Source organism: Cupressus sempervirens, chromosome 7, assembly GCF_028749045.1.
Source record: "Cupressus sempervirens isolate cs-2001-9-10 chromosome 7, ASM2874904v1, whole genome shotgun sequence".
NCBI lineage: Eukaryota > Viridiplantae > Streptophyta > Pinopsida > Cupressales > Cupressaceae > Cupressus > Cupressus sempervirens.
Genome location: NC_143124.1, coordinates 798,041,368 through 798,113,456, shown reverse-complemented (window position 1 = coordinate 798,113,456; position 72,089 = coordinate 798,041,368). Strand labels below are relative to the sequence as shown.

General features: G+C 33.4%; 1 protein-coding gene across 1 annotated transcript; it reads right to left on the bottom strand.

The window, feature by feature from the left end:
• Positions 1 to 42,951: 42,951 nt before the first annotated feature.
• LOC149549770 (uncharacterized) lies at positions 42,952 to 51,413 on the bottom strand. The gene is made up of 2 exons (XM_089793035.1): positions 50,645 to 51,413; positions 42,952 to 46,502 (listed from the first exon to the last, which is right to left on the bottom strand). Exon 1 carries the CDS (start codon positions 50,992 to 50,994, stop codon positions 50,671 to 50,673), a length of 324 nt encoding a protein of 107 aa, XP_089649161.1. The 5' UTR covers positions 50,995 to 51,413; the 3' UTR covers positions 42,952 to 46,502; positions 50,645 to 50,670.
• Positions 51,414 to 72,089: the final 20,676 nt, after the last annotated feature.

Below are 72,089 nucleotides of genomic sequence, written 5' to 3'. Positions count from 1 at the left end.
TAAGTGTATATCATTACCTCAAAGGAATTTAGATCAAATTTGTTGGATTTTTTGGAGCTATTACATATGTATTAAGCATTGTCTTATTAGGTATGTGTGTTCCAAATGCAACATTATATATATATATATATATATATATATATATATATATATATATATATATATATATATATATATATATAGAGAGAGAGAGAGAGAGCGAGAGAGAGGGTCCTTCATGGGAAATCAAATCATTAATAATAATAAGTTTAATCTCAGGTGTGTGTTTCTCATATAACAATGACCTTATATCACAATATAAATATCACACACACACACACACATGCACACACACACACACACATATATATTTATTTATTTATTTATCAGATTAAAGCTATCAAACATCAACACTCCCTCTTAGCTTAGAAGGATATCAATAGACTCAAATAGTATACAAAATTAGAATATTTTGTAAATATTAATTTAGCTCATCTTTAAGAATTGTAATGCATATAAATTATACTAAAAAATTTAAGTTATTTTATGTTACTTTTGTTCATATTGGAGATATTTAAATTTTCTTCATTAATATTGATTTTATCTAAATTTTAGTATGTTTTAAATTTTAGCATTAAAAACATTCCTATGTTGGATGTTTGGTTGAGCATGTCAGAGATTGTTTTTGTATGTTTACATTAGTTTTTTTTCATTAATGTCAACAAACTATTATTGTTGCAAACAATGTACTAAATTTTTTCAATGCATATGATTTGTGACATTCCATTGATATATTGAATAGTAATTATGGAGTATGTACAATACTTCCTAGATTAGTCACCACAAACTAACAATCTCCCACTAAGTCTCCCACACCCTGGACTCCACTGTACCTTTATTATGTTCAATTGAGAAGACTAACCAAAGTTGAAGAAGTGTTTAGCTTCTCCCTTGTGACTACCTTTATAAACATATTTGTGGGATTATCATTTGTATGTGTCTTGTCCAACTTTAACTTGCCATCATCCAAAACTAACCAAATGAAATGGCACCGCAACTTAAAGTATTTTGTCTTCAAAAGAAGAGTAGAATTCTTGGCAAAATGAATGGCACTTTGACTATCTGTAGACAAATAATTATCCCTTTATGGGTGCCCTAATTCATCCAAGAAGAATTGAAGCCATGCCATCTTCTTAGTTATCATTGTAGCAGCAACATACTCTGCCTATGTAGTGGATAAAGCATTCACCTTCTATAACTGAGAAACCCAACTCATTGTTGCCCCGCCAATAGTAAATACATAACCTGTAGTACTCCACTTGGTATCAAGATCCCCTGCCAAATCTGAGTCAACATAGCCTTGTAAATCAATAGTAGATCCCCCAAAATGTAAACATTTATTGGATATTCCTCTCAAATATTTAAGAATCCATTTGACTACATTCTAATGCTCACTTCCAGGATGACTCATATAACTGCTAACAATTCCCACTACATGTGCAATATTTCACCTAGTACATACCATGAAATACATCAAACTTCCTACAACTAAAGCAGAAGACTTACCTTAGACATTTTTTCCTCATCTTCCTCTGTCTCGGGACATATCTCCTTAGTCAACTTTAAATGACTAGGTAAAGGTTTCCTCACAGCTTTAGCATTCTCCTTACAAAAATGTTGCTACACCTTCTCAATATAACCAACCTCAAATAAAGTCAATTCTTTATTTTTCCTATCTCTGTAAATCTTCATTCCAAGGATTTGTTTTTCTGCCCCCAAATCCTTCATAGAAAATGAATGTGCTAATTCTTGGCCCCTTAATGTGATCCATGTTAGACCTAGCTACAAGCATACCATCAACATATAAACATAGAATAATTTAGCTATCATCATCCAACTTCTTGAAATGAACACAATGGTCTGAATGAAACCTACTGTAACCATGCCCGTGAAACTATCAAATTTTAGATACCATTGCCAAGGTGCTTGCTTTAAGTCATATAAACTTTTCTTCAATCTGCACAGTACATTCTCCTTACCTTTGACCTCAAATCCTTGTGGTTGTTCCATATATATCTCTTCATCCAAATCATCATGAAGAAAAAATGTTTTAACATCAAGCTGCTCCAAATGCAAATCTTTAGTAGCCACAATACCTAAAATAATGTGAATTGGAGTCATTTTAACAACAAAGGAAATATCTCATCAAAATTAATGCCCTTTTTCTATGCAAATCCTCTTACAACTAACCTAAATTTAAATCATTTATTGCCTCCATCCTCTTCTTTCAACCTATAAGCCCATTTATTTTGTAGAGCCCTTTTACCTACAAGCAACTTTTATAAATCCCAAATCTTATTTTTCTTAAAAGAGTCCATTTATTTTGTTATTGTTGACTCTCATTGAATCTTTGTATCCACCTACACAACTTCATCATAACATTTAGGTTCACCAGCATCTATTAATAAAATAGAATAGAAAGAGGGAGAAAATCCATCTGGAGGCCTACTTAGCCTTATTGACCATCTAACATTCACTAGGGTGTGTGGTATTTGTTGTTGTAGTTGTCATGAAGCATGAGGGACTGTTGGATTATCATCCTTTCGAGTATCATCCAACACTACATAATCATTTTATTTCTTCTCATGTTTTTGCAACAAATCTTTGTACAACACTTTCTCATTGAATATAAAATCCCTTCTTCTTACAAATTTAAGATTTTCAAAATCTAATGTAGGAACATTTTAGGAAAGTCAACAATCTTGTATGCAGGGGTGTTGTGATCAATTTTGTGGATTTATGATTCGCATGGTTGGGGATCTGTTTGAGACATATTGAGCAACCTTTCCTTAAGTGTGTGTGATGTTTGGATTCATCATCTTGGAGTTAGAGCCATTTCAGTGTTTGCTGGTAATGTGTTCCTATTTACTGACAGAGCTTTGGAGACTGTATTTGTGAGATTCGATCTGAGGCATTTGTTGTGTGCGCTCTTGGATTTGGATAGTTGTTTGGCATGCAGACCTATATCTAAGTGTGTGTATTCTTATGTGGTCTTATGATTTAGTTATGCCTTGTAAACTTGGGGCATATACTAAGTATTTAATTTATGTTATGTTTTAATGTTTGTAGTCAAGTCATATTGTGGCTTGAGGGTGTATTTAATGTGAGTGTTTATTTAATGTCTATTATGCTAGGCCAACTTGTGGCTTGGTTTAGTATAAGTAGAGGGTCTTATGAATTCTAGAGTCGCTGTCATTCAGCATAATTAAGAAGAAAAAACTAAGATAGAAAAGTTTGAGAAGAGCTAGTTGTTGTGGCTTGGGAAACAAGGAGGTTGCTTGATAGCTTGCGAGCACAAGTTGAGATTCTTCTTGGGGTTCTCTACTAGGTTGTGGATCTGGCATAGCTAGTGTTTTGGATCTTGTGAGATCTTATTGAACTTTTATTTTAATTTTTGATGTATTTGGTCATAACTTAGAAGGCCTCACACCCGGACATGTTGGATGAAAATCTTATTATGAGAATTGACATTGTGTGGATCTAAATCTCTGTGTTGTTGTATATATTTCATTGTTTGGTTGTTTTTTGGGGGTTAGGACATCTCCTTTGGGGATTCTAGTGTCTTACACTACATCAAAACCCCAAAGCCTGTAACCAAATTCATCAATGCCATATCCAAGAAATATGTGTTTCTGTGACTTAGCTTTCAACTTGGTTCTAATTTCAAAATCTACATGTGCAAAAGCTTTCAACTTGGTTATAATTGCAGAATCTATATGTGACCAAAGGTTTTGAGAAAATAATAACTCACCTTCTTATCAGTCCATGCTTCCTCTAGAATACCACAACCCAAAGGATTAGAGGGACCTTTATTAATCAAATATGCATCAGTATTGACAACCTCTGCCCACATGTTTAAGGGTAGTCCAGCATGCAACCTCATGCTCCTTGCACACTCCATTATTGTCATGTTCATGCATTCAACCACTCTATTTTCCTATGAATACCATTAGTGGAGTAATAATATTCAAATTCATAACTACAATACTCACCACCATTATCATATATGAGACATTTTAATTTTTTACCAGTCTCATTTTCAACCAAGCATTTCTATTTCTTAAAACTTTGAAATACATCAAAATAATATCTAAGGAAATAAACTCATACTTTTCTAGTTGAATCATCAATGAATGTAACATAATAATGAGAGCCACCAAGGGAAGATACCTGAGTTGGTCCCCATACATTTGTATGCACAAGCTCTAATTTCTCATTTTTCTTTTCCTTCCCACTCTTCACAAAACTCACTCTCTTTTATTTTCCACATACAAATTTCACAAAAATCCATATCGATGCATTTCATATCTAGTAAAACCTTCTTTGAATGAAGTAATTTCACACCTTTCTCACTCATGTGCTCAAGTTAGTTGTACCATAGTGTTGTATCAAAATCTACAACAATTGTTTGTTCTCACTGCTCAACAGCATTAGTTGTTCCTAAACATTCATTTTTCTTTGAAATAATTAAAGTAGAAGGAATAGTATGACATTGACAAAGATATAAAGTGTTTTCTTTCACACATTTTTCTACTAGAATGGAACCTTTTGAAACCTTCCATTTTTTTCATTAAAAGTAACTACACAACCCTCATCATCCAAATGTCATACTGAAATTAAATTCCCACTTAATCTTAATTTCTCCATTTCCAACAATCTAACAAGGTTCATTATCCCCCAAATAAACAAACCCAAAATCCCCTAGGACACAGTCTAAGAAATAACCTCTATAGGAAGTAGTATGAAATGAAGCCATTGAATCTAAAACCCATGAATCATCAACACTTTCTAAAGAAAGGAGAAAAGCATCATCTTTGGATTTATTACTTACCACATTTTTATCCTTGCTCCCTTCTTGTTTGTCTCTATCATTTTTCTTTTGAGTTCAACAATCTTTCTTCTTTTGCCCTGGTTTTCCACAGTACCAACAATCTTTTGGTCCTCTTGATTGAGACCTCTTCCCTTTTTATTTTCCTCTTGAGTTCCCATGATTTTCAAAATTGTTTCCTCTCTCAGTCATTCTACCTCTTCTTTGTGCATTAAAAAAACTTCCTGGTGTAGATCCACCTAAGATTTTCCTATGAATTTTGCCACTTAGAATAACACCAACCACATCATCAAATTCTAGGGTATTAGACCGAGAAATAGAATTACTTAGAGTCATGACTAAGTCATTCCAACTTTCAAGAAAATAACACAAAGTCAAGAGAGCCCTAATTTCTTCATCAATTTTAATTATCTTGATAACTTTATTCTTATAGAATACATTATTTTTATTAGATATTATGTTTTTTTTGTAACTATGGTTTCTAGTCATACACCTATTAAAATATGAATGATATTTAATCAAATATCCACAATCAATCCAATAAAAAATAATTGTGTGGTGACTTTTATAACTAAAACTAATATTATAAACAAAGTCAAGTTTTTTATACTATTTGTTTCTTTCTTACAATATTAATTTTAATTTTAATAGCCAAAATTTTAATTTCTAGGAACAAAGTTCCACAAATAGCCTATCGGCTAAAATATACTAAATTTCATTGTAAATAGTGACAGTGGTTTGAAAGTTTCACAACATGTATTGTAATAACCCTCCTCAAATCTGCCCTCAAAAAAAAACTGATGAAAGCTCAAGGAATTTCATCAAACAATTCACATGCAAGGGACGTATGACTGATATAGTATTTCAGCTAGCTTCAATTGACTTTTTCTTCAATTTGCATCAATGAGAATCTTGTGCTAGAATACTACAATGGACTACACAATGACCTAACATGAGTGTGCTACTAATTTTGACAATATTCAGTGCATATATATGATCTAAGCATGAGAAATGAACACCTACAGCCAACTGACATTTTTACAAACAGTTGGTATGCAAACTAACTAGCTGATAAATAATGATATTAAATTGCTTAAATGACACCAGCAACTATTATCTTCTTAATTGCAATGAAAATTACAATGCTCATGAAATATGGCCAAGACTTTGGCATTTACATGGATTACAAAATGATAATGCTAATACAATGCACACTTACAGCTGAAAGTTTATAACACCCTAAAAAGCAATACTAACAAAAGAACCTGGTTGTAGATGGTTGTAATAATTTCCTTCAATGCTGCCCCTTCTGCTTTGCTTTTTTCGAACTGCTTTTTCAGCCTGATTTTTCGGTTATGCTTTTCTGGACTGCTTTTTTGTACCCATTTTTTCGGATTGCTACTATGTTGAATCTCAAGACCATATCTTTCAATGGCGTCAAGATTTCTAGCTTGAAGGGATTTCGTCCTTCAAACTATAGAGACATAATCTCCAAAAAAATTTCCAATTTCTTTAATATTTTCAAGCATGAATAAATGAGAGCTATCATCTTTCTTTTAATCCCTTCCTCACTTGCTCCATGCTTCCATCTTGCCAATGTGGGATAATACATGACTTTTAATATTACTTCTTTTTTTCTTTTTACAAAGTCCATGTATGTACTCAAAAGGGGGACTCTTGATTTTTATAAAGTGACTTTATGAAACATTATAATATTTAATTTAAATAGTCACTTTACCGTTGTAACTTCAAACATTAAAATAATATACCAAATAAACTTGAAATCCCACATATAATAGTTCATCAAAAAGAGCCCAACAAAACGCATCTCATCCTGTCACTGAAAATTGAAGGCACTGCATCCCCCTATTGGCTTACTAAAAATAGTAAGTCTTTCTGAAAACCCAACAAACGAACTCTGTTTGGCCTGTAATTAAATTTGACTAGGCCAAATAACCTCAGGATCCCTTTTGAAGTCCTGGTTAGCCCTCGAGACCATACAAGAATGGGCTAACAACAACATACCTCTAAACTGGCTAAGTGGGGGACATTACATGTATAGACAAGATATAATATTTAACCTTTCAATATGTATGATTGGAATTATAGTCTTCTTTGAATAACTTTGATGAGTATCCCAATTAAGAAAAATCAGCAGCAATTTTAACAAAATATATGAAGAATCACTCATGGCCAATGCAAAACACGTTGTGATATATATATATATATATATATATATATATATATATATATATATATATATACACACACACACACACACACACACACACACACACACAATCTTTAATTACACTATGACAAATCTTAGCTAAAAGAAAGTTTATGAGGATCCACCTTGGAGCCACTTGCACATCCTCTGCCAAATGATTTTACAAAGCTTGGTGAATTTTGATCCTCGTAAAGAGACAACCTTTTACAAGAGAATTTTCTATGTTGATCTGTAAATACTCCAACGTTCGTGTGCATTTTGTTCATGGAGTAGTTGATGACAGAATTTTTTGAAGCTTTACATCCATTTAGTGTCGTCAATGGCACTAGGATATGCCAGCCCCTAGATTTAGGCATCTCCTCTACAAAAATATTTTCTCTGACGGAGTTTGATTTGTGTTGAAAATTTAGGGAAATAGGCTCTTTTGACATAATCTTTGGCCCTTGCTTGTAGTTGCATGAAACTGATTGCTTAAGAACCAACTTTACGGTGCCATGATCGTTAGGTTTCTATTGCCTAAGGTGCATGTCTACAAGCTTCATGACAGGGGTTTTCATTAACCCTAGGTTGAAGAATTGTTGCCATTCATAGAGAATTTACTGGACAAAATAGGCAACTTCACAGCTCCTGAAGCAGAGTGATTTAGATTTCCCTGCGAGCCTTGAGAATTTCCAAAGCTTGAGTTGGTCCAAAAGCTAGAGTATGAATCCAATGAGTCCATTCTCCACATTTGCAGCTTCTCATTTAGCAAAATTTGATCTTCATTGAGCGAATTAGAATTAGTATAAGAAAATGGTGGATCAGATTCAATGCTTGAAGATCTCGACAAAGACATTGAAAGCAGGCAGCCTTGGTGGAACAAATCATCTGAAAGACAAGCCTCTCAAAACACTAAACAACCTAGTGGAAACTTCCGCATATTTTTTGGCCCATCTTTCTTGTTCCCTGACATAAGACTACCAAAAAATTCAAACATTCTGGTCAATGATTCTCAAGGAGTGAAACCTATTGGCTTAAATATGTTTTCTTGGAAATATTAGAGTTAGATTTGTCTCTTTCTTGATTTAAAATCTTATCCACAATGTGTACATGCCATAAGAAATTGAATCTGACTACTATCATGTGAAGTGATTCATTGTGTATGTTCATTACAAATTCATTTGATGTAGATAGAAATATTTTTAATTTGAACTTCACACTTCATCAGATAAGATAAGATAAAATTATTAATGTCCACGAAAAACCAAAAGGGTTTATGGAACTAAGCATACAAACAGAAGAGCTAACCAAGCAAAGGCACCAAACGATGACTGAAAAGGAACAAAGCAACAAGAAGAAAGAAAGACAAGGTAAGGACTAAGGGTCCTTCATTGTCACAAAGAAATCCGTAATAGAGAGGTACATCCGTGGACAATCCATAGTCTTCGGATGCCATGAAGAACCCCTATAGGACTGATGTTGCCTGTAGAGACTAGTTCAATGTCTGACAGATCTGGAATATGAAGTAGTGAAAGGCCTTTTCAAACCCCGTAGAGGAGACAAGGGAGAGGAAAAGGTGGTAATGAGCTGATTAGAATTCCATCTCTAATGAAAGGACTGCAAGGTATTCCTACGAAGATGGGTGGCCTCCTGAAGATAAAGTGCTAAACACCGCTGATCAATATAACTGAAGAACATCGAGAGAGAAGAACAGTCTTTGAAAAGGCAATAGAATCTCCCTCTGATCTCGTAGTAATGAGCACAACGAAATATGAAGTGAGTCTTGGTCTCAACCTCCATCAAAGTGCATAACTGGCATAATCGATCAGGCTGATCCATATGGTGATCAGTTCGAGCCCTAAGACAATGAGAACCAACCCTAAAAGAGCTCAAAGAGAACCGTCATAAGAGATTGGTTATTTTATGTTTTGACCATTACAATAATTGATAAAAAAATTATTTGGTTAAAATGTATCTTAATTTATTTATTCTAACTTTTTAATACTTAAATAAAATATTGAAACCAAATGGTTAAGTATATTGGCCATTATTTATTTGGTTATAATTATTTATAGTCAAATAAAATATTCAAAGCAAACTCTCAAGTATATTGAGAGTTATTTATCACAGAATTATATTTTCATTATTTTTTATTCAAACTATATAATTGATTGGATATGCAAGAATTTTGTGAGGTATATTAAAGTGAAATTTATAATATAAAAGTAATTTTAAACAAGTGTCATGTACTTGTGCTTGTAGTCAAAGTTCATTGTAATAAAAATAGCATGTAGTATAATCAATTATTGAAATAGAATTTGTTATAGTAAATTTATAATGATTCAAACACAATTAAATTTATAATTATAGAAAAAAAAAATTGCAAAAAGAGGGGTAAAAATTTATTAAGACAGAAAGGAATACAACAAGGAGAGCTCAACAAGGAGCTCGATCCTGAGCAACAAGATCATCAAATTCTTGCACCATCTCAAAGGATAGTTGCCTCCTATCCCTAATATTCCAACCCGGATCATGACTAGATGCCCATTTGGCTAAACAATCAGCAGTTCTATTCCATTCACGAGGAATATACGTGAACCTAATGAACTGAAAAGAGGAAGAGAAGAAAAGAATCTTCTTAACAACAGTGGCCAGCTGCCAACTAACATCCTCAAGCTCTTGCGAAGAAAGCATGTTCACCACCACCTGGGAATCAGACTCATAGATAATCTTACTCCATCTCCGCAAGCAACATTGTTCCATAGCATATAAAATAGCCTAAGCTTCCATGAGATTGTTAGTATAATCACCCTTATGAACTGAGAAGAAAAATTTAACATCCCCAGAACTACAACGAGCCACTCCGCCAATACTAGCCGGACCAGGATTCCCATGAGAAGAACCATCAGTGTTAATTTTCAAAACTCCACAGGGAGGAGGAGTCCAGTGCCCATCCCTGTTAACCTAACCCTTCCTCTGATGGTGAAGCTTCCTGGACATAGAAGGAAACCTATGAGCTGCAGCCCCATCCTGCAGATGAAAATTGAGGTGATTACAGATAGCAAGATCAACCGGATCCATACCCCCATCAAGCTCACACTTCACAAGAATAGTTTCCTGAAGAGAATGTGATATTTTCCACCAAAGATGCAAAACACCAACTTGAACATCTTGGAATATGGGATGATTCCTCTCCAACCAGATATGCCAAAGCATGAAAGATGGGCCAGCAATCCAAGCAGCATGGAGAAAAGAAGACTTGGAGGGAGCAGTACCCAAGTGGGCCCAGAACTTAGGCAAAGAGGAAGCATGCCGACAAGAGCAACCCCAAGCGCTCCACCAAAGGTGCCATATCTGAGTAGAATAGGAGCAATGGAAGAATAGATGGGAGACAGACTCCTCTCCATTACCACACAAAACACAATAAGAGGGGCCCTGAAATCCACGTTTACAAAGATTATCCCAGGTAAGACAACGGTTGTGAGCCACTAGCCATATGAAAAAATTGCACTTGGACCAAGAAACTTTATTCCAAACTTGCTTCCACCAAGGGACCTCAGCATCCCCAAATAATTGTCTAGTTATCTCCTGATACCCAGCAGAGACATGATATTTACCAGACAAGGTACCGCCCCAAGCCAAAACATCTGGACCAAGCAAAGAAGAACACTCTCTAGAGGTCAGAATTTGAGAAAGCTCTTGACGATCCATGTCTGTACCTCCAGGAGGCCAATCAAAAGAATGCTTCCATCTGTAACCAACAACAGGTCCCAATTGTTAAGGAGTCTTGTAATGAGCCACTTTATCCCACCTGGCGGCAAGAAAAGAGTCACAAAGAGGCTGAAGATGAGGGTATATGGATAAAATGGAAGGGAATCCATCCCAAGCATCAGACCAAAACAAAGCCTGAGAACCCCCTTTACACATCCAAAACAAACCCCTCTTTACCAACATCGCACCTGTCTTCAAAGTATGCCAAACCATTGAGCCACAACCTTCAAGAGGAAGTGCAGAAACAGAGCAAGGATCAACACCATGAAAATATTTATGAGTGATAATACGAGCCCAAAGTTGATGTTGTCCAGAGCACCATCGCCAATAAAGTTTAGCAGCCAAATCTTGACTACTCAATAGAGCAGATCGAAGACCAAGACCACCCTCCTTTTTAGGCCTACAAACAGTTGCCCAATTAATCAAGCTCCATTTAGTACTACGCAAATTACCACTCCAAAGGAATTTTCGAGAAAGAGCATCAAACTCCTTGAGAAAGTAAATAGGTGCAGCGTAAACCATGCTTCGATAAGTAGGAAGAGCTTGGATAACAGCTTGAAGAAGAGTAACCCGGGCAGCAGTAGAAAGCCATCTATGAGTCCAATGATTTACCTTATCCTGAAGCTTGGTAATCAAATTTTGCCAGAAGACACGTGGCTGCCTAGAAATAGCAATAGGGATACCAAGATAAGTCAAAGGAAGTGATCCTATCTGAAACTGTAGGATACCAACAATCCTGTGCTGAATAGAATCAGGAGTGTTAAAAAAGTAAATGGAAGATTTGTGCTCATTAATTTTTTGGCCTGAATCTGCCAAATAAACGTCCAAAGCATGTCGAAAGGCTTCAGCTTCCTTGATCCTAGCAAGACCAACAAGAGCAGAATCATCAACAAATTGAAGATGGGAAAGAGAAGGTAAGCCATTACCCCACCACCAGCCTTGAATAGAATTCTGGGACACCTGATGCTTAATGAATCTGCCCAAGCCTTCAGCCATGATGATCAATAGATATGGGGAGAGAGGGTCACCCTGGTGGAGGCCTCTAGAAGCACCAAATAGTTGAGAAGGTTGACCATTAATAAGAACAGAAAAAGAGGCAGAAGTAACACAACTCATAATCCAACTCACCCAGTCAGAGCTAAATCCAAAAGAAAGAAGAATACTCCTTAGGAAGCTCCATTTAACTCTATCGTAGGCCTTAGCCATATCCAGCTTAACAAACATGGCTCTCTCCCTTGAAGTAGCCATAGAGTGAATAGCCTCAGTAGCAATAACCACCCCATCCAAAATTTGTTTGCCAGCAACAAAACCACCTTGTTCTTCTGAGATAATAATGGGAAGCCACCTTTTCAATCTCTCAGCAATCAACTTAGTAATAACTTTGTAAACCACATTACATAAGGAAATTGGTCTAAAAAACTCCAATTGATTAGCACCCTCTCTCTTAGGAATAAGAGTCAAGAATGTAGAGTTCAAAGCTCGAAGCATCTGCTTGCTAGCATAGGATTCTTTAACCACCTCCAACAAATCATGATTAATGATGTCCCAAAATTCCTGAAAGAATTCAACTGGAAAGCCATCAGGACCAAGAGCCTTCCCCTTAGGCATGCCAAAGACCACCTTCGCCAACTCTTTTAAAGAAATAGGACACATGAGATAATCATTCATTTCCTGAGTGATAAGGGAAGGAATACAGGACAAAATAAGATTTTCTTCATTATCAGCAGGAGGAGAGTCCTCAGAGAAGAGGGTAGAGAAGTACCAAATAGCCTCCTAGAAAAAAGCTAGCAAGGAATTCAATTGGATACCTTGAGAATTAACCAAAGAAGAGATAGTGCTCTGATTCCAGCGAGATTGCACTGTTTTATGAAAAAAGGCAGTGTTACGATCACCTTCCTGGAGCCAATCAACTCTAGCCTTTTGCTTCCAAAAAATTTCCTCTCGAAGTTCCCATTCTTCTAGAGCTCTAGAAGCAAGGGATTCAGCCTTGCCAAGATCCTCTAAGAAACCTCGATCTCTAATCTCCCTTGTGATGACATCAAGATCTTCTTGAGCAAGCCTCTTCATAAAGGGATGGTTCCCAAAGCATTCCCTATTCCATATCTTGAGCTACCTTTTAACATATTGAAGCCTTTTAGAAAATGAGAACATTGCAGTACCATATGCAGGAGCACCATCTTTCCACCAACAGAAAACGCAATCATGAAGAGAGGAGTCCCGAAGCCACATCAACTGGCACTTAAAAGGAGGATGCTTTGGAACATAAGCCCCTATAGAGGAAAATTTGATTGGCCAATGATCTGAACCCCTCCAATCAAGGATTTTTGAAGAGATAGTAAGGGTGCCACTAACCTAGAAGCAAGAAACAAGAAATCTATCCAGACGTTCTGAGATAGCAGCAACACCAGTCCTGCAATTATTCCAGGTATAGAGACCATTAGAAGGCTTAACATCAAAGAGATGCAAAAGATATATATGTTGCTGAAAAAGAGCAGAAGAAGGCCCCAATCTAGCCAAACCACCATGCTTCTCCTCCAGACTTAAAACTGAATTGAAGTCCCCTGCTAACACCCAAGGATGATAAGGATAACAATTTCTAATATATTGAATATGTTCCCAAAGTTCCTCCTTTCCCACAAGATCAACAGGTGCATACACATTAGTATATTTAAATTATTTATTAGTATGGAATTATTTATTATATTATATTTTAGTACTATAAAATTTATTTATATTAATTTTATATGTTTGTTTGATTTCAATTTTACAGATAAGAGATATCTATTTTGTATAATGAATATTCTTTTTCTTTCCCAAACAATATGGAGAAGCCTCCAGAAAAAGGGGCCCTATAACACCAAGTGAAATCAATCAATTATCATTGAAATAAATAGTATAGATAATGTATTAACTTTATGGTACGAACCATTGCACCAAAACCTCGAGGTGCTAGTGAAGACCACCCACCAAGATCATAACATCCCACCGTGCTCCACAGTCCAGACTCTGGGTTGGATGTGCGCCCATATGGTGGGCCATCCCTTGGCTGTATGAGCCCTGAACGAACACTAGAATGCCAGTGCTATCACTCACTCTAAGACTCAAACCTGGGTGGAGGCTCTTATACCACATGGTACAAACCATTGCACCAAAACCTCGAGGTGCTAGTGAAGACCACCCACCAGGATCATAACATCCCACCATGCTCCACAGTCTAGACTCTGGGTTGGATGTGCACCCATGTGGTGGGCCCTCCCTTGGCCATATGAGCCCCGAACGAACATTGCAATGCCATCATTGTCACTTGCTCTAAGACTCAAACTTGGGTGGAGGCTCTGATACCACATGGTACGAACCATTGCACCAAAACCCCGAGGTGCTAGTGAAGGCCGCCCACTAGGATCATAACACTTTACAAATACATGGTTGTCTAAAAAATAGTTCATTCGTATTTGTTGATTAGTATTAAACTAATTCACTAATTATGCAAATTGGATGCAATAGTATCAGCAAGTACAATAAGTTATTTGATACTTAATTGAAATATTAATGAGATAAATCAAATGACTTGATCATGTTTGTTGAATTTGTGTCTCAAAATCAATACCTTTTAAAATACTCAAACACAAATAATATCCTTTATAAATTAAATGTCTATTATCATAATCCTTTTTGAATTTTGATAGTCAACCCAAAATAAAATCTTGCATGGAATGCAACCATTTCAAAAAATTATAAATATTATAGAAAAAAAAACATGTGCATTTGTACATGACTATTGAGCTTCGTCATTGAGTATGTATAAAATGTATAATAATGTTTAGTCATGTAATTCATTGAAATTTTGAATCTTGTTTATTGACCTTGATTTGATCTAAATGTTGGAAATTTGTATTAGATTTCGGCTTGTAAAAATTATGTACGCCTTTTATTTGGTGTTGTGCAAATGTAATAATTATATTACAACTTAATTTGTGCCATATCCATACTATTCAAATTTGTCAAAAATACATTTTTTTTTAAAGAATATCTTGTTTTGTTTAATTTATGAGTTCCAAGATTGATATTTTTCAATTTGTAGCTTATACCACTTGATTGATTATGAAAAAAATTGAGCGATAGTTGAAATCAAGTTGATGCCTATTGTTTCTACTAGAGGTTCTCAATCATTTTGAATTACACAAATTTGTTAGGTCTCTAAATAGTTCTAAGAATAAAAGGGTGCTAAATTTTGATGTGAGAATTTTCAAAATATATAGAATATAGAAATGTCTCATCAAATACCATGAAAGGATACAAGATCTAAGGAAATACTTCTTAACTAATCTAAGAAAGTGAAATAATGATCTTCTTACAAAAAATAATAATTAAATAATGATCTTCTTACAAAAAATAATTATTATAGGATACAAAATATATATAAATATGAAAAAAAAAAATTAAAAATTAAAACACATATTTATGTCAAAGAAATCTTTTACACGCATGACATAATGATTCGTAGCCTAAGATTCCTACATTCAGTTTTCACCACAAAACTATATCAAAGTAAAGTTTTTCTCTTTGATCACAAATTATGTTATGGAGGACATGTATAGCTAGCTCAAGAAAAGGAAAAAAAAATTGACTTGTATTTGACCTATATTTTCTCTTTTATAATAGTTTAAATTTCAACTTGCCTAAAATTGATAGTTTTCATCTCCCGTCACATTTTCCAAAACAAATCTATTCTAACCAAAAGAAAAATTACGCATTCTACAAGAGGAGTCTCTACATCAGAAGATCATATTTATTTATTTTAAACTATTTTCTTTTTCTTTTTTTAAACTAAATTGTTTCTCGAGTGTTGAAATATGTAATTGCAATATTTATTATTACAATACTCTCTCTCTCTCTCTCTCTCTCTCTCTCTCTCTCTCTCTCTCTCTCTCTCTCTCTCTCTCTCTCTCTCTCTCTCTCTCCCAAATGCTTGATAATTATTTTTCTCTATCTCATCTCTATAACATCCCCTCCTCATATCTCCATCTCTTCCCACTAATTATCATCTATCTCTACCTCATATCTCTCTCCCCCTTCTCTCACTCACTCATATCCATATTTATCCACCTAAGTGCACACTTTCACTATGCACCCTTGATAATATTAACATCTCCTCCCCTATATTTACCCTTGTTCAAATCAATAGGTGGATGTAGAATCCATATATAATTAACAACCTCATTTCTATAAAATTAAAACTACTTTATCATACATATAATGAGTACACATTATTATAAAATATCTTATTTTAATTAAATGTAAGGTTCCAAGATTCATATTCTTTATTATACATTTTTATAACATTAAACTAATACGCATCTAAATATAATAGAACCTAATTACATTTTGTTGGTGAATAAATTTGAAGTGACAACATACTTAGACTAATTTAAAACTCTCTTGGAATAGCTTCCTTCCCTTACTATTTTATGATATGAAGACTGCTAGAGTTCCTTAACCTAAAACGATGGTCCTTAATAATTCAAAAATATTGGGATTATTCTTCCAAACCATTAAAATATGTTTCTATATTTGTAAATGATCCTAAGATAAAAAAAATTATAAATGGAAGTTAGTATTACTATATGAGACATGTAACACTTTATGATGGGTTGTGAGAAAAACAAGTTAGAACTCTTTTGTGAAAATATTTTTTTCTAGTCATAATTTGATCTAATTTTTAATGATTAGTTCATTTTCAATCACTTTATATTATCTTTTACTTGATCTCATCTACAATCAAAGAAAAAAATAACTAGGCAATTTTAATGCTTAATAGCATTACTAATAGATTTGATGGAAATCAACTAGTTGAAATTCAATCATGACTACATTAATAGATGTTTAACTATGTGATTATTATATCATGTTTATTTTTTAAATGTTAGATCAAATTAAAATATTTTATGTTCATGAATTAAATGATTGTTTTTTAGATGTTGTTTATCAATATTTTTAAATATTGTATGCTTCAATAATCAAATCTCATTTTCCAAATTATTTATGTAAATAATAAAAGAATATTGATTTTTCATTATTGAATAATTTCAAACTAAAATGTAATAGTTGATCATAATTAACAATTTTTTATATACATTAGAACTAATACCTTTTTAAATATTAAGATACAAATAAAATTAATATATAATATCAAAATCCTCTTTAAATTTTGATAGGCGTGCGTACGTGTGTGCGCGTGCGCACATATATATACATACATACATATATATGTCTACACACACACACACACACACACACACACACACACACACATACGTATCTGTGTGTGTGTGAGTGAGTATTATATTATATTAGGTGTTGTACAAATGTAATAGTTATATAAGAACACAATTTGTATCAGATCCATACTATTCAAACTTGTCAACAATAATTTTTTTTGTTAAAGAATATATTATTTGTGTTGAACAAATGAGTTCTGAGATTGATTTTATATTGTACTTGATTTATTGTAAAATATAAATATTTGAATTGGTTGTTGAATCATTTGGGGCTATACAAATTTGATGTAATCTCTAAAAATTAAAAAAGGTGTTAAATTTCAATATTAGAGGTTTAAATTATATGCACATAATTTTTAAATATCATGAAAGGATACAAAGTGTAAGGAAAAAATTTCTACATAAATCTATAAAAGTAAAATAATGCATTTTTTAAAGAAATATGTGTAGTGTAAAGAAAATATAAATATGCACAAATATATATCTTTCACATATTAACTCAAAACTTATGGTTCCTATGAACATATTCTTTAGATCAATGGGTGGATGTAAAATGCATATACAATTAACTATCTCATTTTGATAAAATTAAAAGTATTTTATCCTTTCAATAAGGGTTGAAATAGGTTTTTTTTTGCAGGGGACCCAAAATCCCAATAGTTAATACAAAAGATAAATCAATGAAGTCCCAACATGAAATAGTGTTGTGAGAAACCAACACCCCCAAAACACTAACAATAGACAAAAACAACCAACACCTAAATAATTAACAAAAATGAAACCAAAATAAGACACACAATAATAAGATAGGACACCAAAAAATAGTAAAACCTGCACAAAAGACATTGTGTTGGATCCACGTCTAGCTCCTCCTATAAATTGGGTGAATCTCATTTGGATTAAATTTTTGAATTTTGATTTGTGTGGTGGTGTTTTTATTATTTTCCACAATTGTTTATGACATGCTCTAAAACTTATTAGGCCTGAATATTTCTCTCACTCAATTGCCTCGAGTGTATCATTTACAATAATAATATGATGGGTCTCCTATTGATTAGATTACTAAACTGGTAAATAATAATAATAATAATAATAATAATAGCAACCATGTTAGTCAAAGAATTTTTTTGGCGCAATTTGAAAAGTGAGATATTAGTTTTGCATTGTCTTTTCATTGAAGCTAAAATATTTGAAAATACCAAAAATACGAGGTGAAGGACACAATGGGTTTGAGGATAAAATGATTGCAATTGTTATTTACAAAACTGTTGGCACAATGTGAGAATTAGTAGGACATTTTAGTAATCATGAAATTTCTCATTTCTTTTACAATTGAGATAGTTTTATCACATCTTTGCATGAGGATCGCACAATTTTTTTGAGGTTGCACAAGGAGGGGGATAACTAGACATTGGTTTGGGTTGTCTCCATCAAATAGTTTTCTATGTTTGCTTGACCATTTTGTACTTAGCTTATGTCTCAAATTTTGAGTTATCGAGGCAAATTCCAAGCATACGATATTTTCCTTCACATACAGTGAGATGTGATTGTGCTTCATATTGTTGGTAGTTGTAGGCCTACCTAGATCACACAAGTGTTGCTCCAAATAAACGCAAAGGATGGGGGTTTTCAAAAAGTCATAAATCAAGAATAAAGAAAAACTTTTCTTAAACTTATGTTATCTTTATATATTTTGGTTTAATAAATATTTAGGAATTTTTGAATAATGAGAAATGGGATGAGACAATAATTCAAAAGATGTATAAGATCATGACGAAAGTGTTGCAACTACTGTTAAATATTCAAAAATCAAGTGCATTATCAAAATCAACAAGGCAAAATTAACGATTGGATCATTCCAAAAACAAGTGCAGCTATGTCATGGGAAAAATAGATCCATTTGCAACATTACAGATGGATATTATCCTTGAAAGATAAATTAAAACTTTTACAAATAAAAAATAAAATGAGTACCTAGAGAATAAGGGGAATATACAATTTTTGAAATGAATTGAAGAATTTAGAGTAAATGTTTATATAAACTCGGTAATTCTAGATCGTTCTTGATGATTTTGAAGAAATGAAGAGGTGTTTTGGGCACAAGATGAGAACTTTAGTTATTTCTATTTATTCTATCATACCTACAACTGACAAAAAATCAAAATTTCCATTCCACTCGGATCTCATAAAACATGAATGAGAAACAAAGCAAAAAAAATTGGTAAAAAATCCTCATCACTATTTACAGAACGCTTCTAATTAAAATCTATAATAATAAAAAAATCTATTTACTTGTGTTGCTTTTGTTTATTGATTCAAAACTTGCAACCAAATCTTATAAAACATGAACTGTTGAGTTCTCATAAAATGAGAAACACAAAAAGATTTGTTCTCATAAATATTTTAGTTCTCATAAATTGAAAAATAGAGCAAGATTTGTTGGAAAAAAAAGTTCAACATTATTTACAAGAAGCTTCCAAAAGAGAAACAAAGCTTTTAAAAAAAAATTATGTGTTGCTTTTGTTTATTGATTAGACAATTTTTCAAAATTTATATGAGACAAATTAATTAAATCCTAAGCAAAATTATATACAGCCAATCAAAATGAGGGATTTTTTTTTCTTAAAAATAGAATTAAAGTAGAGAAGTACCAAAACATTAGAAATCATGTTTGATTTTTGGCAAGCTATCCTTCATGAGACAAATTGATAGCAAAATCACTCAATTGAAAACATTAGTTTATGCCTTAATAAGTAAGAGTAATAAATTAGTATTATATTATTATTATTGTATAATAGCATAATATTAGTATTATATAATATTAATAAAGTAGTATTATATATATTATTATTTATATTATTAATAATACCTAGGAGGGAGGGAGGGAAGGAGAGAGAAAGGGCTTGTGCCTTGGCTTTTGTTTTGGTTGGGTGTACTGAAACCCATGCTAGGTTATCCCATAGCAAGTTAATCCCACCAAGGATGAGGGCCAGAAAAGGGGGAACTTGAACAACAAGGAAGAAATGAAAAAAGGAAAGACTGAAATGGAAATGATGTAGGATAGGGTAATTGAGATAGAAAAAAGCCTCACCAATATGGAGATTCTACAAAGTAACTTAGTTGCTTCTCTAGAAAAAATGTACAAAGAAGCAATCACTAACATTGAACTAGGTGTGATGGCCTCAACCCTCTACAAAATCCAACACAATATTCTCAAGAGAACTGTTCTTGGTGTCGGTACTGGAAAAAGAAAGATGAAAAGGGCTAGGGAAGCAAGCAAGGACAACAAGGAGAGGGCCAGAAAGTGGGAAATATCACTGGCTAGAAGAATGAGCTCTACTAACTAAAGAGAGACTGGAATGAGCTTGATAGCTCTTTTGTTATTTGTTTTTTTTTTTTCTCTTTTTTGTTACCTCTAGTTTTAGAGGTGTTTATGGTATTAAAGATACTATGAACTTGAGTATTTTTATGTTTGGTAATTGTTACAACAATGCTAATTGCTAGCTGAAATTGTTGGAATTAACAATGGGGAAGTAAACTCTAAGAGGGGGGGCAGGGGGGAGTGAATTAGCACTTCAAAACATTAACCATAAAAACATTCACCACACATCCATCTCACAATTTATCATGTAAATTGAACTAACTAGCTACACATGTTCATCCATAGCACGAAACTAATAACACACAACACAATAAATTTGCTACCCGGAAACCCTCCAATGAGAAGGTAAAACTGGATAGGGATGACACCCACAAATCTTCACTACTACAATTGTAAAGTGTATCCAATGAAGGTTACAATTGTTTGATCATAAACTACGATCTACTCTGTAAAAGGTTTGCCCTATTAAAGGTTTACAAAGACTGTTAGGTCTCACCTTGTTAAAGGATTTCAACACCCTACTAAAAGTGTGTTTGGTTAAAGGATTTTAACTTACAATAAAGTAAGCACCCTGTTAAAGGATTTACAAAAGCTTGTTAAGACTACTTTGTTAAGAGATTTGAACTGATTCACCTATTAAAATGTTTCAGCATTGATCCTTTGATTAACACTATGTTGCTAGATGTCAGATCTTCTATTTCCTAGTGTGAACTTGATCCTTTTGATCAAATATATCTCCTATGTCCTCTTTCAACTTTCCTCTGTTCTCTCTAACTGATTTTGCAATTCATTCCTCTCTCACAACCTCCTTAATCACCGTGAATGATCTCTTTGTACTTAGCATTCGCCCTTCTCTTCTCATCCACACATACATTCCTTTAAGATTTTCCCTCCTTAAGAAGACTTAGGTGGGCTAGGGTTAGGTAGGAATCAACGATTGTGATTCACTCATTTTGTCGCTTAGAACATCCCTTAATCTGATTGGTTGCATGCACTACATAGGGATTCTCAATATACCTTCATATATATCTTCCAGAATTGTAAAACAATCCTTAAGTTGGCCCAAAAATTGTTTACATATCAGTTTGTCATTATAAACAACTATGCCCAAAACTATTTACTTGGCACTTGAAAGCTCTAATGCTCAGTATTCACTATATCCTTAATGTTGCAACATTGTTCTTGAATAACTTGGCATCCACTGTTATACTCGGCATATATGACTTGCTCGGCACTTGAGTAACTTGGCACTAACTGCGTATATTGCTCCGCATGCACTACCTACTCAGCACATACAAAGTTTTGTTAAGTAATGACTTAAGTGTTTTGTCACTGCTTTGTCAAAACCAAAATGAGATCAACAATCTCCCCCTTTGACATGAGTGGCAAAAATACTTTGTCATGCATATATAACCTAACTTATGTGCATAACTTAGATAATTTGTATCTCATACAAAATTTCAAAATTTCAAAATTGTGAACAACAGATGACTTAACTGTTAGAAGATTCAAGAATTGGCAGATTAGCGGATTTCTGGATGATTGATTGATTAACAGAGGAACAAATGTGTTCCTTATAAAGAATTATAAGGATGTTTTTTCTTTTTAAAACAACGTAGACTAAAGACAAACTTAGAAACAAAACTGAAGACAGGATAGGAAACATTCCTGTTTGGACTGAAGACAAAAGAGACAAGATAGGAAACATTCCTATCTGGACTAAAAGATGGACTACAAACAAGTAGTTGATCTTTATAGAAAGTATAAGATATTATCTTAATACCCTCCCTTAATGGTCAACGTACGGATGTCAGAATAGTCTGGGATGACCCTCTCTGGATTACAGAATGTTGAAACCAAGAAGTTTTGCCAGAAGAGTGCTATGACTCAAAACAAATATGCAATTACAAAACTTCATTTTTGTGGAAAAAATGGTAAAACCCAGAATGTCACGCAACCTTGCGTATTACAGACAACATGAAATGATTTTTGAGGAGAAAATCAACAAACCCAAAAAAATAGAAATAGATTCAGAAGGCAAAAAATGCAGCTTCACCTTGATCAGGAAGCTCCACAACTTGTGTTGTTGGTTGGGAAGCATTTTTCCTTGCTTGGGCAGCCAAATGTTTCTAGCACTCAAACTTCATATGAACAAACTTGTGATAGTAATTACACTGTACATTTTGCTTCGTAGAGCCATCAAAGGATTGTGGATTATTTTCCACAATTGTTTATGACATGCTCTAAAACTTATTAGGCCTGAATATTTCTCTCACTCAATTGCCTCGATTGTATCATTTACAATAATAATATGATGGGTCTCCTATTGATTAGATTACTAAACTGGTAAATAATAATAATAATAATAGCAACCATGTTAGTCAAAGAATTTTTTTGGCGCAATTTGAAAAGTGAGATATTAGTTTTGCATTGTCTTTTCATTGAAGCTAAAATATTTGAAAATACCAAAAATACGAGGTGAAGGACACAATGGGTTTGAGGATAAAATGATTGCAATTGTTATTTACAAAATTGTTGGCACAATGTGAGAATTAGTAGGACATTTTAGTAATCATGAAATTTCTCATTTCTTTTACAATTAAGATAGTTTTATCACATCTTTGCATGAGGATCGCACAATTTTTTTTGAGGTTGCACAAGGAGGGGGATAACTAGACATTGGTTTGGGTTGTCTCCATCAAATAGTTTTCTATGTTTGCTTGACCATTTTGTACTTAGCTTATGTCTCAAATTTTGAGTTATCGAGGCAGATTCCAAGCATACGATATTTTCCTTCACATACAGTGAGATGTGATTGTGCTTCGTATCGTTGGTAGTTGTAGGCCTACCTAGATCACATAGGTGTTGCTCCAAATAAATGCAAAGGATGGGGGTTTTCAAAAATTCATAAATCAAGAATAAAGAAAAACTTTTCTTAAACTTATGTTATCTTTATATATTTTGGTTTAATAAATATTTAGGAATTTTTGAATAATGAGAAATGGGATGAGACAATAATTCAAAAGATGTATAAGATCTTGACGAAAGTGTTGCAACTACTGTTAAATATTCAAAAATCAAGTGCATTATCAAAATCAACAAGGCGAAATTAACGATTGGATCATTCCAAAAACAAGTGTAGCTATGTCGTGGGAAAAATAGATCCATTTGCAACATTACAGATGGATATTATCCTTGAGAGATAAATTAAAACTTTTACAAATAAAAAATAAAATGAGTATCTAGAGAATAAGGGGAATATACAATTTTTGAAATGAATTGAAGAATTTAGAGTAAATGTTTATATAAACTCGATAATTCTAGATCGTTCTTGATGATTTTGAAGAAATGAAGAGGTGTTTTGGGCACAAGATGAGAACTTTAGTTATTTCTATTTATTCTATCATACCTACAACTGACAAAAAATCAAAATTTCCATTCTACTCGGATCTCATAAAACATGAATGAGAAACAAAGCAAAAAAAATTGGTAAAAAATCCTCATCACTATTTACAGGACGCTTCTAATTAAAATCTATAATTAAAAAAATCTATTTACTTGTGTTGCTTTTGTTTATTGATTCAAAACTTGCAACCAAAACACTTAGTCTGCTCAGTTCTTATAAAACATGAACTGTTGAGTTCTCATAAAATGAGAAACACAAAAAGATTTGTTGGAAAACAAACTTCAGCACTATAAATAGGAATTTGTTAGGAAAGAACCCTCAACAGTATTTACAAGAAGCTTCCAAAAAAAATATTTTAGTTCTCATAAATTGAAAAATAGAGCAAGATCTGTTGGAAAAAAAATTTCAACATTATTTACAAGAAGCTTCCGAAAGAGAAACAAATCTTTTTTAAAAAAATTATGTGTTGCTTTTGTTTATTGATTAGACAATTTTTCAAAATTTATATGAGACAAATTAATTAAATCCTAAACAAAATTATATACAACCAATCAAAATGAGGGATTTTTTTTTCTAAAAAACAGAATTAAAGTAGAGAAGTACCAAAACATTAGAAATCATGTTTGATTTTTGGCAAGCTATCCTTCCTGAGACAAATTGATAGCAAAATCACTCAACTAAAAACATTAGTTTATGCCTTAATAAGTGAGAGTAATAAATTAGTATTATATTATTATTATTGTATAATAGCATCATATTAGTATTATATAATATTAATAAAGTAGTATTATATATATTATTATTTATATTATTAATAATACCTAGGAGGGAGGGAGGGAAGGAGAGAGAAAGGGCTTGTCCCTTGGCTTTTGTTTTGGTCGGGTGTACTGAAACCCATGCTAGGTTATCCCATAGCAAGTTAATCCCACCAAGGATGAGGGCCAAAAAAGGGGGAACTTGAAAAACAAGGAAGAAATGAAAAATGGGAAGACTAAAATGGAAATGATGTAGGATAGGGTAATTGAGATAGAAAAAAGCCTCACCAGTATGGAGATTCTACAAAGTAACTTAGTTGCTTCTCTAGACAAAATGTACAAAGAAGCAATCACTAACATTGAACTGGGTGTGATGGCCTCAACCCTCTACAAAATCCAACACAACATTCTCGAGAGAACTGTTCTTGGTGTCGGTACTGGAAAAAGAAAGATGAAAAGGGCTAGGGAAGCAAGCAAGGACAACAAGGAGAGGGCCAGAAAGTGGGAAATATCACTGGCTAGAAGAATGAGCTCTACTAACTAAAGAAAGATTGGAATGAGCTTGATAGCTCTTTTGTTATTTGTTTTTTTTTCTTTTTTGTTACCTCTAGTTTTAGAGGTGTTTATGGTATTAAAGATACTATGAACTTGAGTATTTTTATGTTTGGTAATTGTTACAACAATGCTAATTGCTAGCTGAAATTGTTGGAATTAACAATGGGGAAATAAACTCTAAGAGGAGGGCAGGGGGGAGTGAATCAACACTTCAAAACATTCACCACACATCCATCTCACAATTTATCATGTAAATTGAAATAACTAGCTACACATGTTCATCCATAGCATGAAACTAATAACACACAACACAATAAATTTGCTACCCGGAAACCCTCCAATGAGAAGGTAAAACTGGATAGGGATGACACCCACAAATCTTCACTACTACAATTGTAAAGTGTATCCAATGAAGGTTACAATTGTTTGATCATAAACTACGATCTACTCTGTAAAAAGTTTTCCCTATTAAAGGTTTACAAAGACTATTAGATCTCACCCTGTTAAAGGATTTCAACACCCTACTAAAAGTGTGTTTGGTTAAAGGATTTTAACTTACAATAAAGTAAGCACCCTGTTAAAGGATTTACAAAAGCCTGTTAAGACTACTTTGTTAGGAGATTGGAACTGATTCACCTATTAAAATGTTTTAGCATTGATCCTTTGATTAGCACTATGTTGCTAGATGTCAGATCTTCTATTTCCTAGTGTGAACTTGATCCTTTTGATCAAATATATCTCCTATGTCCTCTCTCAGCTTTCCTCTGTTCTCTCTAACTGATTTTGCAATTCATTCCTCTCTCACAACCTCCTTAATCACCGTGAATGATCTCTCTGTACTTAGCATTCGCCTTTCTCTTCTCATCCACACATACATTCCTTTAAGATTTTCCCTCCTTAAAAAGACTTAGGTGGGCTAGGGTTAGGTAGGAATCAACAATTGTGATTCACTCATTTTGTCGCTTAGAACATCCCTTAATCTGATTGGTTGCATGCACTGAATAGCGATTCTCAATATACCTTCATATATATATATATATATATATATATATATATATATATATATTCTAGAATCGTAAAACAATCCTTAAGTTGGCCCAAAAATGGTTTACATATCAATTTGTCATTATAAACAACTATGTCCAAAACTGTTTACTTGGCACTTGAAAGCTCTGATGCTCGGCATTCACTATATCCTTAATGTTACAACTCAGTTCCTGAATAACTTGGCATCCACTATTATACTCGGCATATATGACTTGCTCGGCACTTGAGTAACTTGGCACTAACTGCGTATATTGCTCCGCATGCACTACTTACTTAGCACATACAAAGTTTTGTTAAGTAATGACTTAAGTGTTTTGTCACTGCTTTGTCAAAACCAAAATGAGATCAACAATCTCCCCCTTTGACATGAGTGGCAAAAACACTTTTTCATGCATATATAACCTAACTTATGTGCATAACTAAGATAATTTGTATTTCATACAAAATTTCAAAATTGTGAACAATGGATGACTTAACTGTTAAAAGATTCAAGAATTGGCAGATTAACGAATTTTCGGATGATTGATTGATTAACAGAGGAACAAATGTATTCCTTATAAGGACGTTGTTTCTTTTAGAAACAACGTAGACTGAAGACAAAATTAGAAACAAAACTGAAGACAGGATAGGAAACATTCCTATCTGGACTGAAGACAAAAGAGACAAGATAGGAAACATTCCTATCTGGACTGAAAGACGGACTACAAACAAGTAGTTGATCCTTATAGAAAGTATAAGATATTATCTTAATACCCTCCCTTAATGGTCAACATACGGATGTTGGAACAGTCTGGGATAACTGAGACCCTCCCTAGATCTACATAATGTTGAAACCAAGAAGTTTTGCCAGAAGAGTGCTATGACTCAAAACAAATTGCAATTACAAAACTTCATTTTTGTGGAAAAAATGGTAAAACCCAAAATCTCACGCAACCTTGCATATTACAAACAACATGAAATGATTTTTTAGGAGAAAATCAACAAACCCAGAAAAACAAAAACAGACTTAGAAGGCAAAAAATGTAGCTTCACCTTGATCAGGAAGCTTGACAACTTGTGTTGTTGGTTGGGAAGCATTTTTCCTTGCTTGGGCAGCCAAATGTTTCTAGCACTCGAACTTCATATGACCAAATTTGTGATAGTAATTACACTGTACATTATGCTTCGTAGAGCTATCCAGGGATTGATCAGAGGGTTGATGCTAGAAAGGCTAAGAAGACTGATGGTTGTTGATGTTCTGTTGAAAGGATTTTGCAGCAAATGCTTGCTTTGAGGAGGTTGTAGAAGCATTGCTACCAAACTGTTGTTTCCAACGATCTTGCTGCAGAAGTTTGGTGCATAATTCTGGAAACTTCAGATCAACATTAGTTGATGTAATGTTGAGTGTTTCTATGAAGTGCTCATACGACGATGGTAGACTTTTTAGAGTGATGACTACCATATCCTCTTCCTCCATTTTCTAACCAATAGCTTCGAGCTAATTGTGGATGTCCTTAATCTTTGTCAAATGCTCTTGCAAGGTAATACGTTCATTCATCATAATGAAGAACAACTGATTCTTCAGAAAGAATGTCTGACTCTTGTCAGATGTTTCATGCAGCTCCAAATATTTCAAGATTTTTGCAACTGACTTGCCAAAAGGAATCTACAGTAGTTGATCGTCAATAATAGAGAGCTTAAGAAGCATAACAGCCTCTCGATTGCAATCATCAAACTTGTCCTGTTCTACTTGGGCAGAGGTCGGACGAGTCTTTATGCCTAGAACAAGCTCATCCAAACGAAGATACTTGAAGATGGTTAACATGCACTGCTTCTAGTGGTTATAATTGCAGCCATTGAATCGTAAACAACCCTCCAACATCAGATTAGTCAAAGATGCCATTTCGAAGAATTCAAATACAAACTTCAAGACTAAAATTCAACAAGCATATATTTCAAGGCAAATTACTAGCTGACCCAGAAAAATTAAAGTGACCCAGAAGAGAGCTCAAAAAACCCAGAAATAATATGCTATCGAAATCCAGATCCACTGGCTCAAAAATTGAGGCACAAAAATCGTAACTCAAAAAAATCGAACGATAAGCTAGTTGAGCTCTCGAAAAACCCACCAAGAATCTGAAAACAAAACAAAACAAAAAATTGACCCACAAAAAGTAGGGTTTCAAAAAAAATGGCCCTGGCTGAAAAAAGCTTGAAAAAAAACTCAGATCTCTTGATAACAATGGCGAGTTTTCTTCAAGGATCAATGTGCATGGACAAATGGGGCTAGAGTGTGTTGAACAAACACCAAAAAACGGTGTGAGTTTATAGAGATGAACGCAGAAAACCGTTTGCAAAAAACTACACGTTTTTTTTTATTGCTCCCATTTTTCACTAGCGGAGGGTCTCGATTTTGCATCTGCCCTTAAAAAAGCCATGACTTGAACAAGCAAGTTGTTTGTAACTGAGCTAGAATAAAAAAAACCCGTGGTTTTTAGCACAAAAAAACATGAGTTCATCAGCGACAAACGCAAATTTAGAAAACACAGGAGCAGGAAAAAGAAAATTGCGAGTTGTAGATGAAATCATCCACGATTTCCCTCAATTTGTAGACCTTGCAAAATAAAACTTCCCACAATTTTCAGAAAAGAGACCTAGCCGAATTTTGAAAAATTTGAGCAATTATAAATTTTATAGAAAGTTCAAGAACTAGGCTTTGATACCATGTTAGAAGATTCAAGAATTGGCAGATTAATGGATTTCTAGATGATTGATTGATTAACAGAGGAACAAATGTGTTCCTTATAAATAATTACAAGGACATTGTTTCTAAAAGAAACAACGTAGACTGAAGACGAAATTAGAAACAAAACTGAAGATAGGATAGGAAACATTCCTATCTGGACTAAAGACAAAAGAGACGAGATAGGAAACATTCCTATCTAGACTGAGAGACAGACTACAGACAAGTAGTTGATCATTATAGAAAGTATAAGATATTATCTTAATATTAACTGTCATACTTCTCCAAAAATTTGTATCTCCCCCTAAGAGTGTTCCTTGCTATTGTTGAATTATGTATAACTCATGCTGAGTAAATGTGTTGTACTACTATTGTCCCTTGTTTATGTCTCAAAATTGTGTACTACATTCTCATTTCCCCCTTTACTTTCTCATTCCACCTTTTTGGACACTTATGTCATGGGTGGTACACTAGAGTGTGTGTGTCCAAAAAAGGTTTTATGGACCTCCATGATGATCTTCAATGTTGCATCCCAATTGTTACACACTACCTCTAAATATTGGTATTGGATATCTAGCTCAACATCAAGGTTAACTAAGCCATCATGACTGGAAAGATGAGAATCTTTCTTCATCAAGGTTTTAGCAAATGCTAGTTCCTTGTGTAACACTTCCATGTGTGGGTTCAACATGGATTGGATGCTAATCAAGATAGCTCGAATGTTAGCATCTTGCACTTTCAGTTGGACAAGCCTACCTTGAGTGGATAGCATTCTCTGAAAAAGTGATTGAATTTGACCAGGAGATAGTTTTAAGGTATTGCCTGTAGACTTTAGATCCCCCTCCAGTTGGTCGACATGCCTATGTACTTCTTTTGTGAAAAGATTCACATCATACAACTTGGTGTAAAGAGAGAAAATGTTCTCCAACACTTTCTTCACATTCTTTATCTTGGTTGGTAACTCAACCTGTCGTAGTGCAATGGCACTAGATATCTATTCAAGAACTTATGTCTGAAACTTCTTTTCTGACCACTCTAATAGTTTAGTACTTGAGTCCAAGTCATCATCATTGATCTTGTCAACAATATTTACAAGTTGCTCAAGAATGTGTTTCTCTTCATTAGGCGTTGAGAGACTAAAAGCATCAAGTAATATATATTTCATGTCATGAAGCACTTGCTTTTTCTTATGCTCCCTTCTCAGCAACTCTTGGTGTTTCTTCCTATGCAAAGCTTCCTACAGAATGCTCATTTGCTTAATGGTGATTGTGGTTAGATCAAACTTGGGTAGTTCAATCACCTCATCAAGACTCACATCTCCATAAGATATCTCTTCTAAGCTCCTTGATGTTTCTGCACTTGGCCTGGATATCTGCAATGGTGTGGCTTGAGTGCTCAACCTCTGAAGAACTTGACTAATGGTAGTAGTTATAGAAACTGGTAAGGTAACCAGAGTCTAGATAGCACTTTGTTCCTCTGGAGCAGTAGTCACCTTCAATTCTTCAGGCTTGTCCATCTAACTATCCTCTTTCTTCTCTTCACCTTGAGTCTATGGTGTAGGTACAGGACTTTCCTCCTAGCCTAATTTGATTTCTGTGCCATCCTTCTCAACTGCAAGTAAGGCTTTCTTGTGAGGAATGAATGGCAATAGAGGTAATGCAAATGGTGTTGTAATAATACCTTGTTTTCCAGTGCTTGCACTCTATTTTTCTGCAATTTTTACCTCTTGGGGCACACTAGATGTGTCAATTTGCTTCTCCCTTGCTGTTGCCATATCTCCCTTTTCAATTTCATCAATTCTCACCAATACTGGATTTGTGCATAACTGTGCTGCCATGGTGGAACTCTTCAATATCTTCTTTAAATCGTCCTCAGTCAAAGGATTGATGTTCTGAGCAGAATTGCCAGTAACATCCTTGATTTGTATCGAGTCCTACTGAGTCACTTGGTCTGCTTGTGGAGGACTGTTGCTCGACACTTGTACCTCAGGCACACTTTGATCATCTTGTGGCTCTTCTTCAGTTGTAGCCTCTTCCATTGCTTTTTCCTCAATTCCTCCCACACTACCATCCTTGACTAACTCATCTTTTGCAATCTCTGCTACTTGTTCAATTGTCTCTTTCTCAACTTGCTCAGGTTCTTGCAATGCTTGCTCAACTTTCATTGTTATTGTTGGAGTGGGTAACTTATAAATAAATCTCCAAATAGTTGTGCTTTTAGTTACCACATCTTTAATCTTCTTATTTAGTATATGGAAAGCTCTATATTTGGGGGGGGGGAATTGTGTTTTTCCATAGCCCTGGTAATTTGTCTTTTGTCCAATTCTAGCATTACTTGGGCTAAAGTTGATTCCCTGATTTGTCTTTCTGTTTGTAGGTTGTATTGTTATTTCTGCTCAACTCAGTCATATAGACTCTTAGGTAATGAGTTGGCAATCTCAATATGAGTTGATTTGAATGTAGCTATCATCACATATATTACTTCCTCTATAGTATTTTGTTCAACTTTGCCTATCTTATCAAAATCTGTGTGCAAAACCAGACAAATCTGCATTTGATTTTATATTGTCACACAAAGTATCTAAATCAGAGAAGGGATTGTGGCTTACCACCTTGAATTGACTCATCATCAGATTCATTCTTCTAATATGACTCAGTTGGAGCTAAAAAAATTCTCCTCCCATTTGTCTTTTTGACTGGTTGGCTTGACTCTGTTGAAGCAATAGTCCTTTTTCCTTTAGGTTTCTCAATAACCTTGACTTGCTTAGTAGTTGCCCTTGTGCTAGACCTAGTAACAGGTACTGTTGGCTTGGCTTGTGATAGTTTCACAACCTTCTTCTTAGGTTTCTCCACTTCAGGCTCTTTAGCCTTTCTTTTCTTTTCAACAAGCTTAGGTGCTTCCTTGGCTTCTTCTTCTTCGGCAGCTTTTTCATGAGCTCCCTCATCTTCTCCTTGTCCTAGAATAATTGCCAAGGGGGCTTGGACTTGTTCTTCCTCTTCTTCATCTTCATCTCCCCCTTTGCCAAATCTTTCTTTCATCTTCTTGACTATTTTGTTCTTATCCCTAAGAACAGTAGTTGTTTTCAAATCCATTGTGATCCTAGACTTGGCTAACTCATAGTTACCAAATGAGGTGACACCTTTATCTATTTCCTTTGCCACTAAAGTTGTGATAATTGTAGATGCCTCGTCAATATTTATCTTATATGGCAAGGGCTTAAGCCATCTAGCCCTAGGTAGGACTGCCTAAACATATGTATAATAAGCATCAACTAGAAAGCAAACATCATCATAATGTATCTCAACTAGTGACACTGGAATCCTTAGTCTCTGCTTCATAGACCTTTTAAAGTCTTCAAAATAACTTGTCATCACTGACTCAAAATTATCTCTAAGTTGATGTATGTATTCTGCAATCTGAACTGTGATAGACCTATTGGTCTTCCAAGCAACTTTACCAAATGAAGGAAATTTGTTCTGCGCATAAAAGAATATACAAACTAATAAAGAGCCAAATTTGCAAGATGCACTTGTGGTTTTCCTTATGGCTTGCAAGTTTTCAAATAGTTGCTGAAGTTGCAACTTAGCAAGGTCATAAGTGCGGTTTCTCTTTACTATTTTGTATCCCAAATCTACAGCCATGCATGACACACTATTCAATCTACTAGATTGAAATAACTTGTTAGCTATCACTCTTACACAAAAACAACTAAGGGGTCTGAGATAGAATCTATAGGCATTCCCTTGTTATTCCATACTACCCTTGTGTTCTTCTCAATTTATCTCTTTTGAATCACTTTGCATGTTCTTGGGTCAGTCTAGGGTAGGATACCTTGACACTCAACTAATGATCCTTTTAGTGATCTTAATGGGTCCATTTTCTAGCCAAATGAAGTTTTCATCTATTCTACTGAGCACAATCTCGATCCATTTAGTCTTGAATACATTGGAGAAATCTAGGGCACGGGACAACCCTTTCCTTTCTACGATTTTATTCTCTTCGCTTAAAACTCCATCACAAAGTTGACTATACAATACCCTAATCTCCAAGTCACCTATACTTCCAACCTTGCATGTATAACAACACCTGACATCCTAGATCATTAAGACTTTTGGTGGTATCATTGATAGTGCACCAAACAGGTCTCCTTTATATGCAATTTCAAGTATTGCCTGGAAAGGTGGTTGTCTAACCTCATTACTAATTAACTGCACATTCAACACTTCATTTCCCTCTTTCCTAACACTTGCAGAAGAGCTTGTTGCCATATTTGATACCTAAGGTTTACGAAAAACTCAAACAGCAAAACTTGGCACTAGTAAAATACATTTCCAATCTGATGAATATGTCGAGTTGCAGTTGAATTTGGTTTGTAAATGCAAGAATTGCCTATTGCAATTCACCTTTGTGTTCTTTGTGCTCTTCAATCTCGAATGAATGCAAATGAGTCGAGAAAGGACTATATAACCCTTAAAATTTTGCAATAAATGTTTAATGCTTGCACAACTGTAAGCTTGGTCAATATAGGGTTTCTAACTCACTCGACCTACACATGACTTTCACTTCGCTCGATTCACATAGCATGCTCGGCCAATACTACCATACCTTCATAGCTCAGCATCAACCGAAATTTCATTCACGCTTGGCAATAGCTATAAAATCTTTCATGCTCGGCAACAACATGAAAACTAACAAAACTAAAGATTTCTTCCAGGTTCTAACTATTCCATTGCATCTTAATTCATGCATATATAATCTTATCACAACTTAGATTCTTGGAACTAATGTAAAATATATCATTGAGATATCAGTCCCACACATACCTTTTGATTGCCTAATTGGGGGTGATGTGATCACCTGATCCATTGGATGAAATGACCTCATCTGAACTTGATGTGCTGCAACCTTCCTTTTTCTTCCATGTCTTGTTCATCTGCACTTTGACTTTCTCAACATCAACCTTCTCTTTTCCTTTATTGAATTCATTGCTTGGTGCCTTTGACCTTGTTGGATAGTTTTTGCTGATATGACCAATCTTCAAATAATTAAAGCATGTAGTTTGACTCAACCATCTACTGTAATCACTTCTGAAATGTGTTCTAATGCAATTATGAGGAACATGTCCATACTCTAGACAATAGTGACAACTATATCTTGTGTTGTAATCCCAATTGTAGGAGTGTTGTACCTTTGTTTGCTTGTTTGATATCCACTTGGCATTAGATATGCATTTGTATTTGGACAATGGTGACAATATCCTTCAAATCTTTGTGTGCTTAAGGTCTCGGTCCTACATTCATGTGCCTAATGTCCTTTCTTGTTGCACTTATGAAAGTAACCCTTGAATTTTTGTTTAGAGTTATGATTTGCATTGTTGCACCTACAAACATTTGTTGCATGACCTAACTTTCTACAATTATGACAAGTGGGTTTGTAATTCTTATCTTTGTTGTTTCTTTGTTCACCATTTTTAGAGGATTTTGCTTCCTCAATGCCGGTATATCCCAATCCAGTAGTATCATTGTTAGATCTAGGATATCTCATCAATTTCTCAAAGTATTTGATGGCTTCATTGCGTTTGTTGAAACTTTCACCAAATTCATTTTCTCTTCTTAGTCCATTCCTCTGTTGTTCATTTTGTAACTTCAAGTTTGTGATCTCAATGTCCTTTCCATTCAATTCATGATTAGCAATCATCTCTTGACTTATTGTTTCCAGTTGCATGTTAGCAATCCTTTGTACCTATGATGTCTTCTTTTCCAATCTGTTGGTCAGCGTTCTTTTGTCATCTTCAATCATGACGTCGTCTTCCTCAGCTTTATTTTTCTGTTGGCCACCCCACATAACAATACTGATTGGACTTCTTATTCTATCTTAAGATTTTTGACCTCTTCAGTTAAGGCACCATTCTTTTCCATTAGATTTGCAGCTGCTGCATCAAACTCACTTGAGTTTCCACCTGCAAACAATTCAGTAGTGTCTTCCTCTTGATAATGTGTGTCACTTTCTTCAATGGCCATCTCTTTCCTTCTCTTCAATGAGCGCTTCAACTCATCTCTTGCTTTATTGAGTTGGTGTAGGGCAAGCTGGATTTTAATCTTCTGGTTCTCAATAATCTTTCCCATCTTGTACACTTACATCTTCAAGATCTTTCCTCAAAGCTGCAAAGATTTCCTTCACGAGAACCAACGCTCTAATACCAATTGTTGGAATTAACAGTGGGAAAGTAAACTTTGAGAGGGGGGTGAATCAACACTTCAAAACTTTAACCATAAAAACATTCACCACACATTCATTTCATAATTTATCATGCAAATTGAAATAACTAACTACACGTGTTCATCCATAGAATGAAACAAATAACACATAACACAATAAATTTGTTACCCAAAAACCTTCCAATGAGAAGGTAAAACTAGAGTGGAGATGACACCTACAAATTTTCACTATTGCAGTTGTAAAGTATAGCCAATGAAGGTTACAATTGTTTGATCATAAACTATGATCTACCCTGTGAAAGGGCTGCCCTGTTTAAAGGCCTACAAAGACTGTTAGGTCTCACCCTGTTAAAGGATTTCAACACCCTGCTAAAAGTATGTCTGGTCAAAGGACTTTAAGTTACAATAAAGTAAGCATCCTATTAAAAGATTTACAAAAGCATGTTAAGACTACTCTGTTAGGAAATTTGAACTGATTCACCTGTTAAAATGTTTCAGCATTGATCCTTTGATTAGCACTATGTTGCTAGATGTCATATCTTCTCTTTTCTAGTGTGAACTTGATCCTTCTTATCACATATATCTCCTATGTCCTGTCTCTGCTTTCTTCTATTCTCTCTAACTAGTTATGCAATTCATTCATCTCTCACAACCTCCTTAGTCACCATGAATGCTCTCTTTGTACTTAGCATTCGCCCTTCTCTTCTCATCCGCACATACATTCCTTTAAGGTCTGCCCTCCTTAAGAAGACTTAGGTTGGCCCAAAAAAAGTTTACATAGGAGTTTGTGTCATTATAAACAACTATGTCCAAAACTATTTACTCGGCACTTGAAAGCTCTGATGTTTGACATTCACTATATCATTAATGTTGTAACTTGGTTTTTGAATGACTCTACATCCACTATTTTACTCGACATATATAACTTGCTCGGCACTTGAGTGATTTGACACATACCATCTACTCAATATGTATTGGTGCTTGGCACTACCTGCGTATATTGCTCGAATACACTACTTACTCAGCACATATAGAGTTTTGTTAAGCAATGACATAAGTGTTTTGTCACTACCTTGTCAAAACCAAAATGAGATCAATAGAAATTTATGATTCCTAAGTTTTGGTTTGAATATTCTTTAAACAAGTTATTTTTGAAGTATTAGATAGCAGCCAAAAAGACGGGATGCTGACCCCGAAGTACAAAAAAGCTGAGAAAGTCATCTGGAGGGTTAAACAAGTTGTTAGGTAGGATTAGATCTATGATTTCTTTAAATAGTTTATTATCTATTTATTTTGTGAAGGATCATAGTTTATTTTGGGTTCTTATGCTCTTTGTTGTTTTTGATAAATTTTGTTGGAGGTACAAGTTACTTTGTTGGTTTATGATGCTCTAGTTTGTTGCTTGGTTGTAATGGCCCGAGGCAGTGCTACTATTCGATAATTTGTTTGTTCTTCAAGTTCAAGGCCCTTTCCCTGCCTTCATTATTTAAAATATCCAAACCTACTAAAAATTCAACAATCTTTTTACTATGTTTTTTGAAGAGTGAAAAAATGGATTTTTTCACATCCCCACTTTTTGGCATACCATGATCCCACGCATGCCCCTTATTGATATAAGTTATATACAACTACAAAATTTTGTATGTGCTGACTATGATGGTGTTCTTGTCCTTCTAAAATTATTGAAAGGGATTTTTAGTTTGATTGCCTAAATTATAGGACTTTCATCGACTATTAGGCTCTACAATGATTGATAAACCTCTAACTATATACCCTTTTTGGATAAAAGAGCCAAATAGCTAAGTTTCAATATCTTGGATTCCAAAATTTGGAGGGTTCCTAAATGACTAGCTTAAAGAGTTTATTTTGTTGTATTTGTATTCTCATGCCTAGGAATTCTAAATACAAACAGCTCAATCAATAAACATGTTTGCATCCTCAAGGGAAATATTCAATTTTTCATAATTTTCACTATGACGACAACATTCTTTCTTCCATTCTTGTCAAAAATGAGATGTTCTCCTTTCTCCATCAACTTTTTGTAATCTATTTGGATCAACTATCCAACACCCAAGCGATTGTGCTTTATCCCTTAAGATAAGTATGCATTCTCAATTTCTTTCTTCTGACCACTCTTGGTATGAAGCATTAATATTTGTTTCCCATAACTGACAACTATTTATTTGTTCTCCATTCTGATTTCATACTTCAAATTCATGTCAATAAAAATATTTAAAAAGAAAACTTTCATTACCACTCATATGGTTTACTACATCCATTGTCCAAATGCAAAAGTTCAATGCTTTCTTGCTCACTAATGTTGCATATGAAGAAGGCCTTTGACTAGTCACCTTCAACTACCTTTTCATCATCCCAGTGATTTTTCTTGCACTTACTTAAATAATGACCATATTTTTGGCAATAACAACATTCTACATTATTGTTGTTATACCTTTGACTCAAGCTATTGATGTTCTTCTTGACCCAAGATATAAGCTAGGACTTTCTTGTTCCCTCTTGGATACTCATTTGTCCATAGTAGTCTAATTTGGCACTCTCCATTTTGGAGTTACTTCTACCTCTACCTGTTAAGCATTGTCTAGAATTGATCCTACCTCTCCCACTTTCTCTTCCATTGGCCTCCTACATCATGCACAGGAGGAGACTCGATGATACCCACAAACTCATTAACAAATCCAGGAATATGAAACAAGCTAATTGCAAAGTTAAAGAAGTCACATGACCCATCATACAAAACCCAAAACCTTGAGCCCAACGGTAAAATATCATAGAGAGAATATCTCACCATTGCAAACTTCTTACAAGAAAAATCGAGTTCTCTCAATAATGATATCCTGCATAAAGATATTAAAGATGATAAGCCCATAAGAAGGCTCATCCAAGATCCTCCCATTTGCCAGTAGTTGAAGGGCGGATAGATCTAGCAAATAGATCTAGTTGCATTGCTTAGCAACAATTAATCATAGCCCAACTACCAATCATTCTGATAATGTTTATTCTGGTTGACTAGTAATTATAAACAAATTGTACCGAACAAGAAATCCTAAAAATAGAGTTGAATAGAATGAATAGGTTGTTGTTCATCAGAGATAGGACAAAGACAATAAGAGGAGGGAATGAAAAAACATGAGAACTTGTTTTGAATGGTGCTAATTAATCAATGATATATAGGGTTAAAGGCCATGATTGATCTAATATGCCCTCTTCTTTTGACAATTAGCTATTACCATTTCATTTTTAATAAAATCCATACAATATTTTGGGTCATTGATTATTTGAATCTCTGTGATTTTATGTACTGATTTGTTTTATTAGACCTTCGATTTGCCAAACTATGAGGCTTTCTAATGCCTATAAAGTAAAAAAAAAGTTTCCATTTATGAAACTTGACCTAATTTGCAAGACTTTCACATCCACCGTTTCATAATACTAAAAAGTAACTTGTAAAACTACTTTCTAGAAAACAGAGATGACATTGACTTTAATCTTTAGTAATGACTAAGTTTAAAGTTCATACTAAAAGACAAAATCAATGACAAGGTAATATACTAAAAGAAAACTGATTTCTATTTCAGCATTGGAGGACAAAGGATATCAGGTTGCATTTGCTGAAAGTAAATCACTTGGATGGAAGAACACTAACATTAAATCGATTCATGAAATTGGTATTCGTCAAGAAAGATTATATAGATTTTTTGCTTGTCCTATCCAAGCGTTACCACATGATTCCATCAATGTAGGTGAGTTGTGGCATGGGAGATTAGCTCATTTAAATAACACAACACTTTTCTCCATGGAAAAGATGGTTGTTGGACTTCCAAAAACTCAATTAAGAGCACGACGGTATTTGCAAAGGTTGTGCTCTAGGTAAGAAAGTTAAAAGCCCATTTCACAATAGTGAAAATAAAGCAAAAGACATTTTAGATCTGATTCAATCTAATTTATGTGGAGCAGTGTATAACGCACACAATTGAGTATGTTGTGACGCGTTTCCAAGATGAGGGGGCAAAGGGCCTCAATTTCGGAACAGTGGGTGGTTGTTGTATACTAATGTGGACCTATGTTTATTGCATCCTTGAGTGGTTTATTTCTTGAAATCTGAGTCTAATGAAGTGTTTTCAAGATTTATAAAGTCGAAGCTCAAGTTGAGAATATGTCTGAAAAGAAGATAAAAAAATTTAAGATCAGATAGTGGAGAGGAATATACATCTAGTATTTTTCAAAATTTTAGCATTGAAGCAGAGATTAAGAGGTAGTCTTGTGTTCTGTAAAATCCGCAACAAAATGGAGTTGCGGAAAAAAATAACAAAATCATTGTTGCGGCAGTGAGAGTCATGTTGCATGATCAAAATCTGCATACCTTTCTCTGGGCAGAGGCTTCCAAAACAACTGTTTATATTCAAAATCGAAGTCCACATCAAATTTGGATAATATGACCTTTGAAGAGGCATTCACTAGTATCAAATCAAAAGTTAGTGATTTCAGAATTTTTTGGTGTCATGTTTACATTCATGTGCCTAGAGATAATAGGTCTAAGTTAGAACCTTCAGGCAAGGAAGAGATCTCTTTGTTGGTTACCATGAGTCTTCTAAAGCCTACGGGATCTACATTCCACAACAAAAACAAATTGAAATCAGCAGAGATGTATCATTTGAATAAGAAGTGGCATTCAATAGATCAAACATAACTTCAATAGAGATTGTAAGATAAGAACAAGAGATTTTTCAAGATATGGACATTGTTGCTCCTGATTCCCCTTCTGAGATTCAGAGGGAGTATACTGATTAGAAAATCCTATTGATCCCATTGAATCAACCAATAAATCTGGCAATGTTGCATTAGATAGGAAGAGACCTTTGTGGGTTTAGACACACTATGTAAGAGACCAAAAATAGGTAGCTCCTCATGGCACTTCCAGATACAACATAAGTTTTCAGGTTATGTTGCATTAATGAGTCACATTATTGAATCTGAACATTCATGTTTTGAGTCAAGCGAAATACTCTATTGACATTTTGAAGAGATTTGGTATGCCGGATTGCAAGTCTATGTCAACTCTGACGGAAGTAAATCTAAAAACGTTACATGAGTGTGCAATCAGTACAGATTTGGTAAATCCCAACATGCACTAACAATTGATTGGATCATTAAAGTATCTAGTCAATACTAGACCGGAAACCTGTTATGTTATTAACACTCTCAATCAGTTCATATGTGAGTCTAGACAGATACTTTCTGTTGCAGGAGGCATATATTGAGATATTTGCGTGATATAGTGGGATATGGTCTGAAATATACTTCTTGTGAAGATATAAAATTGCAAGGGTTCTCTAATTCTGATTGTGCTGGGTGTGTGCCTGACAAGAAGAGTACTTTTGGTTGTTGTTTCAGCTTAGGTCTGCTATGATATCTTGGTGAGCAGGAAATAGTCACGTGTGGCAGTTGAAGCTGAATATGTTACAGCTTGTGTGGCAGCTTGAAAAGCAGTGTGACTTTGAAAGCTTCTTGCAGACTGTTTGGGCAAACTTTGGAACCAACAGGGATTCATTAGGATTAGATAAGTATTATTGATTGGAAATGACTAAATGATTAGAGAAAATAGTTGCACGTACACTCCTCTCTCTTAAGCCCTCTTTCTTTACAAAGAGTTGAGAATAATCATTTATGTTGGTTGGAATATCAAATATTTAGAATGTTGTAGCAGTTTATACTCAAGATTGGTTGTCTTCTCCGGTTAAGCATGACTCCTCTTGTGGGTTAGGTTGTTCCACTAAGTCTAGGACAGATTTTACTGCTTCCAGAGTTCTTTCCTACATTTGAAAATCCAGAGTTCTTTCCTACATTTGAAAACTGATAACAATCCACATGAATAATAATATTCTTGAAATGCATGCATGGTGAAGATTTTGTCTATTTCAGTTTGGATTATGGAAAGGACCATTTCACTAGCAGCACTATCTATTCTTTCCAATTTTCACCAATCTACTGATGTGCAGCTATATCAGTGGCATCTTTTTTAATTCAGTTCTGAGCAATATAGAAGTTTGCAGTTGTGTATAAATAGCGAACGTTTTATGTCATTTACTATTGTCTTTTACAATAGATTTCATCAGTTCAATGTACGATCTTTTCACATTATCATCAGGCTGCTTTTTGGTTAAGTATTAGTCTTTCTAATGACAAAGCCTGTTATAAATATCCTATCAAATGCTGTCAACAGTGATTTTTATAAATGCTCTTTTCCTTGCAGCCAATGGTTAGTACACCCTCCAAAGTTTGTAACCTTTTCTGATATGATTTGAAGAGTGCCTATTGTAAGTGCCCATCTTTTCAACTACCAAATAAAGCATCCTCCAACAGATTTGAAGTAAGAGATGGGTAACCATACAGCAACCACGAGTTCTATTTTATGGCGTTGTCTTTCATCTGACTTTTATGATTATATAAACTATTGAGCCAGACATGGTTAGGGCAAAGTTCCCAGACTCAGACCCTGCCCTGACTCGGCAAGGGTAACTCGACTCATGAACTGGTTCGAATTTTATTGAGACTTAGCAGTTACTCGGCAAAGCGACAAAACCCTTGAAATTTTTCTGAAGATTTACCCTTGCTTTCACTCTTTTGCTATCATATATTGAAACCGGCAGTACTGACTCAACTCGCCAACCCGAAGCCGGCAGGGCTGACCCAACTCACCGACTCAATATACTTGCCCGACTCGCAGAGTGTCTCAGAACTATGGGTTATAGTCAAAATATGATAAGTGATGTTGAAAGTTTTAAACATCAATGTAACACAAGCACTGGGGGCATCAGAATGTCGGGATGGGTTTCTAGAACAAGGGAAATGGTCTACAATTTGCGGGTGGCAGGAGGTTGGTGGCAAGGGGCGGGAGGGTGGTGCTGCTGTAATATACCTAAGTTACCGATGCTGGTTCTGATGCAGATGCGGGTGCGGGGTGCTGATGCGCAGATTTTTTTTTTGGGGGGATTTTGGATGCGTTTGGGTGCGTCCATATATATATATATATAAACTATAAATTTATGCATGTAAAGAAATGCAAGAAATATACAAAAATAAACCATTCCGTAGCAATTAGCATATTCAAATTGAAATAACAGTAATGTCTAATTAGTAAATTACTCAAGTTCAAATCATAGTTCATGGTTCAATGTTGATCAATCAAGAGTCGAGGCTCAAGATTCACAAATCAAATTCAGTCAATCAAAATCATAAGATTCTCAAAAAAATCCACATTCTCATCATCTCCTGCTGCAACACTTGCAAGTTCATTTGAACCAAATGAGAAGAGAGCCCAAATGCAAAGAAGATGAAAGCAATGAGCAATGAATGGCCTATGCTAGGGCCGTGTTAGGGTTTTGGGGCAAAAAGGAGACAAAATATAATTTAAAAAACAAAAAAAACACATGTTATATTGTGTCACTTAAGTGACTTGGCGCCTAAAAATGGCGGATGCTCCGTGGATTCACGTGAATGCTTCATGGATGCTTTCCCAAGCATCCTGTGAGAACCCGCAGGCAGACTCCACGCATCCTGCCCACCTCCCCCATGCATCCTCGTGCATCCGGATAAAACATGCATGCACGGGTATCTAAGTAATATACTATACATATAGTACTTGAAATGCTAGTTAAAAAAATAATGTACAATAGTATACAAACTAATAAATTATAATACCAAATACTTGAACATAGTAAAATTGCAACATGAATATCATAAATATCATAAAGATGATTATAGTGAGTAGCATGATATCAAAAAAAGTACAAAAGCATGTACATACATTCATGAATATGCATATATGGTATGTGTGTGTAGCAGTGACCTTTACAGTAACCAATAAACCCCCTTTCTATCACAAGTGCTGCAGTTGCAATTTTTGCTTGCAGAAACCCCCGGCGGCAAGATGGTGGTGCAAAGGAGGTGGTGGGGGGACTTGGGAATGCCAAGTCCCTAACCCGGTAGTGGGGGTTTTGGGCAGATGGGGGACAAGTCCCTGTGTTACATAACTTACAATAATTCTCTCTTGATACAATTTTTTGTTCTCTCCAATATCTTGGAATAATTCTTGTTTAGAAAGTTGTCGTACTCATTTTTAAATCAGTTCAGAGAATAACCACAAGAGACTCATAGGGTCAAGGACCCTGTCTTCATACCCCCGTCAAATGACAACCATTACTTTTATGTTTTATGACAGTGTACCCATACCTTGATTTGAAACTGCACACCTATACTTGTACTCCCACGTGTCCAAAACATCTAACAGGTATCCAAGAGTACCTTTTAAGACAGTCAATAATTCTATAATCTGACAGTGCTTTTGATAAAATGCACCTCATATTTACTTTTGAGATATATTTCTTTACCTTGAATGATTTGAACGGCATGCCTCACCTTGTGATAGATTTTTCATCACATCCAAACTGAGAGAAACGTTTTTCATTGAAAAAGGCTAATGCATGCATTATTCAAATCTGATTGATTTGTATTATTCATCCTCCTATTCATTGTGTTTTTGGACAACACATAGATAAATATACCTCATTCCAAACAACTCATATCAATCTGAAAGCATGTGCGATTTTGTATAAGCATCTGTAATATTATATATACCGAGCACAGAGTAACACAGAAAATTGCAGCAATAGATATTTTATCAGATATCCAATCTGACAGTATATTAGCTAAAAACCAATTTCAATTCACATTACTTTATCACCTTTGGGAGGTGCAGATACTCATTTATACAAATTCAATATCAGAGCAATTCTGAGGTATTTTCTCTGAAGATTCCAGAACTGTACTCTGATTCCAAATTCGAACTGGTTATAATGATTACCTGGAAGCAGAAGACAAAGGTGATTTGATATGACTTCGTTCTGAGGTGCCTGATAATATTCTGTATGAAGTGATGTGATCACAGATATATCATCAATCCAAAGGATGTACTAGTCAGTGGGTGCTATGAACTCAGACTGGATACCAATCTGTGTTCAAAATCCTTCAAGCAACATGCTGCAACGTGTGTCTGATTTGTTTGTTAATGATGTCGTTCCTCCACTAATTGCTTCAAGGAAGTGCCACAGGTGAATGTGGAGATCGCCACTGCTCTTCAATTACCTCCAGCAGATGTCACAGTGCAGATTGATCCCTCAAGCAATCTGAAATAATATCGCTGTTGCCTCTCTTGCTTAGTTTGAATTGGATCCCTTGCCAGTTTCCACAATACCCAAGGTGGCGATTGGTTGCTTTCTATCTCCCATAGATGTTCAATATATGAAATCTGATGGATCTCGCTTACAAACTGATGACGACTCAGCATCTCCACAGTATCTGGTCTGAAATCCGCAGACGCACCCACGCTGGTCCCTATCTTATCAATGGTCCATCTGTGAAAGACTCTCTAAGTATGCATGTTGTCTGATTGTTGTTTCCACCCAGTCAGAGATATGGAATTTGCAGCTTGTTAACAGGATATGAATATTTGCTCTAAGTGACTCTTGAATGATTATCGAGCAATACCGTTTATTATTTCTATATCAGAATTGAGACAGATATTGATTGCCAGGATTTAAAACAGGTTTGGTATGAAATAATTTGATACCATGGTCTGAAGCTAGTGATAGCTGATGCAAGAATGCATAATATAAACAGTACTGAATCACAGGTAACAAGGTATTTGAAGGTAGCAAACATAGACCAAAGATGGAATATCAGATTCATAATTTCAGCAATATCTTGATGAGTGACTACAAATTTGTCTTCAACTGAAAACTTCACAAATTTGTGCAAACAAACAGACTAGGGTGGCTGCTAAACCCGACACTGTTGCAAATAGAACAAGAGAAAGATAACTGATCATGGGTGATCACAATTGCTTCCCAAAAGCCAAATAAGTATGAGGTTCACAGCTCCATTAACAAACATGTCAACCTAACACAATTTCAAATGTGTGGCCCCAAATATGTCCACAGGTTATATATAGAATGGAGCCAATATTCAAAGCAATTCCAATAAAATAAAGGGACATGACAATCCTCCCAGCCCAAAGACAGCTTGCCCTCAAGCAATCTATCTAATTAATTGCCTTCCAGCAAGTTCTAGGTTCCCGAACCAACCACGGGTGTTGAAAGACATGCTGCATCATGACTATGAGCATCACCTCTATAAGCCTCCTAGATGTAAGCTAACAGGGCAAATGCCCATCAATCTTCCGTTGCTCCACTCTGATATAAACAATGTCATACACAGAGTTGTGAAGCAACCTGTCAAGCTCCCACTAAAATAAAGTACCCAACATGTTGATGTTGAGCTCACAAATCAATGTGTTCTCGAACCGATTAGCTGCTATCTCAAAGGGGCAATCTAAAACCTCAATGCTCAGCTGCCACTTATGCTCTCAAAGAAGACACCATGTTACCTTGAAGAGCGTCAATCCTACACACCTCATCCCCTCCAAGAAATGCATCACAGCGGAGAAGTATACTCATGCCTTCTTCAAGAATGTCCTCATACAAAGATGAACCATCGATGTCACCATCAATGCATATTCCTTCATAGGCTGGTCCAAAGGACATGAGTTCTAACTTCTACCACAAGAGTGCCTTCAGGAGATAACTCCTCAAACCCTCCATGAAAAACCAAGGAGCCAACCAAATCTATATCACTTATTGATACAAATCAGAATTTCCACTATTTTATTTACCTCCAAGCAAAACCATGGTGAACAACCAAGACAGACCAAACATTATCATACTGTATGACCTTATTGTTAAGCAACCTCCTAGTCTCTACAATCAGCTCTCTAATGCAAAATGTCCCATATAACATCATCAAGTATTCTCCCAAAGCAAGCATGTGGCTAAAGCAATGAAAATCAATCTCACTACATGTCAAACATCATTACAAATCATTTCCTAACCAACCAATATTAGAGCTTGCCCATGCAAAGGATTATTGTTAAAGTCTGCATGCCCATGAAGTTGATTGATCAACGTTGGCTTGGCAAGTTCCATCCAAGCACCCTCTTCAACGTTGTGGCTTTCATGTAGGCTTATGTGATCCCACTTGAAGGTGCAGTAGCAGATTCTTGTGTATCCTCGTGTGGCTAAAGTGAACCTTAGATCACATCTTCATCCTCCATATGTAGTCCATCACTCTCATTGTTGTCACCAAATTCCTCATCCCTCTGCAAGTGAGACTTCAATTTTTCTTCACAGTGCTTGAATACATTATTGACCAATATAAGTGCTGCAATAGAAGGAATGCATTCTAAATTAGGAACAACTCAAATCATAGATACGATAGATTAGGATATTATATCCATCTCCTCGATACACAGAAGTTCAAAACCGTAATTCTCCCAATTGCAACACAAATCTTGTTATCAAGTTACTCTTTAATCATGACCAAGAAGTGATGAAACATGTCATAGATCAACTCTTGCAATACCAACTGCAAGAGGAAGTTACTCACTCTAATTTTTGCATGACCTCTGATACAACACATTTGTATTCGTTTCAGAAATTTGGACAAACAAGCGGACTAGGGTGGTTGCTAACCATCAAAACTACAAGTGTAGACTAAAGAGAGCTTTAACACCTCCGAAATTGTAAAGCAAGAGATCCAATTCCAATTTGGAATGGTGACTATAGCAAGAGATGAGATAATTTGATCGATGATGAACATAATGCCCCACCAACCCCTTGTAAAGGTCTCCTAGAAGCGTCTAGAAAATTGCAATAGTTCAGGACGACATTACTTAGTTATTCTATTATTCTATCCTCTTCTATTTTATACTTTGATTAATTAATTAAGGGAGGCCCTTATGATATTTTTAGAATTTTAAGACCACTTAATTAATTAACTTAATCAAATCACATCCAAATAATTGGGGATAATACAATGTGAGGCATTTTCCTTGTTCTAATTCGACACTTGAATAAAACTGAAATACTTGCACATTGTTCATGTTTTAAAAACCAACAAAAACTTAAAAAGTTGCATCATAAAAAAGTCAAGAATGGAATGTGTTCTTGATGTTCTAACAAAACAAAACAAGTTTTTTTAAAATTCAAAAACCCCTCATGATGGGACTACCTGAGTCATTTCAAAAGGGAACATTTACACTCGAGACAACAAGACCATGCAAATGTAACAATTCTTTATAAAAGATTGAGACGTATGAGCTTTTGAAGGCCTGACAATTTCATTAAGAATTAGATTTAGGGTATGCAAGTGATAGCCAAACAAACAGAAGACAATAATAAATTACATTACGCTTTTGGGGACTTTTAATTGCCATACAGAAAAACAAGGAAACCATAGGGCGTTGCAGAACAGAAAAGAAAACAAATACAGTCTTGTTTGCAAAATTCACCATTTTTATTTTTATTAATATGATATTTTGCTCTATTTTGTTGTAGAGCTGAGCCTTGCATATATGGTGCTGGAATAAATTGTGTTATTGTGCACTTGCACGTAATAGAGTATGAAACAAGGCAACTCTATAATATACATGCATAAACAATGTGTCTGTGTACACGCATAGGCATGACAGTGTTTTGCAGTGATTCATCTCCAATGCATAGCTGCTAATCCTGAACATCTGAGACGGGAAAAGGATTACCCTCTAGCCTCCATTTGCCTCTTATTCAGCATAGGATAGCAACTCTCTGGCATCTCTCAGATGTCATGGGGATGGCATGGCATATCCTGCCCATCCCAGGGACTCTAGGACACAATAGCAAGAGGAAAAAATTAAAGAGAACCATTAAGCAACAGCTGACACTGATCAATGACCAATGCAACACAGCCTAGCACATTCAGCTTAGTCTCTATCTCCATTACTCAAATGTTCTGCTCTGCAATTGTAAGGGATGGAAGTCTTGTGATTTATATTACGTATATATAGCATTTAGATACTCCTTTATTTTACTGATGCGTGGAGTGAGTCTATTATTTAGCACCATTTTAGATTGGATAATTATCAGACTTATGTATTTGAATATTTTTAATAATTTTTTTATTTTTTAGTCTGCTAGGTTCTTGCTATTTTTAGCCAGTTGTTCTAGAATCTTAATTAATGGTCATTTAAGCTTTCTCTTTAGTTTTCTTAATTTAGGCTGGGGTCCCATGGAGAGGGACTTCCTTGAAAATAGAGCGGGTGGCCCCTGAGATTTTTTAAGAATATTAAAGGTGAACAGTCCAATGAATTTTTTAGTTTGTTTCAGCTTAAAAATCTAGCGCCTAAATTTAAGGAAGCTAGTGGTTCCATAAATTTTTGTGGGGTCCCATGATAAAAAAATTTGGTGGGCTAAACGTTCATTCAGAATCTGTTCCTACAAAATAGAGCTCTGACTTTTTAGCCCTCTCAATTTGAGCGGGTGGAAATAGGGTGGGGCCCCACCCGCTTTGGGAAATTTTTGTCACATGTCAACAATTTATTTTTTGTTTTACAAAAACTAAATGTTAAATTTAAAATCTTATGTATTCTAAAATTCATGGGACCACCAGCTTCCTTAAATTTAGGAGCTAAAACCTTTAAAAATGAAAAAATTATAAAAAAATCATGGGACCATTCACCACTAAATAGTCCTAAAAAATCTCAGTAGCCACCCACTCTATTTTAAAGGAAGCCCCCTCCATGGGACCCTAGTCAAGAGTGACTATCAGCTTAAGATTTGAAATTTATAGTGTAGTTATTGTATTACTATCATAATTAGATTTTTATTTATACTATGTTATTTTGTAATTTGTAACTTGTTTTTAAAAAATGGCAGGATTCATTCAGTTTTGGACAAAAAAAATTAGTGAACATACTGTAAACATCTGGCAAAAAAATTCCCTAAGTTGGTAGGGCTATTTCCAGCCCCATCCCATTTTCACTCAAACAAACTGAGAGGGCTAAAAAGTCCGAGCTCCTATTATGTAAGAAAAGATTCTAAATAAAGCTTTAGCCTTCCAAAGAAATTATCGTAAGGCATACAACCCGAACCTCTCATGGGACCCCTGCCTTAGGTCTATTTTTAGATGCTGTCCTTATTTAGACAACTTCAGTTTTTTGGTTTGCACTATTATTAGCATAGCTATAAACTCTGTTTAATTGTAGATAGTTGATACAATTATTAATTCCATTTTTTAAAGTTTCATTATAATGGGAACAATACAATTAGATGCATAACAGAGCATCTAATTTGCAGCTGTGTTTGTACAATCAAAAGCAACAAGCCAAAACTATCAACTTTTTATATTTTTTGGTCTTTTTAATTTAATAGAAATGTTGATTTGGTCCCAGAAGAAGTATCTTATATTATTTTTACAGGCATAAGAATGCCTATCTACAGACCAATTTCCCATCATTACAAAGCAGAATTATAAATAACTCCTCATTTCCTCAAAAATACTTGCAAAGAAATTTAACATGTCATTTTGTAGCACAGACCAAATTTCAAAGACAAAAATATAAAATTTTGCAATAGATCATCGAGAACAAGAGATAAAATCAGGGATATTGTTTGCCGCTATTGGTTCCCAGTGACTTATTTCCCTGATAAATAATTATATTTTTGCTAAACATTAGTTAATAAATATCTGATTCATTTCCATTGAAAAGAAGATTTGTACAGGAACAGAAACAAATACAGTAGTATTCAATTCGAATATCGCAACTTTTAAAGATCCACTCATACAGATTTAATCGCATAAAGTATTTGTAAAACCGCATGCGCATGCGAATATATACAATATATACATCAAAAGGTACAAAAAATTAAACATTGAACTTATTTGCTCACATTGTTATATACAGATACCTTATAGTTTTCAAATTTCATAATATACAACATTTTCAAAATTATATTCGTCTTTTAGTTAATGACAAATGTGTGCGCAGCAATTTTTTTGGGTTTCTTTTCTTCAGTGCATTGAAATAAAATTAGCCCTAATCCCGACTCGACTTCGAATAGCACAGCACCCTATGTGATCTTGTCGTACACTTTTCGTTCAGATACTGTACAGGAGCCATATCCGGTATCATTTCTTGACTCTCAGAATACAGGGTTTCATGAAATTTACGGACACGAACATCAGGAAATCAGAAATGCTCCAAGTGAATCAATCTCATTGTCATTCATCTGACGAGCTAACTTTAAAATTACAAGATCTAGGAACTTTAAAATTACAAGATCTAGGGGTCAAATAAATTTAAAACAGAGCAAATTCACCTAATTTCAGAAGCAGACAAAACATTCCACGGATCATTGTCCCTGGCAAAACTTACAAATCCTTAAAAAACCCAACCGAACAAGAGATGATCGGGGGCAAATGAGAAACAAATTAAAACAAACTTTCACAAACAATAACAAGAGCGACAGCGTAGATTTAAAACTTACAAGCCTCAATTACGAGAATTTAAAAATCAAGCTCCTCCAGACCTGTAGCGATAGAGTTTGCCGATGACGTGAAGGGCTGTGACGAAGCCAATGAAACAGAGGCTCATCACCAACACAACCGTGGGGGTAATTTTGAGTCCTGGGGCATCATCCGTGTAAAACCTCAGCATATTGCTTGGGCCACCGCTGCTGCCACCAAAAGCTCCGGCCCCTCCACTTCCACTGCCCCCTGTGGTTCTTCTGCGCCTGAGGCCAGCCGTTGCAGCGGCAGTGCCGCGCGGCGCAGCTCCTGTAGGGCCGCCCCTCGATACTGCTGAAGCCGTCTGCGACTGTGATGATCCCCTCGCCATTTAAGCTTTTGTAAGGGGGATGATTCGACAAGGTTTTCTATTTTGTTTAAAGTTTTAAGCCTTTTCAAACAGATTTCTTCAATGTTTTCTCAGAGATCTGAAAAATATAGCGTGGGATTTGTAATTGTCAGGGATATGATTCAACAAGGTTTTCTATTTCGTTTCAAGTTCAAGATCTTTCAGACGGGTTTCTTCGATGGTTACTCGCAGATCTGAAAAATGTAGCTTAGGGTTTTGATTTGTAACGATATTGTGTTGTGTATTTGTTGTATGCTATTTGACTTGAACAGGGGGCGGGATCAGTTTTTAATCGAAGCATCGGCCAATCTTTTTGCTTTCGACAAAAGACGTGCATTGTCATCATCTGCGGAAATGAAGACAGGCCAGGCCCCAGTCTTCAATGCAGGCTAAGGGGATGACTGTGATATTCAATGACTCGACAAATATTTAGTTTAGTTTTTGGTAAAATATCATTTAATTTTTTTTATTATAGTTTCTAATTAATTAGGTAAGAGATATTATTATAGTTTTAATGGGCAGGAATGTCAATGCAAATATGACATTAACAGTAATCAATCAAATCAAGGAATCTAAAAGATTATATGAAATTTCAAATGTTTTTATCTTTTTCTAATTTTTTTTTATTTTATAAATCACATTTTTCATCCATTATATTGGTCCATATTATTGTTGGTGGGGGAGAAAATTAAATTTTTTTAAACAAGAAATATAAATATTTTCTAACAACTTCATCTTGTATTAATGAATGTATTAATTGCAACTTTATCTTTTTCACAAGTTGATAAAATTTTATTTTTTAATCATTTTATCTTCCACTTCACCTAACATGTCTAATCAATATTAATTATCACAATCTATTAAATATTTTTTATTTTTTATTTTAAATATATTTATTATTAATTTTATATTGATGTTTATTTTTTACTATTTTATATAACTTGTTCCTAAAACTTCATGTAATGCATAAGTTCTATATATATATATATATCTTTTTAATATAATTTCAATATGTTATATCTTTGTATTTGAATTTCTAATTTTTTTTAAACTTTTTTTTTTTAATAAAAGTAGTTAAATTATATTACTATTATTTTACTTTTATAAAAATAAATTAAACAATATTATTTTTTAACTATATTTTATAATAGTGTTTGTAACATGTATAATTGATAAGTGTTACAATTTATAAATTATATCATTTATTATTACTAATATTTTTTATTTAAACAATTTATCATTTAGCTTAAATACATTTAAAACTTAAATATATATTTTGATATTAAATTAATAATTATATTTTATATCAAAAAAAATACTAAAGAAATAACCACAAAAAAGAAATAATTCAATTCTAAAAGATATATAAATTATTATTAAGTTTTTATAAACTATGCATTAAAATTAAATAGTTATATTTTATTTCTTATTTATTACATCATATTTATTCATCAACATCAAATTTATATGTATTACATCTATTTATTATTTACAAATGTACATATTAAATTATATAGATATTATTTCATAATTAAAAATTACTTAATTTTATGAAAATTTTGGAAATACAAAACATTAAATGATAAACCTTCTCTAATTGTGTAAAATTAAACAATTAATTTTACTTATAAAATATTTTTTTTATTTCAATACATTTCATTTTTTCTTATAGAAATGTGAGTTTTAATATAAAAATTAAATTCTTAGTTTCATTAATTAAAATATAATATATTTTAATTTTTTATTATAACCATGATTTTATTTTGACTATTTGTTTTATTAAGAAAAATAATCATATTTAATTATCTCTCTCTCTCAAACACACAACTTATGTTGGTATCACTCTATCTTACTATTTTATCTCTCTTCCTCTTCCTCCTTTATATTATCTATCATTTTTTCCTTTGCATATATGTTTATGTCATTATTGTTGTAACTGTTATTTATCTCTATCTATATCTCTATCCTAGTTTTTGTCCAGTGCTAATGATTAAAAATAGTGTGAGTTTCGTTTGATAATCAAGATGAGAATAATACATAGTTGGGGGAGTTTTTCCAACTACTTATTGTTCTCTAGTAGCATGCATGGTATGCTTAAACATATTTATGTGATACTCCAAATGCTTCATCACTTCTTCAAGTTCTATAATTCAAATATTGGTATGGATATCTTTCATCATTGCACATAATTTAAGTTGTCAATCTAGAAGGTGCAAATTTGTCTAAAGCATATGTATTGATCGTAGTATGATATTAAGTACTTAGTGCCATATTGGGGACTTTGGCCTCTTATTCTTGGGCTTAAATGCCCAAAGATATAATAATATAGCACAAGAACTTAACAATAAAATATGAGCCATCCTATCAGATCACAAGCGCATTTCTAGGACGAGAATTTAACAAAAAAATATGAGCAATCCTATCAGATCAAAAGTGCATTTATAGGAAAAAATTAATGCATTTCACAATGTTAATTTAGATTCTCACTCATCTACACCTCTACAACCATTATGCGTTAGGCAGGAACTACGACGCATTGCGTCTCTTGTTTATAGTGGAAGTTCTTTAATGCAGACTCTGAGGATAACTATGCTATTAATTTAATTGAGAGGTTGATGAAGATTGACTCAACAAATATCTAGAAAAATATCATTTTTTAATTTATTAGTTCATGAACTATAGCATTGAGTGCATGTAAATATGTTATAATTTATAAACCAATGGGATCCAAATATTTTTGAGGGCATATGTTATAGTTTATGTTTTTTATATTTAATATTGAGTTTTATATTTTTCAATTTTTATAATTTCATTTGTCTCATTTGCTAGTTTGTTGAACACTGCTTTGAGTTTGGATTTGATTTTTTTCTCTTAATTATTTGTTTCTTTTATAGTTCTTGATAAATGTTTTCAACTAATAAATGAGAGTTGAATACTTTGTTAGAATATGACAAGATGTCACATCATTTCGCTTGTCTATGATTTGTTTGGATTTTGTAATTTATGTGTAGAATAGGCATAGATATATGTTTTCACTAGGCAGATGGAACTCCTTTTTAGGCACTAGAGTATCTAGATTCATCTACTCACATTGAATATGGGTTGTGGGTAGATGTCAGAATGTAGGAAGTGGACTGATTATATTGCTCCTTTAAATGATGATGTTGAACGGTTAGGTAAACTTTGTAGTCACATGGTGGATTCCACAGGCTTGCAAGAGCAGGACCACCATCGAGTCCACCATCTCTTTTCAGAAGAGTATAGATGCAAAGTAACTTTCCTGTCCTCCACAATAAATTTCCATGTTGTGTAACACTGTTTGCAATAAAGTTTTCCCCATCAAGAGTAGTGCACTTGTCTATTGCAACCACATCAATTTTATACTCAGTACTCAATGTTCCCAAACTATAAATGAACATATGACACAGCGTGCAAGGTTGCAAAATTCTGAGAAGCCTTCCAACTTCCTTCTTGCATTGTAAGTGTTACCTTTAATTTGTGGGTTTTTATTGTGTATGTTTTGCTTTGCTCTACATCTTATTGTAAAAGCAATGTGGGTTTTTATTGTGTATGTATTGAATTTGCAGGTTTCATATGAAATCATAGAAATTTTGAGTGAATTGTATGAAAATCATAGGCCCTAAACTGCTAACCCACAGGTACCTCAAATTTTTGCTCAATTGACTTTCGTTCATTTGTTGTTTGATAGTTGGAGAGAAAATATAAATATATATGGATGGCAGCATGAAATAAGCTTATATATCGGTTGTTTCTTTAGGGTTTGATCATTAGGATTTTTTGGCTATAGATAGATATTCTCCAAATATATCCATGTTTTTGCGGATTTCTATTTATGATTATGAAAAATAAAATTTGGTAAGAGCAAATTGAAAATCTTTCTATAGAAAATGTAATCAGTTGATATAGAGTTAGGAGTAACGTACTTAATCTGTTTGCATAGATTTTGTTGCTTGTCATTGTACCCCAATATGGATAGAATGTAATTGGTGATTTTGTTTCTCATTTCTTATCTACTAAAATTTAGATCTGTCATTTAATTTAAATAGTAATGGGTTTATGGGTTGTATCAACAGTGTTGTTTTCAAATTGAATCTCTGGAGCTCAATTCAACTACTTTAAATTGTCTTCCTCGTCATCTTTTCACATAGTTTAAATGTGCAGCTCTGTAAAGTGTTGAAGATTGCATTCAAAACAAACAATCTTAAAAACCTCTTTTTCGGGCTTTATAGACCGGCGACTTCCCTATGGCTTTGCTAACAGCTTTTGTTGTTGTTTTTGCTTTTTTGTTTTATTCCTATTATTAGTTTAATTATCTACATGCTATCTCAACAAATGATTTTTCTTTTTTATTGTTTTTTCTTTTTTGTTTTATTACAAAAATGATATATGGGTTCTCTCTTTCTATATGCATTTATGTTTCTTTTTCATTTTTTCTTGATAGTTCTTTTAATTTTCTATGTTTTTATACCAACTCTAGTTTGTTATAGTGTAGAAACCCCAATTGTTTTGTCACCTAGTGCGACCAAGTAGAACAATTGCTAAAACATAAAGAAGTCCTCACCAATATTTCAATCATAGGAAGAAAAAAAAAAAACCTACTTAGGTATCCCAAAAAACTTGTTTACATAGCAGGAAAATGAAAAAAGTTGTTGACATACAAGTTACTGTTGAAATGGAGAAATTTTTTTATGCTTAGCACATAAATCACAAAAGAAAATTGGTAAGTTCAAATTCTACAATAGTAGGAATTTGATTTTTGGGCAATTATTTTCTTGAAACGTGGCCTATTGTAATTTCAGATGGTCACCCTCTTGATCACCAATCTATTTTATTTTGGAATTTCAAAGAATATGGTGAGATTATGGGCAACCATTAGCTTTCTAGTGCTTTGAGAACATTCTAATGTAGGCTAAGCCTAAGTGTCATTTCAAAGACTTGTGAACTTTTAGGAAAATTAAATTTGACTGGTTACCTAATTATTTTTGAAAGAAAATTGTAAGAGTGTTGTCAAAGCATGTAAGAAAACTAACACAAAGAGAGCAAAGAAATAGGTTGATAAAAGAAGACTACTTAAATTCAAATTTATTGTTCTACAGATACCAATTATTTATCTAATAGAGTGAAGTTTTTAGAACTCTCCAAAGGTCTTTATATTTCCAAGTGTAGTAAAAAAGATGATCAAGAATCTCACCAAAAAATTTTATGAAAGCATATGAAATAAGATGTCCACTATTAAAGGCTCCACCTGCTTCCACAAACCAAGAACTTGACCAAAGTCCATATTTGCACACAATGACTTGCATTCTTCTTCTGAACTTTGTAGCTTCTTTGTTAGGAACTGATGGATCCAATATCTTCATTTCCAAATTCTTATCTAAACTTGACCAACACAAAAATATTATTACTTAACCCAAACTTGTAAAGGAGATTACAAGAAAATATTAAGGGTGTTTGTCTATCTAATCTACCTACTTCAAGATTGTACACATGTCATGTAACAACATTGAAAATATTTGACCATGTCTCTTGAAGAATTTCTTCAAACCAAGATGGATTCTTTCGATCAAAGAATCCATCAGTAGCATACAAATTAGCATCAACTTTTGATCCAATACCAGATCCACTCAGCTCATTTACTGTCTCCCAAAGATAATAGGATCTGTCATTATGTGTGGCTAAAAATAAATAAATGAAGAAAAATAAAAAGATTCACAAAGATGGGAAATATTAGTTACAATTTCACTAAAATGGGCTTACCACTCACATGCCTCCCCTCTTTCCTTTTTCTGTCGGGTTTCCCAGCAATTACCATTCATAGGAATTTCCTCACATGGGCCTACTATTTGATCCTATTATAGCAAAGTCTCTTGTTTGTTGGGTAGTCTATTTTTTTTAATATTTTTTCCGATGTTTCTTAGGGTTCAGTTCAAACCAAATTCATGGCATTTTTTGCAGACCCTAATATGCACAATCTACATTTAATCTTGTCCACTGATATATTTCATCATTTGTGAAAAAAACTATAGTTTCCTATGTCTTTTCTTAAGTCTTATTTTTAAAACCGTATGGTACTAGTAATTCCTAATACACAATTTTGAGTACTCTTTTCATGAGAACCACTTAGAAATGTTTATAAGAAAATGTTTCTATTTACTAGATCTGCACAAAAATAATTGATGTTAAGGTGGGGATGCTGATAGATCTTTCCTAGCAAAGTGACACTAATGGAGAAATGCAAACTTTTCCTAAAAACTTTCGTCAGGAATACATTGTTGTTATAATTTAGCTATGTAAACAAAGTCAATCAAAATCATACTATAAATTTGATGCTAGCATTTTGCAAGAAATATGTTGACTTCATTCCATTTGGGCATGGTAAAACAACCCTTCAAGAATCCAAACATGAGAAAAGTATCCCACATAAATGTATGGCAAGGTTGTCATGGGGGACCAATATCAAATAATGGTTTGTCTTCCACTGTTCATCCCAGCCTAACTTTGAGTGGAGAAACAACTACATTCAAGCACCATGAATTAAAAATGGCTGAGATTATTTCTATTTGTTCTAGTTACACTAAATTACAGTGGGGGATTTTTTATACTTGTCCCCATTGAACACTTTTAATAAAAGCACGTCTCTTGAGGTGGAGGTGCAATGGTATTAATGGAGGCATAAATTCCATCTTCTGGTCTTCATTGTAGCTGTTGAAGGACTGATTTCCCCTTCCCTAAGAAGCGATGATGTGTAAGGGACAAAGACATTAGTTTGAAACTTTGATGGATGCCTCTAGTGATACACACGTGTACAACATGTAGAAGCACAGACAAGGCGTATATGTGCAATACGTGGAGGCATAGACAAGGCACATGAAGTATCTAGAGGATTCCAAGTTGAACTATATTAGGCAATAAATGTCACATTTTTTTAGTTTTCTGTTCATTAAATTTTACATGTTTACATCTCATTGGCCTAGTTAATTTCAAATTTTAAAATTGAATATCTTCTATGATGCTTGAATATGGCCCCATTCATTGAGATACACAACATTCATTGGATGCAAGTCGAGATCATTGATGGATATAATTTTTTGCCAAACTAGAAACCTCGACCTCGTAGTCTTTTCCAAATTAACTACCAAAACACTCGGGTGCTTCATAGCATAATTCACAGGGAGCTCCATGCTATTAGTTATGAAATTCATCTTTTTACTGAGGTGTTGAAGTGTTGGATAAATGATTTCTCCTCTCCTTAACATCTACAAGTCTAATGATTAAAAGACCCCAGGATTAGAGTGTCATCCATAGTAATACTAGGATTGGGTAGCCTGCCGAAAATAATTTCTTACACAGATGAAGTGCTTATTCTCTAGTGTGCTTGAAATTATAGTGCTATTGAAGGAGATTTCCCGTTGTTTTCTAAATATTACGCACCTAATTGTAGATCTTTTCTCTATCATAGAAGGTTATTTTGGTATTGGGATGATAAGCATTGTCTCTCTTTCATACCCATTACAATAAAATGGGCAAGAGACATCCTCCTAATTATATGGGTCCTAGTTATTGGATAAGAGAATAGATCTAGCTCTTATTCTTACCAAATACCAGGTGCTTTTGGATTTTAACACTTGTTTCCAATGTTGGTTTGGGTCCAATCAGTATATTAGTGGGAAGTAAATCTTTGCAAATTGAAAATGTTGAACTCTCTCTCTCTCTCTCTCTCTCTCTCTCTCTCTCTCTCTCTCTCTCTCTCTCTCTCTCTCTCTCTCTCTCTCAAATAGCCACCTTTCTGTGTTCAAAGTAGACTATTATATTTGCCTTTTTAACAAGGTATGTCTTTTAATATGGAACAATATCTGAAGTAGACACATGCAATAACAATGAGGCATTAGTTCTAAAGGTATGCTTCAAAGTTTATTTTCTGTCAATCATCCATAGATCATGGGGCAGAGTTTTATCTTGAAATTTATTATTGGTTGAAAACATTTTAGCATCATTTATGTACAGCATTGGTCAGTAACTTGTTTGCAAGTGGAACCGATTTCTTATTCAATAGATCTTTGGATTGATTGTCAAAAGCTTCCTCAAATTTTGATCATGAAAGCCGAAATATTCTAGAATGGTAGGAATGTTTTGTTATTATTATTGTTGTTATTTTACTTCTCAACGATAAAAGACTACTTTTCTGTTGTTTTTTCTCAACGATACATAGCCTTTTTTTAGGGAACTAGTTTTTTCTCCACATTTAAATTAGGTTTTTTTTTTTTAATATATTTTTTCGCAATTTTAGGTCTTTCTTTTTTCTTAACTGGTGAAGGATTGCACTTTATTTTATTTCTAACAATGAAGGACTACTTTTTGAACTAGGTTTTTTCTTCATGTTTAAGATAGGGTTTGGTTTTCTCTCAATATTTAAGATAGCATGTGTTTTGTAAGATTTTTCCAATATTAATAGTAAAATTAAAACTAATATATAAATTTATCATTTAAGTATTTAAAAATTATGATCAATTGTATTGAAACTTTAGATAGTTTCTTTTTTTATTCTTCAATGTTTTATTTTATATATATATATATATAATTTTAAAAAAAAAATTAATTAATTAATTAATTTATTTATATTTATATTTATATTTATATTTTAAATTTTTTTTTTTTAAATTTTGATAGGTAAACGGCCGAAGCCTGGATTATTTATTATTATTATTAAAATTAATCATTATTATGTGTTAATCGCGAGTAGATTCAAACCCAAGACCTCTCCGATGAGAGGCTCACAATTTACCGATGCATTGTAGGCTCTTGCCTATATTATTATATTTATAATTAATAATTATATTATTGGTTATATTTTATTTTAAATTGTACATGTTAAAGTATAATCAAATCATTACTAACAATTTATAAAACTATTTTATTTTATTTTTATGTTGTTTAACATTTTTAAATTTATGATTTCATAACAAAATTTATAACTTAAAAACTATCATGTTTCTCTTGAATAGATATATATATATATAAAGTTATTTAAGGTATCAATATATATAAAGTTATTTAGTAAATTAATTTACTTTGATAATTGTAGTATATTAGTAAGATTGTTTTGTAATAATCATTCTTATTTTCAATTATATTTTAATAACAATTATGTCATTATATGTTATATTATATTGGTTAATATGATACTACATAAATTAAATATTATTAGTAATTATAATATTGCAATAATTAATTATAATATAGTTTCTTTATAGAATTGTATACAAGGAACACATTAAAGACAATTAATTTTCCACCAAAATTTATAAAATTATTCCCAATTTAACAGGGGCACAATGCATTCTTGAGTATCAAGTTTGAGATTATATATTGTGTGTTTTACCATGATAGGGAAAAACAAATGTTCAAGGTGAATATTGATTGTGGCTCAAAAACCTCAAACAGGTGTGTAAAGGTACATGTCGCAAGATTGGCACATTTGGCAGAAAGAAGTGTTCTATTCAAATTTGACTTTTACATCTACATGTAATTGTCATTAACCCACATCAATATGCTCAATCCTCAAAACACCACGGATTTCATCGAATTAGTCATGGTAGTTGAATTATGCATTCTAATGGTCATATTTGTTACTATAAAGGAAACTCCTACATTCATTCTAATGTTAACTTTGAAAGTACTAATTTTCTATGTAATTCTATACAAAATGGATAAATTGATGTAGTGTGCAAAGAATTCGACAAATAAACCTACAATAAAGTATACATTTCAACATTCAACTTCAATAGATTTTGATGTAGGCAATATTATTAAAGTAATATGTATTATCATACTCCTTGCAAGTCAATAATTTTAATGTTATATATAGTATCTTATTCCTTTATGGTTGATATAAAATATGGTAGTCTTTGTGTTTCAGTGCCATGTGATAGAATTCAATTGCATTTAACATCTCTGGAATCTCAGATGTTTGCAATGCATTGATATTCTTCTAAATGCATATGTATCCCATTGAAGTTTCACCATATGTAAAAAGCAATAATGCACACCCTTCTTCTGCACCATCTCAATCTTTATTGCACATTTGTTAAATATCTATTCCATTTATGTCTACAAACATACACATTAATTAGATTCATATTACATTCCCACCAACAATATTTCCACTTGAATAGAATAAAATTGAAGTTAAGCTATATATTATAATTCAATGATGCTTAACAAAATCTAAGAAATGTTTTTCATTGTCGACAGGTTTTCTTTCTCCACATTGCATAAGTATGAATACTATGAATGCATTTACTACAGTGAACCGCCTAACAGATCATCCCTTTGAAAGTCCAAAATCTAGTGTCCTTGAAAAAATCCTACAACTTCCAAGTGAATGCCAAAGAAAATTATTGGAAAGATATTTTTATGACAACCATGTTGCAATGTTTTAATATGATGGATGTGGAAACATTTTGCTGATACTAGAGACCAATCAAATTAGTGTTCTATCTATGTTCATGACAAATGGAGAGTTGATGTACCTAAAATATCTGGTGCAACTATATAGGGAAGCTCATATCATATGTCATTGTCAAGATATTATAATCCATTTCCCTCGCAGAAATCACACTGCACAAGAATTGATTATCATTTTCAATCCAACATGCAAAACATTTTGGTAGTTATCACCATTTAGGGAAACTATTGAAAGCAACACTCTTGTATGCATAATAAACCTTCTCATATCATATCCAACTCTTTCACTTGAATGGATTATAAGACATGACAATGTAGAGCTTGTAGAAGAATGGTATGATGATGATACAAGAGCCCTAAAAACTAAAACCATGGAACACCATTACTCGTACCATTATTTGTTTGTATTTGTGAATAGTGATATGTCACTTGACATTCACCTTATAGCAGATATTACAAGATGGCACATCCTAAATGGATGAATTAATTGTTACAACATGACAACTACCATGATAAAATTGTTATGATATATAAGAGTAGGCTCCATTTTTTGTGAATTGAAAAAAAATAGTACAATATGCATCTGCTCATTTACATCTCAATAATATGTGCATACATAAGTTTAGCTAACTATGTTTGTTGCTACTATGAACTAGTAACAATTTCATCAATTGCATCTCATATGTATATAGTCAATTATGATAGGAAAAAAATTGTTGTACCATTGCTAGAATGAGAACTAGAGATCAAAGAATCACTTTCATCTAATGTTTTCATTCCATGACAACAAAGTTATGTTCATGTTTCTTTCTCCTTGATATTTATGTTTGCACTCCATAAGATCTCAAATACCATAACTTTATGTTATTTTAATATGTGTAAATTTTTCATTTAGAATGTGATCCATTGTAGTAAAAAAAGGATATCCACAAAACATGATGACCAAGTTCACTGAGAACAAAACTGAGCATGTGACTACATATGATGAACTTGTAACAAAGGAATTGATGGTGCTAATCTTGATAATGTTGATAAACTCTACATTGTTCTTCTTTGTGGAGAATAGTCTATGTTTTGGAGCATTGATTACAATGATTACTATAGTCATAATATATGCATTAAGTGTTTTGATGTAATGGAATGAAAATTGTTCATTAGTAACATATTAGGAGTAATGAGATATGGATAAATAATATAAATCAGTAAAGATTTATGAGCTTCTAAACAATGACTGTTATTTTTCTTATTTGGCAAAGTTGCATATGGCTTGCTATATGTAGAATTGAAAATGTTGGTTGTCAGAATTTCTCATTTCTAATGTACTCCTAATATGTTCATATCACAACATATTTTAACACAATTTCAATTGTGATATAGAGACATAAAAGAAGCAATGGAGAAGACATATAGGGGTGTTTAGAAGTACGCACTTAGTAAAGTTTCAGTGGAGATTGAATTGCCCAAGCTACAAAAATAAACGGGGCTTGGAACATTTGACATAGTACAACATGCAACCTTTTCATATGACATGAAAAACATGTCACTGGGAAGGAGTAATAGAAATTTCAACTTTCCACATGTAAATTTGACACCTCATAGTCAACCATACTTTCCACATAGTACTCCCATCTCAACCAAAACAAGTTTGAACAAATCAAGAAAACATAGTAAAAAAGATGAAGCAAGTAAAGTATATGACTCCTCTTCTAGTACATCTAAACTCTGTCAAAAATAAAGGTCATATCGAGGTGTTAGGAAATGTTCAAGAAGTCGTTATGTTGCACAAGTGTGGAATCCTATAAAACAAAAACAAGAATGGTTAGGAACATTTAATACCAAAGAGGAGGTTGTTATTGCATATGATATGGCTGCAATTTCCCTCAAAGGATACAAAGTAATTACAAATATACTGCATTTGTATTCTAAGACACATCAAATAGAAAGTATCTATGGCTTGCTAACAAATGATATTGGATTGACCAATCAAATTGCCCGATCTACAATGGAAACAGAAAAAAGTGCTCCATTACCAATGGTCTCTGATACTCATCATTTTGATGATATAATGGGAAATACCAAAAATCAAGTCTTTCCAACTATGACAAACATGAAATCAAAATTCCTTAAGAATTTGCATAGAAATCCAAAACAAGCTTTTCTAGTGCAACATCAAATTGATACCATATATGACACTAACACAAATAAAATGTGTTCTCTAAAAAGTGACAAAACATTTCAATATCCAATCTCAGAATTAGCTTACAATAGCACATCTAGATTACCCAATTTTGGAATGGGTTATGAGAATATAGATTCCTCAAGTTCCATAAACTCATACCCATTTCAACTATTCCAACCAATCTTACCATTGTGCACCTTGGTAATGAAAAGTGGATTTCAAAATATGTCGACATGGAGACAAACATACAAAATAGTGGCAATAATCTTGTCAGACAAAATGTTGATTCACTACTCAACAAACATGTTACTGAACCTAACAAAATGGACATGTATGGTATCAACCACAACACATTTCACTTTTCCAAATGCTATAGAACATCAGATTATATAGACTTTGAATGTGCTAGTCAAAATGATAATAATGTCCCTGGTACTCACCATGCAATGGATGTTTCAAATACCATAGACATAGACAACTTGGAATAATATTATTATTGCTCAACAAAATAGTTGTCATATTGTACGCTCTCTCTTTCTGTTGCAATAGAACTACTCACTGCCAATGTGATACTATTCCGTATAATATTGTAAACACTAAAAAAGAGAGAAGCTAAATGTAATACATTTTTAACTTGAAAACTTTTGTCTTCAGGTGCAATAATAAAATGTCTAAAGTATCTAAAAAAAATTGTTGTATTTGTGTAGAAAATGATGCAAGCCATGTTGTAGCCCAAAACAACAAATGTAATTAATTTATATCTTTGTGAATTAGTTTATTATCTTCTATATTCAAGGCAAGCCTCTTCATTTCAAAATGTTGGGAAAGCTAAAATACAATTTCTATGAACAACAATAACCACCAACTAGATTTCTTATAGTACAATTTGAATAATTAGAGTTTTGAGTGTTTAGTACAAATAAAAAGTAGTTATATAATGTTAAGAAGGCACTTTTCAATGAATTTTGATCCAAAATTTATAGTTGATGATTACAGTTAGATTTTTTTTAAATATTTAATTAGTATTGAACATAGATCAAGTGTTCTTGCATTTTGTAGAGTTGCAAGTCAAAATTGTGCCACACAATACTAAAAAAAATTGTGACGTAGTACAATATTGGGTTTATGATAATTATGATAAAGCATAACTTTATCTAATATCAAAGATAAAAATTAGGTTATAATCCCTAATTCACTCTTGAAATCTACAAATTGAAAGACAAAATCTAATGATTTAGAACAAATAAATAACAACATTTTAATTTTTCATAAATGTAGGTTGATTAGTGATTGTTCTCTTTAATCAACATTAATAATTGTTGACCATTGATTGAGATCCTCAAAATTTTGACATCGTTACTTCCTTCACAAATAATTGCAAATAACCAAATTACTCAAACCTACAATACTTCAAAGTGAGAATTGCAACAATCAAATAAATTGACATTAGTCCACAAAAAAATCAAACAAACTCTAATTGATATTTCTAAAAACAATAAAAATGGACCAAAATGAATGCAAATCCCATTTAAACACAAGTAACATTGACCAAATTCTTGAACAACACGACTTGTACAAGTTGCATGACTTCTACTACAATGTTGGTGATTGCCTATTTGATACATTTGAATATTTACTCAAATTTCAATACACGTCAATTGAAATCCATAATGGGATCATAGAATTCTTCATGACCTCCCTCGCAAATAATGATGAGGAGGCAAGAAATTCATATAACCATGGATTATATCCTCAATCATTAAAAGAACTCCACAATGTAGACAATGCAAACACTTACATGGGATACAACTTTCTGCAAAAACAACTAATCAAATACAAGAATGAGGTTTATGGGGAGATATATTATGCATACACTGGCCATCAAAGTAGTTCAAAATTCATATCTATGTTTGGTTTATGAATAGTGGGAAACAATATCTAGACTTCAATCAAGGACTAGATTCTATTCCATACAATATCCCATTCCATGATGCAAATCTGTTGCGTGGTCATTTTGAACCTTTTATAAACATGATTGCCAAAAAACATACTCATACAAGCATGAACTTGCATAATCTTAAAAAATGATAAGGGACAACAATGGTAAACATTGCATTACCTTAAAAAAGCAAAAAACAAATATACGACCAATAATGTAACATACAATTCAACAATGGGGCACATCAATAAGCCAATGGAAAAAAAAATTCTTGCAACAAAAAAATTAATTAGAACAAATAAAATAAATATATATCAAAGTCAACTTAACAATGACAAGATAATTAAATGTGAACTACAAAAAGAATCATCGATAACAATGAGTACAAAAATAGTGTCAAAAAAAGAACTGTAACAACACTAGACAATTATATAGCTAAAATAGAAGATACACCAAGGCATACATACTTAATCTATCAACAATTAAACTTCAAGAAAAATATGAAAAAAATTAAGATATCATAGAACAATGAACAATACAATGCAACTAAATCTAGCTCTACATTTTCCAATGACAATATATGTAAAATGTGCAAGATTTCATTGAAGGAAAAAAAAATTACAAAATTTGTCATCCCTACCAATATTAGGAAAAATGATCCAATAAAAAATGTGAAAATTTTACCACAACTAGAGGAACGTTTGGTGTCATTACGAATTGCATTTGCTCAAATTTGGGAACTAGGGTACTAAAAATCACAATTGGTTTGACAGGTTCAATCATAAATGTTCCTTTCAATATTGACACTTTTCAAAATGCTCTACTAGTATCAATATCAAACACTTCAACAATCATTATATCTCTTAAATGACATTTGTAATATAAGAATGCTTTTGAAAAGGGCATGATACGACCACATATTATAATCCAAGCATTACTTGATTTGAGTAAGACAACACCCTACAAAATGGAAAATGTACAAATAAATGATAATTGGTCTAAAACATTAGACATGTACAAAAATGATGATAACATACGATATGAGTTCAAATGATTCAGAATCACAAAGTGAAACAGAAATTGACAACCCTAGTGACACAATACTACATGGGTACACAGATTCGAGGAGTATCCACAATATGTGGGACAAAATTATTGAAATCGTTCCTGCCCAAGACTCTTATTCGATTGGAATTTTCAAAGACAAATATTGGATATATTGATTTCAAAAGAATTAGAATATCCCCCGACTATATGAATCAATTGAAAAAAAATGTGTTTCTAATGATATGTCAACTTGGAACTCCTACATTTTCTCTCACTTTCACTAGTGTTGAACAAAAATGGAATCCTCTAATAACAACTCTTCGATATGTACACAAATTGCATCAAGAATGACTACCAAAAAAAAAGATGCCTAAATAAATGAACATTGACAATGACCTATGTAATGACCCTGTCCATAGAAACTGAAATATAAGGACAACATTCTTCAAGCTTCAACTAAAGATGACTTCCTCTTTATTTGACATTTGGTAGAACAAGACTAGTTCATAAAAGTTTATCAATAAGGTATCAATTCTTATTCGTTCTTCTAAAATGCTTTGAGTAAGCTCAATTGATGATAGTGTCAGTGTTTTAATTAGAGATCATCTTTACTCAAAACGGTATATGTAAATTTGAATGCTTCGTATAAAATGATAATGATTAGTTTATAGACAAGGAATGGATATCGCGCTACTTGTATACTCTTCTTATGAATATGAATCTGAAGATATACCAGATCATATATCCAATGTTGTTCTCAATATGATAAAACAAAGGATCCCTCAAAGATCGATCTTATGATCTAGAAGTGAATCAATTTATATCTGTGATAAGTATTTGTCTTTAACGTCATGGCTATCTATGATATTCTTTGGATTCATCGATCTGTTAATCACTGATTTAATTGTCTGTAAAATTCTAATCGTGGTGAAACTTATCTTCATTGTTTATTTAGTTCTATTTGATTGTTTATGGTCATCCCTCCCCTTATACTCGGGACTACGTCTAACATCTTTTGACTCTCTGTGGAATCCAGTTTGTCCGTAAATTAACATTAATGTCTTCCATATCTATCTATTATTATGTTTGTGATATGATTAATGGGTTGGAGGTGTATTGGACCAGATTCCTCTCACTCACTCTCCTACTGTTGAATATTCTGCTATCCCCCATGTTAGAGCATACACGTTGGCTTGTTCCAATCGTTCTGTGCGCTTTAGTGAAGGGTGATACTTCTTATGATTCACTCATCACTAATGCCTGAGTCTCCTAGGGATGTTGTGCCATGGTGCTTTGGCATTTGACGTGCTTCGCTCAGACTACTCCTGACATTATCCACTTTCGATAATGGCTCGTGGCATTAATTGTGCTACTGCGAATGATATATGATTTCTCAGTTCTCATCTCACGACAACCTCCACACGACTAACTGGTTGAATCCTCCCCAATTAATAATCTGATTCTCCTTATCGCATCTATAGTATTTGATTCTTTCTTGTGAATGACTCTGCTCCAAATTGCTTATATTAACGTAGTTGACCTGCCTCAATATTTACTTTGTGCGTTATTGCTTGTCAAACCTTGTGATCTTCTTCGCTATATGCATGGTCTGACGGTCATGGACCCACGTCTTCCTCTCGGTGGATGTATGTAGTAATTTGCTACGTCCTGGTTGGTCGATGTCTAAGTTACTGTGATTTTCCTTATATCCATCCCCTGGCCTAATCCTCTTCCCGTGTATTCTATCCCCCCTTTCTTCGCTGAGATATGCCCTATGTATATGCCACAAGAGATAGGATCATGTCTCTTAGATGGGTCGTGACTTTTAGTCATGATATTATAATATATTTATTATAATTACTTTGTTCATATGTATATTATCATATATGATTATATTATAAATATATATATTTGATAACATTATTATAATATATATATTATAATAATGACATAAGTAATAATATTAGTATGTTCATTTATATTATTTTATATCTTATCATTCTTAATTATATTATTTATTTGTTTGATCTTTTATTAATAATATAATATTATAATATAATAATATATCATTTATTATATATTATATTATTATATCATTTATTCCTATCATGTTCTCTTATTTTATTATATTAACACTAAATTTAATAAATTATAATATAATTTATTATTAGACTCGTTATGTTGTTCTTTATTATTATTATTTTAAATTCTAGGGGCAAAATGGGGGACATGACAATCTATTAGTCCGGGAGGATCCAATTACATGTGCAAGATATTATCAACATAGGATTAATGCATTAAGAAAGTTAATACTCAAAGACAGTTCTTTCATTGAAAAAGTGAGAGACTATTTTTTAGTCACAGAATTCCAAAATAGGGGGAATGAACATGACCACATGCTTATTTGGGTTGAAAATGCACTGATTTATGGGAGAGAAAGCAACAAGAAGATTATAAACTTTGTCAACAACCACATAACATGCAATACTGACAATTTACAACCACATTTGGGTCTTCTACACAAGCACCACCATACAAAACAATGCAAGAAATCAAGGAAAACAAAATGCAAATTTAATTTTCTCATTCCTCCACTATCGTATACTATGATTTTAGACCCACTCTTTGATAACAAAACCACAATTACAACCAATGCTTCAAACATTACTACATTTTTTGAAAATAGAAAGCATGACAATTCCTTCACATTAGAAATGATCTTAGAGGAACTATAAACAACCGAAAGAGACTACATTCTCTCTATAAGGTCAACATTGGACAAAGCCACTCTTTTCCTTGAAAGGAAACCTTCACAAATATGGGACAATAATTTTTGTAAAAAAATCCCCGAGCTATGGAGTGCCAACACAAATGCTCAATTTGTGTTGAATGCATACATTGCGGCAATGTATTGTAGTTCATACATGGCAAAGGTTGACAAGTTTGTGACACATGCATTCAAAAGAATAAGAGATGACCACTAGAGAGAAAACATAGATGCAATAAGAATGATACGTCAATTGGGAAATGCTTTATTAAACTTGCAACATATGTCAACTCAACAAGTTGTGCATTTAGCTCTATCACTTCCCTTGTCCCCTGAACAAAAGTTCATGAAGATGCATTTTTGTTGATACAAGACCAGATGACGAACGTATATTTATGCTGAAATTACCTGCACAACTAAATCAAGAACAAAATGAATCAAGAAATGTACTCGCAAAATTCATAATAGAATACTACAAAACCTGACCACAAAATATCGACAACACATGTTTAGTTGAGTTTGTTTCAGAATATAACAAAAAAGGAATTTGTTATAAAAATGAGAAAAAATGTAGTATAATACGCTTTATCAATTACAACAAATATAAAGATGTAGAAAACTATTGCAGAGAGAAACTACTACTTTTTGTACCATTTAGAGGAAATGAAACTCATCTAAAACAAAATTTCAATTATTGGGAATCAACTTTTACATATCACGAGGCAAAAATAACAAAGGGCCATTCAAAATTCTTCTGCAAGATCAATAATGCATGGGGTGACATTGATAAAGAGGCCAATGAGATCAACATGTGAATAATAGATAACAATGACAATAATGAAACGATAAAGAAAAAGAACACAGGGGACCAATATGACATTCAAAACGATATTGTAGGAACAACATATAACAAAGCACTAAACACAATATATTTAGGATTCAAAATAGCAAAGCACCCATCAATACTTGAAAATGTTGAATACTTCAAAATTAGACAAATGCTAAACAAGGAACAACAAATGATAGTAAAAGACATTGTTATAAAGAAAACTAAAGATAACAAAACTCCACTGAACCTATTTCTAATAGGAGGTGCAAGAACTAGTAAGACCTTTATAGAAAAAGCCATATATCAAGACCTATTATGCATATACAGCAACATTATAGATAATGATCCCGATAAACCAAAAGGAATAGTTACAATATATATAGGGAAAGCAGCAGACAATATTGGCGGTGTGACTATACATTCAACATTCCATATTATCTTTAAAAAATTAGAATCCCTACCCCTTAATAGTGACACACTTGACAAAATGTCAAAACATTACAATCAACTTAGAGCTATTTTGATTTATGGGATATCATTAGTAGGGTCAACTTTCTTGTGCTACATAGATAAACGTCTATGAGAAATTATGCATACACCAACTAATTATTTTGGAAACCTAGACACAATCTTTTGTGGCGACCTATATGAAGTTCAACCAGTCTTAGATGCTAATGTATTTGAAGATAGGCCTACATATAAAGATTTAATGCCCTACAACTTTTGGAAAGACAATGTCAAATGTTGCACTTTACAAATGACAATGCGTCAAAAAGATGAAACCTTTGTTCAAATTCTAAATAGAGTCCGTACGGTAATTCAAACAATAGATGATATAAATTACTTGAATCAAAACTACCTACAAACAAATTCCAAATGATCCAACACTCCCTTTTCTCTTCTATAGGAGAAGTGATGTAGATGCTCACAATAACAAAATGCTAGCAATGATGTTTAGAAATGTCATTGTTCTAAATGCCATTGATGAATATGAGGAGAACATAGATGGAATACGACTCTATCCCCACACAACAACTCTACCAACTGAAATAAATTTAAAACCAAATATGCTCATAGAGTTATATTTGGGAAATTACAATACTAACGATGGTTAAGTCAATGGCTCTGATGGTATCTTCAAACATTACACAAAAGATGAGATGTTGGATATTGTGTCAATTAAATTCAATGATCCTAATATTGGATACCAACAAAAAATAAAATATGCATATTACTACAACCAATGTATTGCAAAAGATTGGATTCCTATTGTATGTATTACTAAACCAATACAAAAAATATCAACAAATAGGAAGATAACTATCAAAAAACAATTCCCTATACAACTAGCATGCACACACACAATTCACAGATCACAAGGACTAACAATGGAAACACTAGCATTTGATATAACAAATCTAAGGTATCATGGAATAACATACACAACATTACCATGTACAAAAACAATGGAAAATCTATTTCTTGTAAAACCTCTATTGCCAAAACATTTCAGAGTAAAGCCGAAAATAAATATAGAAATGGAACGCTTGCAATCAAACACACAATGGAAACTTGACAATCAAGCTACATGCCAACAATCCACAATACATATGATCTTGTGCACATTAAATACAAAAATTTCACACACTCATATGAACAATATACAAAATGACAATGAAATTATGTCAGCCGACACCATATTCTTACAAGAAGTACATAATCCATCCCAACACAATATCCTATTTCCAAAGTTCAATACTCATTTCATCAACGAAATTCATGGGATAATGACACTCATAAGGAATACAATCATGCTACATAGAACATCACA

What these genes read in the sequence shown, in the direction of transcription:
- LOC149549770 (XM_089793035.1), bottom strand. Translation starts at nt 50,994, where the DNA reads ATGGCGAGGGGATCATCACAGTCGCAGACGGCTTCAGCAGTATCGAGG.